Source organism: Lissotriton vulgaris, chromosome 7, assembly GCF_964263255.1.
Source record: "Lissotriton vulgaris chromosome 7, aLisVul1.2, whole genome shotgun sequence".
Classification (NCBI taxonomy): domain Eukaryota; kingdom Metazoa; phylum Chordata; class Amphibia; order Caudata; family Salamandridae; genus Lissotriton; species Lissotriton vulgaris.
Window position 1 is genome coordinate 1,196,630,269 of NC_141695.1, and position 72,089 is coordinate 1,196,702,357.

Here is a 72,089-nt window from a genome sequence, read left to right on the forward strand (position 1 = left end):
TATTTGCGCTCTTCCTCATTGATTAGTCCTTTTGCCTGCCAGAGTATTAGTTGTTCCTTCAAATCGGACATCATTTTCCCTATAGGATTCATTTTCAACTTGCTGCATATGAAACAGACATACAGGAACGTAAAGAACGGAAGTTTAAAAGAGATGAGCTTGACTATGTACATGGTCGCATTTTAACTTTTGCAAGACGCTATGATAATCTCAAAAAGAACTTCCCTTCCAACATACAAGTCTCAAGCGGCAGCGAATCAGATGCAAGCCTTATTGAAGCTACAGGTGAAATGTCAAAAAACTTCAATATTTTAGAGGAGGTAAAAATGGTGAACTTGGAAAAGGACATCACCAGAGGGGGAGGAAGAGCAAGAACACACTTTCGCAATCGAGGGAGAGGAAGAGGCAGAGGTGCACAAAACCAACCAAATCCCTCACCAGTACCAGAAAAACCCGCCGGTCCAAGCAACGAAAGAAGGCAGTACCCCCTGCGCAACAGGAAGTAACCAATTTAATAGTCAACCTCTCTCAATACCAACTCACACAAGATGAACAGAACGTATTGAATAAAGGCCTATCCTTCTGCCCAGAAGCCCATTTTGACTATCCACAAACGAAAATTGACCTGTACAAGTTTGTGAGGAAACTAAAATTGGCCAAAATTCATGCAAATCGAATTACACCAGAATGTATGAATAATAGTATAGAAGAAGCAACGGAAGACAACATCACCACTACCATTGAACAAATCTCTGATTTAAGAGACACATTTGAGGCAATGTTTAATCCTGAAGGTAACATAACTACGGATACCCAAATGTTGGAGCAAATGAATATTCAAACCAACTTGAGTAAAAACACAGGATTGAAGAACAAATCCCGATACTGTCCAGTCCTGTCGCCTGGCAATAAAATCGACTTGTTCTCGGATGCCATGATGGAAGAGCTTGACAATCTTATCAAAGTCAAAGATAACAAGAGACAAAACGTATCCGTCAAAGAAAGAAAGGCACTTCAAAACTTGATGGACAACCCCGGCATAATGATTAAACCCGCCGACAAAGGGGGAAATATTGTTATCCTGGAGACTAAGGATTACATTCAAGAAGCGGAACGCCAACTTAATGTCCAACAACATTACAGCAAGTTGAAAATGAATCCTATAGGGAAAATGATGTCCGATTTGAAGGAACAACTAATACTCTGGCAGGCAAAAGGACTAATCAATGAGGAAGAGCGCAAATACATGACTATGGAGCATCCGATCACTCCATGTGTGTATTTCTTACCAAAAATCCATAAGACACTAATTCATCCACCTGGAAGACCAATTGTGTCCTCATGTGACTCATTGTATGAAAAAGTCTCAAGGTATGTGGACAACTTTCTCGCTCTGATTGCCCAAAGTATGCCATCATATCTTAAGGACACCAGAGACTTTCTGAGAATCCTAATGGACATACCATGGAATCCGAACTATCTCCTAGTGACAATAGACGCCGTGTCACTATACACTTCAATCAGGCATGACATAGGCTTAAAAGCGTGCAAATATTTCTTAAATCAACGTAACATCAATGAACTGCAACACACAAACATGCTCCTAAAGATGATAGAGCTATGCCTGACAAACAACGTGTTTCTATTTAACAGCGAGCTGTATAAACAAGAATGCGGCACGGCCATGGGAATTTCTTTCTCTCCCAATTACGCCAATATCACCATGGGCTATTGGGAGAAAATGCTAGTATGGAATAACTTTGAACAAGAAGAGCTTGACCGAATTACATTATGGGTCAGATATATTGATGACCTTTTCCTGATTTGGAATGGGACCAATGCACAGTTTCAAGAGTTCTTCACCAAACTGAATCAAAATGAGATGGGGCTTCAGTTCACATGTGCAACCAACAGAAAAGAGATAGACTTTTTGGACACTAAAGTCTATGTCTCAGAAGGAAAACTGGAAACCACGTTATTCCGCAAAAAGACAGCCACTAACAGTGTCCTCCATGGGACCAGTTTTCACCCTAAATCCTTGCTAAGAAGCATTCCGTACGGCGAATATATCCGACTCAAGAGAAATTGCTCGAAAGTAGAAGACGCGGAGAATAAAATCCATGAAAGTAAACTCAGATTCCAATCCAGAGGGTACAAAGACTATGTATTAACCAACTGTAAAAAGAAAGTCGATAAAGTCAGCAGAGCAGAAACACTTATTGAGAAAGAAAAATCCCCACAAGACAAGGATCCTCCGAGATTCATAACCACTTACAATAAGGAGAGTGGGCTGATTGCAAAGAAATTGAAAAAATATTGGCATTTAATAACCAGCGATCCGGACATTGGGACATTAGCTGGAAAATATCCTTCCATTACATATAAAAAGAACACTTCGCTGCAAAATTTGCTGGTAAAAAGCCACTTTCAGATGCAAGAAAAACCAAAATGGTGGATGGAACAGAATGTGGGCTTTAAACCTTGCACTTCATGTAAAGCCTGTAAGATAGGTAAAAAAATGAAGAATGTGATGGAACCCAACGGAAAACATATGCCAATCAAGCAATACATTACATGTACATCGAAAAATGTAGTTTATGTAATCGAATGCAAATGCGGCATGAAATACATAGGCTCAACGACATGCATGCTAAAGAAAAGAATCTTGGAGCATATCCGGGCTGTCAAAAATTCTAATCTACTGTATGCTACAGCCAAACACTTGAAATCTTGCCAAAATGGAGATTGGCGAGCCATGAGCTTCTATGGACTAAGAATGCTGACAAAACTGGAAAGAGGAGGAGACACAGTGCGTCTCTTAAGACAAATGGAATCCTGTCTCATAATAAAATCCGAACCAAACATCCCAGAGGCATGAACTTTGGAGAAGACCTCCACATACATCTGGAGTGAGAAAATGCCCAGTTTGAACTTTGATGAACTGTAACAAGGGTACTATACCCCCAAAAACTATAGAAATATGGACTGTAAAGTAAAAAGCCCTAAGTGAGAATAACTTAAGATGCTTAGAGTACTACACTCTGAGAACCTCAGCACACTAGTCCTTTGTTTTAATTTTAATTATTTTTATTTTTAATGTGTGCAACATATTGCTTGTAAAACTACATATCCCATAATGCCACTTAAGGGCTAACATGGGGCAGTATTTAAACCAAAAGCAAAAAAGGACTCACTGACCGTGAGAAAAGCCGTGAGGCTGAAACGCGTTGGTGGAGTGTTTGTGTGAATAAAAGCTGAATATAGTATCCAGTTGTGCCGCCCCCTTTGTTCTAAAATTAATTTTGGGGCTTCGATCCAGCTCTTAGGTTGAGCACACACTGTCGAGCGCTCTCAGGCTTGGAAGGATCGTGTTGGATTAATATATATATATATATATATATATATATATATATATATATATATATATATATATATATATATATATATATATATATATATATATATATATATATATATACACGCTCAAAGTTTCCCACCAGATGAAGAGCACTCGAAAAAGCAGCATAAGGTCACAGCCCTTTATTCAGTTTGAACACTGCCACGCACTGCCAAATCCATTCACAACGAGACCTTCATTAATACGCCTGACGCGTTTCGAAGTACAAACTTCTTTCTCAAAGGCGATGCCGGTCTGAGTAGTGCGAGTTCTGACACTGCCCAGGATGTAAAGTAGTCCCTTATTGCCACGCCCCCTGATGGAGTGTTCCATTTTAGAATCTGCGTGAGGCATCCTGGGTGTTGTAGTAACAGGTAAGTTAAACTCCCTAGATGGGTGCACTGTCATTTAAAAGTGTCGGAGAAAGTTCAAAGCCCTCATATGGGCCTCAGCAGACGGGCGCGTTCACATCCTTAGCTGCAATTTCCACAAATGAAGCTCCTTAGATATCGAGCTCCGTTGCCTTCTTCTCTCAAAGGGTGGTGCTCTTTGGCAGCTGGGATGCCGACATGAATTGTATGCTCAAAGTTTCCCACCGGATGAAGAGCACTCAAAAAAGCAGCATAAGGTCACAGCCCTTTATTCGGTTTGAACACTGCCACGCACTGCCAAATCCATTCACAATGAGACCTTCATCAATACGCCTGACGCGTTTCGAAGTACAAACTTCTTTCTCTATGTCGATGCCGGTCTGAGTAGTGCGAGTCCTGACACTGCCCAGGTTGTAAAGTTGTCCCTTATTGCCACGCCCCCTGATGGAGTGTTCCGTTTTGGATTCTGCGTGAGGCATCCTGGGTGTTGTAGTGGCAGGTACGTTAAACTCCCTAGATGGGTGCACTGTCATTTAAAAGTGTCGGAGAAAGTTCAAAGCCCTCGTATGGGCCTCAGCAGACGGACTCGTTCACATCCTTCGCTGCAATTTCCACAAATGAAGCTCCGTAGATATCGAGCTCCGTGGCCTCCTTCTCTCAAAGGGTGGTGCTCTTCGACAGCTGGGATGCCGCCATGAATTGTATGCTTAAAGTTTCCCACCGGAGGAAGAGCACTCGAAAAAGCAGCATAAGGTCACAGCCCTTTATTCGGTTTGAACACTGCCACGCACTGCCAAATCCATTCACAATGAGACCTTCATTAATTCGCCTGACGCGTTTTGTAGTACAAACTTCTTTCTTAAAGGCGATGCCGGTCTGAGTAGTGCGAATCCTGACACTGCCCAGGATGTAAAGTAGTCCCTTATTGCCAAGCCCCCGGATGGAGTGTTCAGTTTTAGAATCTGCGTGAGGCATCCTGGGTGTTGTAGTGGCAGGTAAGTTAAACTCCCTAAATGGGTGCACTGTCATTTAAAAGTGTCGGAGAAAGTTCAAACCAAATAAAGGGTTGTGACCTTATGCTGCTTTTTCGAGTGCTCTTCATCCGGTGGGAAACTTTGAGCATACAATATATATATATATATTACCTACTGGCGGTCGCCAGTAGGTATATATAGTTAGGATTTTTTCTCTATGGGACTTTTGAAAATTCTATGTCTAATAACTTTGGCGTTTGTGGACGGAATCGGCTGAAATTTTCAGGAAAATGGCACATTTTGTTTCTGAGCATCCCCTGAAAATTTGGGGGGGTTTCGTCAAGGGGGGGCCGAAAAAAAAGGGGGTCCCAAAACGCGTTTTCCCCATTCATTTTTCCATAGGGCGTTTGGCCTCACTTTTAGCTCGAACGGCTGAATGGATTTGCACGAAACTTGGCAAAATTGTAGGGACTGTTAGCCCGATGTGCCTTTGCTAGGTCTCAATATATGTGCTCCAGTGGATTTTGAGAAATTAACATTTTAAAAAACAGATATATCTGTGACAGCGTCCCGGTTAGCGCCCCGGTTCGCGTACTTTTCGCGTAACGGAACTTTGCGAAGCGAAGCTGATTGGCTCTCCGGTGTCTGTCAACATTCTAAACAGTCCGGAACGGCCGCCATCTTGTCTCTCGGTAGGATCGAGAGACAAGAGGAGGAGAAAAACGAAGGGGGAATTTAATGAAAGGGGGCAAGGTAGACCCCTCTTGACCCCCTAGGAATGATGTTGGGGTTATTAAAGGGTCCCGTGGGGCCAATAAAAAAAATTAGATTTTTCGCGGTAGAAGCGCTTCCCGGTTCGCGAACCGGGTCGCGAAACGGGAATTCGCCATTTTGTGTTTCGTTTTAATTAAATTACAAGATGGAGGAAAAACAATGTGAGAAATGGGTATAAGGGGGTACGGGAGACGTATCCTGACCCCCTATGTTTTCTGAGGGTGGCTGAGGATGCTCATATATGTTGATACATGTCTTCCAGCGGCTGCGCGTGAGCTGATTTTTTTTTTTTGCTGCGTGACGTCTGTTAACGTTCGATTCGAAGGAAATCAGGAAGTGTTGACCGCCATTTTGTCAGTGCGAGTAAATATATTGTTAAAAATAATTGTTATAAATTAATCCGTATTGATAAACATTGTCTGCGCCATCTTGCCTTTTTTCCAATGCCACACTTTTGTCGTGCACGGCAGCCATTTTAGATGCCTTGACCAGACCCACTCTCTGCACGCCGCCGATCCTCAGCATGGCTCCCCACCCTCGCAAGCATCTCCCCCACGCACTGGTCACCCCCGCTCTCTCTCTCATGCATGGGCCATAAACCTCCCCCCATCTGCGCTGCTCTTCCCTGAGAATCACACCCTGTGCCCGCCCGACACCTCCCTTTCACCCTATTCACTACCGCACCCTCTGACACTCCTCTTCCTCTGTGTCTGCTTGTCCAGGCCGGTCCCAGGCTATCACCTAGCCCTGCGTATGTAGTTTATGGCCCCAACTGTAAAGAATCACCTCTCTTCAAAGGAGTAACAGTAGATCAAGGCCCCCACCCCATGAGATCCGTCACACCACACGCGTTCCTACTATCTGATAACGATCCTGTATTGTGATTGGGGAGGGGATTCTCACTGTAAGGGTGTGTGGGACCGAGCCTGAAGCGGAAGATTCCAGGGATGCCTTTTTGTACATCAAAGTCTTCACAATTATGTGTCACATTAAAAATATATAGCACTCCAACAAAGTAGTAGGATTATAACACTTTAATAACTTATAAATATATACAACGCTCCAACAAAGTAAACACGTTAAAAAAAAACATTTTAAACAACTATTTACATGGCAGCCTGCTGCAACATCCATCTCAAAGCAACAATGGGCTGCTTTGGTCTGTCTTTTAGTCGGCAAAATCCGTCGGCCTGTGAGGTGGCGTCAGTAGTGGTCCGTTGTGCGAATAGGCCGAAGGCACCACAACGCGCCGAGATCCGGACGGCACCCAGGTGGTGTCCAGTAAGTTGCCGCACTGGTCTGGCCATCCTACAATGCTGCGCCGATAAACGGCGTGGGGCGCCCCGGGGGGGAGGCGGCGCGAACGGGCCTCCCCCGCCTCCCCAGGTGGAGGCTCCTCTGCTGCAGTGGGGCGCCCTTTAGCGTTTCAGTCGCCATTCAGCTGTTTAGCGCCCGTTCTTGCGGCACTGTGCCTCATCCGCCATTCAGCTGAGTTGCGCCCGCTCTTGCGGCTACAGCGTCTCGCCCACCATCCAGTTGAATTGCACCCACTCTTGCGGTGCAGCGATAGGCGGCTGCCACAGGACTCTTAAAATGGCGGCCGGCTCTTCAGATTTGGGCCTGGTCCACTAAAATGGCCCTGGGACACATTTGAACTCGGACATTTGCCTGCTAGGGCTTGGGCCCCATTCCCGAAAGCGTCCCCTCAGCCTTGAAGATTCTACAAAAGTCATTGGGGCCCCCGACTCCCGCAGGCTTCCGGTGGGGAGCGGCTGCCATGATTGCTTGCGGAATGACCACGACGGAGCCAGGAGATGGTGGTGCTCTCATGCTGACGCCAGCTTCAGTCTGAAACATCCAGAAACACTGTAGACTACCAATTCGATGACTTCCGGTGGAGCCCCAACGTGACCCGGTAGGGAAGAACTTGCCCTCCCCTCTTTTGACTGATGGTTCTTGTTGCCTGTCCCCTCTGTTGTCATCTAACGGAACCTTTTTGGACTGCCGAGTGAGAAAAAAAAAGGTGGGGCTTTCATCATTTGGGAAAAAAAAATGTTTCAATCCAATGAAAAGTGTTATTTTTAGGTCACATGATCAAGCCTTCCATCATTAGGAAACCAAAAGTAAAATGAACCAATGAAAAGTTTTATAAACAAGTCACATGACCTGTTATGCGGCTTTGGGCTATAAAAAGCCTACAAAATCCGTTGGCCTGTGAGGCGGCGTCAGTAGCGGACCGATGTGCGAATAGGCCGAAGGCACCACAACGCGCCGAGATCCGGATGGCACCGAGGTGGTGTCCAGCAAGTTGCCGCACTGGTGTGGCCATCCTACAATGCTGCGCCGAAAGACGGCGTGGGGTGCCCGGGGGGGGTGGGGGGGGGGGGCCGCGCGAACGGGCCTCTCCTGCCTCCCCAGGTGGAGGCACCTCATCTGCAGTGGGGCGCCCCTTAGCGTTTCCCTCGCCGTCCAGCTGAGTTGCGCCCGCACTTGCTGCTACAGTAGGCCGAAGGCAGCACAGCGCGCCGAGATCCGGATGGCACCGAGGTGGTGTCCAGCAAGTTGCCGCACTGGTGTGGCCATCCTACAATGCTGCGCCGAAAGACGGCGTGGGGTGCCCGGGGGGGGGGGAGGCGGCGCAAACGGGCCTCTCCCGCCTCCCCAGGAGGAGGCACCTCATCTGCAGTGGGGCGCCTCTTAGCGTTTCACTCGCCGTCCAGCTGAGTTCCGCCGGCTCTTGCGGCACAGTGCCTCACCCGCCATCCAGCTGAGTTCCTCCCGCTCTTGCGGCACAGTGCCTCACCCGCCGTCCAGCTGAGTTGCGCCCGCTCTTGCGGCTACAGCGTCTCGCCCACCATCCAGCTGAATTGCACCCACTCTTGCGGTGCAGCGATAGGCGGCTGGAACAGGACTCTCAAAATGGCAGCCGGCTCTTTGGATTTGGGCCTGGTCCACTAAAATGGCCCTGGGACACCTTGGAACTCGGACGCTTGCCTGCTAGGGCATGGGCCCCATTCCCGAAAGCGTCCCCTCTTTTGACTGATTGTTCTTGTTGCCTATCTCTTCTGTTGTCATTTAACGGAAACATTTTGGACTGCCGAAAGGGGTTCTGGTCCGACTGCTGGTTGGTGGAGACATTTTTACTATATCCTGGACCTGCCCGGCCTCGCCCAAAATGGCGCAGGTATAAATGGGACTCGTAACTTCTTGTTGTGTACTGGTTGCCCAACCTTGATATCACGAGATACGTATGCAGTTTTGAAGCACATGGCGGGCGGGGACGAGTACTGATTGAACATTTGGACATCCCTATTGATATTAAGTTCTGATGTGTTATTGATTACTGTACTATTGAAAGTTCGAATTAACGTCACCCATGGTACTTGCCCGCAAATGTAGATAATTTTATTGTAACTGGCCCTGTCGTACTTTAATTATAAAATGTACGTCCACCGATTCCGCAACTGTTAGACACCTTAGTTCTTGCAACCTAATGGCCCGCCCGTTACGTTCTTCTACAGTGTAAATGTCCCCTCATCATATACGATTCCAGTTTGCTCCGTGGCCGGCCCACGTGGTTATGGGCCCATATTTGTATACTGACATTTTCACAATAAAGGTTTTTAAAACAAAACATGGTAGTAGTACCTAGATTGGTAAAGTTTTGAATAATAACCACTGTTTTCGAATCAGTAAAAGGCAAGTGAAATAAAGCAGCCCGATTACATGACGGTTAAAAGGTATAATAGGCAGGAACGCAGTAAAGATAAATGGTCAAGGGCTGTTGTGTTTTCCACTCCTGCAACATAAAGTGATCGATAAGAATCCGATATTCATGCCTATCAGCGACTAAGACAGCAGGTCGAGCCTCTTTTGTTCAACGGCTCCCTCATGGGACGAAGAAACGCCCTTTTTCTCGAAATAGGAATATTTTACTTGCAGGACAGTTGTAAATTTCCCGGGAAAATACATTAGCCTGGAACATTGTTAGTGATAAACTGTAAATGCATCTGGGTCCTTTGCTTTACAAGTCCGAGTGAGAAAAAAAAAGGTGGGGCTTTTATCATTTGGGAAAAAAAATGTTCGAAAGCAATGAAAAGTGTTATTTTTAGGTCATATGACCAAGCCTTCCATCATTAGAAAAACAAAAGTAAAATGAACCAATGAAAAGTTTTATTAACAAGTCACATGACCTGTTATGCTTACCTTACGCGCTGCGCGCCGCGCCCTGGATCGCTTCCGGGAAGCTGCGCCTCGCGCACCGGAGCACTTCCGGGTGCGCTAACGCGGCGCGTCATATGACGCATTACGCGACAACGCAGGTCCAGAATATAGTCAAAATGTCTCCACCAACCAGCGGTCGGAACACAACCCCTTTCAGCAGTCCAAAAAGTTTTGTTAAATGACAACAGAAGGGACAGGCAACAAGAACCATCAGTCAAAGAGGGGAGGGCAAGTTCTTCTCTACCGGGTCACGTTGGGGCTCCACCGGAACTGATCGAATTGGTAGTCTACAGTGTTTCTGGATGTTTCAGACTGAAGCTGGCGTCAGCATGAGAGCACCCCGTGGCTACGTCGTGGCCATTCCGCGAGCAATCATGGCAGTCGCTCCCCACCGGAAGTCTGCGGGAGTCGGGGGCCCCGATGACTTTTGTAGAATCTTCAAGGCTGAGGGGACGCTTTCGGGAATGGGGCCCATGCCCTAGCAGTGAAGCGTCCGAGTTCAAATGTGTCTCAGGGCCATTTTAGTGGACCAGGCCCAAATCCGAAGAGCCGGCCGCCATTTTGAGAGTCCTGTGGCAGCCGCCTATCGCTGCACCGCAAGAGTGGGCGCAACTCAGCTGGATGGCGGGTGAGGCGCTGTAATAGCAAGAGCAGGTGCAATTCAGCTGGCCGAGCGAGGCACTGTGTCGCAAGAGCGGGCGCAACTCAGTTGGATGCCAAGGGGCGCCCCACTGCAGCTGAGGAGCCTCCACCTGGGGAGGCGGGGGAGGCCCGTTCGCGCCGCCTCTCCCTTCCAGTGCACCCCACGCCGTCTCCTGGCCAAGGTATATGTGATGGTCGGACCAGGGCACCGCAGGACGTGTCTTCAGGTCAAACGGATTGTGGGACAAGGTCCAGAATGGAAGAGTCACTAAAAGGCAAAAAGTTCCGCCTGACCCCGGGAGCCGGCCGCCTATGTCGGGGGCGATCTTAGGCCACACCAGGGCAACAAGACTTGGGGAGGGGGCAGGAGCCAAGCGTCCCCTCCGAGTCCGCGCCATCACACCGCCCCTCGGATCGATGTTGCAGCAGGCTGCCATGTAAATAGTTATTTAATAAAACGTTTTACCCTGTTACTTGTTGATTTTGAGCCCCAAATACAAAGGAGAGTTTGGATCGATGTTGCAGCAGGCTGCCATGTAAATAGTTATTTAATAAAACGTTTTACCCTGTTACTTTGCTGGTGTGTTGTATATATTTATAATATTTGCATAGGGTTTGTCGTTGTTTTGGGCGGGGTGGGCGGCGGAGCCGAGCTGTCTTGCAGCCATCATGGCGTCGAGCTCAGTTCCTCTCACTAGTTTCGTATTTCTCATGAGGGGTTGTTCATAATGTTTCTATTTTAGCGAGGTCAAAAAGAGATCCCATTAGTGGCCTACTGATTTTGCTTGATTCCTTTTGTTTTTTTAACGATTTTTCACTATCTGCAAAGACTAAACAGAGTATTGCGACTCTGTGCTTGTTTGTAAATAGAGAATGAATCAAAGAGAACCAATTCCAAAACAAGAAATGCTAGGATAACAATCAATCAAATGGAGAGGGAAGCAGGCACGACGGATTACAACGGGGGCAAAGGCCTGCGTTACCTACCCTTCACTATCTGCAAAGAGAGAATACTCCTAAAAGAAAAGAGGAGGGGGGGGGCAGCGTTCAAAGCACATCAGCGTGCATAAACACGAAAATGTTTTTACCTACCACGTACTTGACATTTTAAAGATTTTGATATTTGCTATTAAAAAACCATTGAAATTCACTGAAAAAACCATAGGTTATAGACCATATATAGTTAGGAATTAGCATTTACAAAACCTTGAAAATTCTCTGAAAAAACCATGGGTTATAGACCATATATAGTTAGGAATTAGCATTTACAAAACCTTATTTTACTCACACAAAACCATTGAAATTTCATATATAGTTAGTTGCACTAACTATATATCGCGCACCCGCAATCCACTGCTGATCATGTCACATATTACATCATTCATGACATGATCAGTGACATCACTGATGATATCACTGAGTAAAATAAGGTTTTGTAAATGCTAATTCCTAACTATATATGGTCTATAACCCATGGTTTTTTCAGTGAATATATATATACATATATTTATTTGTAATTTTTTCATAACATTTTAAAATGATCAAATAAGTTAAAATGAATAATTTATTAATTGTTTTAAAGTAAATATATATATTAATTATTATATGTTTGTTTAACTTTTTATTACATTTATGTGTTATATTTGTTAAAATGTATATTAAATCCAATTAATTAAACATATATATTATTTAAAATATTTAATATTATTGATTTGTTTATATATATATAAAAATGATATTTTGTACAATTGCGATTCTAATAGGTTTACTGATTATAGAATGGAGATTTTATTAAAGACAAGGAGTCTAGCATTATGCATGAACTTTTATTTCATCAAAATCTAAAAGAACTTTCAAATCCATAAATAACATGAGGCCACCATCTTCCTCCTCTTTTCGTTTGCCTCTTCCAACTCTTCTTCCCAATCCAAAATGAGTATTATCCAAAATGAATTCTCTACAATAAAAAAATATATAATGAAGTAAACATTCTTCTAATCACACTTAACTTCCTTAAATCAAACTACATATCATTTCTTTTTTCATAACACAAATCATTTACACCCCAAGGGAAGGGTGGGAGGGATAATTCTAGTCTCCTTGTCTTGAATAAAATCCCGATTTTATAATCAGTAAACCTATTAGAATCACAATTGTATGTCAAGACAGGAGGCTAGCATTATGTATGTTCAAAGCTTTCTAAAACACATTTAGAAACATGTTCAACTGATTTAAAATAGAATCTTCTGAAAGTAGATACAGAAGACCAGTCAGCTGCCTTCATAATATCTTCTAATCTTTCACCTAACATGCTTACCATACTTGCCATTGCTCCACGTATATAGAATGTGCAGTAAACCTAAACACATCCACACCAGCCTCCTTCATGGAACATTTAACCCATGTAGCAATTGTCACATTTGAAACTGCCTTATATGGTTTCACATAAGAAATCAACACCTGATCTACTCCATCTCCCTTGTTTCTAACATTCTGCTCTCATATTCTTTTACACATCTAACCACACACAAACCTAGACATTCATCAAACACTGGATAAAACACAGAACTTGACATAGTCTTTGTCCTTTTACAAATTCCAAATACTACACCATTTGGTTGAAAAAATCTATGTGAGATTTCCAAAGCCTATACATCAGAAACCCTTCTGAAACAAAGGAGACATAAAAAAGTAGCTAACTTCTAAGATAACTGCCTAGAATCCAAAAACGTATTACTAGGGCAGGCCATAAATAACTTAAGCACCAAATCCACATCCCATAAGGATTTATATTTTGATTAGGGGTGGGCGTCAAATTCCCTTCCGCTCGCGGAAATTGCGATCATTTGCAATTTTTGCATTCTGCGGAGAGCGCGAAAATGCAAAAATTTCCACGATCCGCAGCGTACCCGAAATTGTTTTCATGCTTGCGCTTTAAAAATACATTCTTGCGCGCCTGATCGCCTTTCCTGGACCACCGCGTTCGCCGACAAGTGTTACAGATCCGGTCGCGTGCTCCAAGAGATGTTGGTAGCTGTTTGAGCTATCTTGCGCGAGTTCGCGCCCGCGATCACGTCATTCGTCTCGCTGTCATGCACCGCGAGAGTATGAGATCTCGAACACGTCATTCTCCACCGCGAGCGAGAGTGTGAGGACGCGGACATGTCATATCGAACGTGACAAGGAGCGAGAGAACCCGAACACGTCATTCTCCACCGCGAGCGAGAGCATGAGGACGCGAACACGTCATATCCAACGCGACAGGGAGCGAGAGAATGCAAGCACGTCATTTTGGACACGCGATCGACATCCGGCGGAAGTAATGTGAAGCTTGAGAACTCGAACATGTAAAATTGTCAATCTGGAGAAGAAAATCAGCTCTAGCATCATAAAACCTTCTGCAAATGATGATTTAGATGAAAAAAAACTCCTCAGATTGACATTTAGATGTCCTTTTTTGTGCAAGGAGTCCTTTTTTAAAATGTGGGGAGAGGGAGGAAGTGCCACAGAATCTCCAACTTCCTGTTCCTGTCCAGCAGGCTCCTCCCAGTGCTTTGTCCATCTCCTACTCATTCTGCCTTAGGATTTTGACCTGGAAAGATCACTCTTTTTGTCTGCTGCATCATTGCCATTGGATTTGAGGATTTCTGAATTGGATAAGTAAGTGGTTGTTGTGTCTGTTTGATTGGGGGCATTGCAGTTGTTGCAACTACAATGTAATTGTGGTAACCATCATTCCTTTTTTTTTTTAATGTTGTGGGTAGTAGTAGTCAGTAGGCCAGAGCTAGTCATGGCCTCATGGGTGGGTTCATGATGAAGCAACTGTTCCTTTGGTGTTTTTTTAATATATTTCATTTTGAAGCATCATTTAGGGCATCAATGGCATTGGCTGGTGGCCATTTAGAAGCTTAGGCCTGCAAGCTTGTCTGACCTTGTCTTCCAACAGGCCTGCTTTCACCCAGTAGACTCAGAGCAGGTAGCCACAGCTGCATTAAACAAGTGTTTCTGTGTGGTCTGTTGAATTTAGACATCATTTAGGGCATGGATGGCATTGGATTGAGTTGGGAAATGGTTTTTGTGGCAGTGGGCTTTCTGTTGTTGGGCCTGGCCATGTGGCTGAAGGCCATTTTGAAGCCCAGACCTGCAAGCTTGGTGGCCTTGTCTGCCAAAAGGCCTGCTTTCATCCGGTAGGTTCAGAGCAGGTAGCCACAGCTGCATTAAACAAGTGTTTCTGTGTTGTCTGTTGAATTTAGACATCATTTAGGGCATGGATGGCTTTGGATTGAGTTGGGAAATGTGTTTTTGGGGGGTGGGCTTTCTGTTGTTGGCCCTGGCCATGTGGCTGGTGGCCATTTTGAAGCCTAGGCCTGCAAGCTTGTCTGGCCTTGTCTGCCATCAGGCCTGCTTTCATCCGGTAGGCTCGGAGAAGGTAGCCATAGCTGCATTAAACAAGTGTTTCTGTGTGGTCCGTTGAATTTAGACATCATTTAGGGAATGGATGGCATTGGATTGAGTTGGGAAATGTGTTTTTTTGGAGGTGGGCTTTCTGTTGTTGGGCCTGGCTATGTGGCTGGTGGCCATTTTGAAGCCTAGGCCTGCAAGCATGTCTGGCCTTGTCTGCCAAAAGGCCTGCTTTCATCCGGTAGGCTCAGAGAAGGTAGCCACAGCTGCATTAAACAAGTGTTTCTGTGTGGTCCATTGAATTTAGACATCATTTAGGGCATGGATGGCATTGGATTGAGTTGGGAAATGTGTTGTTTGGGGGGTGGGCTTTCTGTTGTTGGGCCTGGTCATGTGGCTGGTGGCCATTCTGAAGACTAGGCCTGCAAGCTTGTCTGGCCTTGTCTGCCAACAGGTCTGCTTTCACCTGGTAGGCTCAGAGCAGGTAGCCACAGCTGCATTAAACAAGTGTTTCTGTGTGGTCTGTTAAATTTAGACATCATTTAGGGCATGGATGACATTGGATTGAGTTGGGAAATGTGTTTATTGGGTGGGCTTTCTGATGTTGGGTGTCTTAAAGGCATGCCTTTGTTGTGTGTGTCTGGTGTGTGTTGGTGTGCAATGCATGCACCCTGCAGACCTTTTTTGGGCCTGTGTATTTTCGTTTTTGTATTTTATTGCATTACAAAGGCACAGCAGTGTGCTTTAGCATGAATCCGTTGCCTTGCTTTTATAGGCTTTTTGTCAGTTCATGTTGTTTCCCAGGCCTCCTGCTTGTTGCTTGTGATTTGTGAGTGTTCATGTAGCTGGTCGCCTTTTTTTGTGGTGGGAGTTATTAATGTTCTGCCTTTTCCATATAGGCCTGCATGGATATCCTATCAGCTTACTGCTTCCATCCATCCACCCCCTTTGCCAGCAGCAGCTCCATGAATGATGTGATGCTCAAATAGTTTGATGCCAATAGCGTCCACCCCACTTCCATTACATTTGTATTTTGGTGGTTCTTATTCTCTTTCCTATCCTTCCTGAGAGTGTTATGTAGTGTGTACACAGTAGTATAACATAGCCCTTGTTGACAAAGTCTCAGAAATGGCTAGACTATATCTTCTTTTGTTTGTTTGTTTGTATTAGTACAGTAGTAAGTAACTGAACCACAACAACAAATGCAACATTTCACTGATGTTCTTCTCCTGGCTTATTTGCTTTTAGATGCACAAAAAGCCAGAGGAGGAGGTGTCATCATCATCACCCGTTGTACTGCCTGCCAAACAGAAGTCCTGCTGCGCATCACATCCACGAGTGACCACAACTTGTGTACCTGTATCCTGCATGACATCTGAAGATGGCCCCAAAGAAAGGTACCAGATCCCGTACCAAGAAAGTTGCCGGTGAGAAGAAGGAACAGAAAAGGGAAGTGCCACTAACCACGACTGGTGTGCCGGCCAATGTTTTTTTTTTGGACCAAAAAAAGTACGCCTGCGGCAGCGTTGTCCAGGAACCAAGCTGGGAGCAGCACCTCCACACCAGCGGTCCAACCCCACCAACCTAGGCCCAAGTCCTTAAGTGTCGCAGAGGTAGCCGGTCTACTAACGAGCAGCGATGTTGAAATGTCATTATAGCAATGTAGTACACCATCAACGCATGCTGAAACTCAGCAGATAAGTGTGCAGCAGTAGCCGCAACAACAGCAGCAGCCGCAACAACAGCAGCAGCTGCAAGAACAGCAGCAGCCACAAGAACAGCAGCAACCACAAGAACAGCAGCAGCCGCAAGAATAGCCCACAATAGTAGCTGTTGCTCCTGAAGAGGGGCATTTCAGGAAATCGAGCTTCCTGCAGACAAAGTGGAGCAAACCACTGTTTCAGAAGATCTATTGTCTTCCAGACCACCAGCAAGGAAAAGAAGGCTTAGTCCATCATCTTCTTCTTCATGCCCTGCTTCTGATGATCGTGATGCCACTTGGCAGCCACCAGCTCAGTCTGAGAGTGATGCACTCCACAAGACAATGCTTCTGAAAAGGAAGGTTCAGAAAAACTTAGAGTTATGGAGGTAGATGTAGAAGAGGGGATGATGTTGATGAAGATGAGCCGGTCATCATGCACATCACTCCCGCCCCAAAGGGGATGGAGACCAATATTCTCACCCTATCCAGAAAGTCTGCTACTGAGCGGGATGTAGCACGGACGGATACCACCAACACAGGTTATACCACCACGACCTCCAGCTGCCATATTTTCAAAGGCCCAGCAGGGAACCACATCCAGCTCAGCCATCTCAGTAGGTAGTGGTAGTAAAAGTCACAGTGTAGCTGCACAGTCACATTCCAAGCACACCCTTCAGTTCATCTGGTATTGAAAGTGGCAAATCCAGCAGTGCCAGAAAGTTCTCCTCCCCAGTTAGGGACTTCTTTTCTGTTAGCACCAAGGAGGAGAAAGTTGCTATATGCTCAATTTGTCGACAAGGTGTTCGGCGGGGTAAGCTTGGTACACACCATGGTACCGGAGGCCAAGCAAGCCATCTCAGAATACACCACACTATCGTGTGGGAGAATCACCTACTTCACTTAAAACAAAGTAAAAAAACTCAACCCATTGAAGTTGGGCATGAAGAATCAGGGGACGATATTATTGAGGTGGTAGGTGAAGAAGAGGGAGGCATTTCTAGCCCTGTCCCCAGTAGTGTAGTGGTACCGCCCACCTCTTCCTCAGCAGCATCTGAGTAGCACCGCAGTAAGAGCCATACTCAGAGTCAGGCTGAGACACCAAGGCGACCGAGTACTGCAATGAGACAAACTGCGCCGTTGAGCCTAAGTTGGTTAATGAAAACAACAGCACTACAAAGGAAAGTAATCGAGCCTACCATTGAGAGCATGCTTAGGTTGGAGGGGCAGTTCCAACGCAACCACCCAACGGCACGGTTGTACAATGCGAAGTTGGCTAAAATGTTAGCACTGGACCGTCTCCCTTTTTCATTTGTGGAAAGGGTGGGTTTCCTTGAATTTGTGTCAGCCATCTGCCCTAAATGGAAGGTTCCCAGATGGTCCTATTTTTTGGCTAAAAATATGGCGGAATCCTGCCGGATTTTTAACACAAGAAATAATCACAGACTGTCTCAAGTGGGATAGGGGTAGTCACATACCCTGGCTTGGAGCAGTAAAGAAAAGTCTAGCCAGTGTGGAGTTGGAGCATATTTTCTCCTCCCCTCTAGTTACTGAAGGTATAAGCCATAAGTCTGTGAGAGGGGCATTGTATGGTCTGTACCGGAAAGAAAGAGAAAAGATGGAGCACCACAAATAGTCAATTATTAGAAAATGCCACAGGTATATCTTAGAAAAAACATCGGGAGATGGAATAGGAGCCTGCTATTCCGTCTTAGGGATAGGAGCATAAAATACTCACCCTGTTTCCCGTTGGGTTTTAACAAAAATTTGGAGAACCTGTCTTGCCTGTGTGGCAACGGATGTAAACAAACATTGTTACACTTTGTGTTTTTCTATGGATTGTATGTTAAATACACCAAACAGTATTTAATTCCTTATTTTAAAGCACAGGATATTGTTGATTTTAATTTAGCATTTCAGGAAATAAAGTCGTTAGGTAGTGATGAAATGATTCTTAGAGTTAGCTCCTTTCTCCAATCTGCAACACGTTCACGAGTTTCTATGAATATGTCGTAGTTAAAAGTGAATTATCCGCATATGTGTTTTTGCTGTTTTGCACATAGTCTAAAGTTTACATGACGCAGATTTGCACATAGATATTTTGGTACTGTTGCTTTACATTGTTATATTATATTTACTTGCACTCTTAGCATTATCTTTGCACATTGGCTTCCTGTTGGTTGAAGTCCTCAAAGTGAATCATTTGCATATATAATTGCCGTTTGCACATGCTAGATTTTAATCAATAGTATCGTAATATCACCCTGTACACTGGATTCTGCTGCTATCGAAGTCCTTTTACAACCCGTTTTATGTGTTTTTATGTGATTATAAATGTGTCTTATTGCTTGTGTTGACCTGTACTTTTATGGATATTTTATATCCGAATAAAGACCATTTGACTTGACTTGACTTGAGATTGTCCTATTTTGCAAGAATTGCTTTTTCGGCACTACATCATGATGTGCTGGAATTGATTGGACAAGCTTTGCAGCAGAGTGCGGTTCACAATATCCACCTGACAACAGATATGTGGACCAGTTGCCAAGCCACAGATTACATGTGCATCACTGCACACTGGGTCTCTTTTGTGGGGGTTAGAGATAAGCTATCTGAAGGAGGTGCTGTTGACACAGCTGAGATTTTTAAAGCTACTCGGAAACATGCAACTGTAGCTATAGCTATGTTTGCCATGGAGAAATCTCATACTGCTATAAACATTTTGGAAGAGTTTCGCAGCAAGGTTTTTGAATGGCTGCGCCCAAGAGGGCTTAGTATTGGTTTTGTTGCCACAGATAATGGCACTAATGTACTTAAGGTCATGGATCTTGGTTCCTATTTCAGGGTTCCGTGTTTGGCGCACTGCATAAATATTATAGTTCTGGACTTCCTGAAAAAAGAACCCATAGTCAGCAACTTACTGACCACCTGCCGAAGAAAATGCACTCATTTCAGCCATTATTTTAGAGCTCGGAAGCAGCTGAGGATCATTCTACGTGACTATAAAATGCCAGTGAAAGCACTCATCCAGGAGGTGGCAACACATTGGAACTCAACGTATTACATGCTTGACCGTCTGTTTGAGCAGTACAGGCCACTCAATGAATATGTCATGCAATGACTGGATGCTACTTTGAAAGGCATTACCCTTCAGATGAACCAACGGTGCCTAGTTAAATGCCTGACTGACATGCTTTGTCCTTTTGAGGTCTTCACACGTGAAGTCAGCAAGGAGGACTGTGCAATAGGCCAAGCTAGCCCATTATTGCAAAAGCTAGAGCATCAGCTGAAGGTGTCTGAATCATACAAAGGTGAGGAGGAAAAAAAAGAAGCCTATGACTTGGTGGAGAGCTTAGCACGTCGCTTAGCTGAAAATACAAGGGTGCAAAATAAGATTTTGTCATAAGAACATTACATTTGTGCCACAATTCTGGATCCACAGACAATAATGGCACTGAAGACATTAATTCCTTTTTCAGAGATGGATGTTGCTCGCTACAAAACTTGGATAGCTGAGTCAGCGAGTAAGTTGGAAAATGAACGGCTGCTAATTAAAAGCCCGCTAGATCAACCCACAAGAAGTACTGCAGCAGGGCACCCGGCATCAAGTGCAACTTCGGAGGCTGAAGGCAGTGCGTTTGGCTCAGATCATTCACCATCACTATCGACAACAGCAACAATAACTGGATCATCATTAGGCCCAGTAGAATCGTTACACGATTGGTATTTACAGTTAGGCATTGGTATTAAGCACAGTGCTGATGCACAGAGAAAAGAGCCAGAAAAAAGGTTAGCAGCAACACCCCTGAACATTGAGCGGATGGTCCAGGCCTATCTGGATGACCCAACAGAGGTGTACATTGATCAAAATCCATTGCAGTATTGTAAAGGAAAAGGGCCGAATGGCCACTGCTCAGCAGGCTGGCGATAAGCTATCTGGCTTGCCCTTTCGCAAGTGTCTCTTCCGAACGTGTTTTCAGTGCTGCTGGTTCCATTGTAACAGTGAGAAGGACCAGTCTCTCGCCCAAAAACGTGGAGAGGTTAACAATGATCAAAATGAATCAGCACTTCATACCACTGAATTACACAATACATGAATCAAGGGAGGAATATGAGGACAGTGGCTCAGGTGATGAAAGTAGTGTGTTACATGATTACCTACTACTGGTTGAACCCCCAGAGTTTGAGGATGAGCTATACTTCCCTGACAATTAGGCTTGCACTTACTGTCTTCCTCCCTTATTTTCCTTTATTTGTGTGTCTGTCTTTCCAGTTAAAAACTTTGAATCACAACAGATCCATCACCACCGTCTTCTACTCTTATTTCAATATACACGTTTCAGCTGTCTGCACAGTACAGTCCTCCGAATCCAGCTCCTCCCCTCCATCCTCCTGAATCTCCCTAAATCCATTGCCCTCAAGACAGATGATGATTGGATGATGCTAAATAGAAGAAAAAATTAAATGTTTCCTAATCCTGCCAAAAGAAGTTGAACATGATGAATACTATAGCTATCCTCCTTTCTGAGCCGAGAGAGACTGCCCATTAACTGAAAAGTGAAAATGAGATGGAACAGGTAATGAAATGATACCATACATTGGACGCAGACTGAGTGAATATGATGTGGTTTGTTGTGCATGAAGTTATTTCATTGTGCAATAATCATCATTACACACACTAAACGTAACTCAAGGCAATTTCCCCCTTCTTGCAATTATTTTTAATAAGAAATTTGTACTTCTACTGCAGCTTGATACATTGCTTTTAATTGAATAAAAGAAGGGGACTTAATCTGTACACAGCACAATAAGTATGACAACAGCACTGTCCATGATGATGATGGCGAAAAAGACGGCCCGTTAATTTAAGATGAGAAGGAACAGGTAATGAAAATGAATGGCATGCATTAGACACCTGACTCTGAGTGATTGGTGTTTGTGTTTTTGTTGTTTGTTGTGCATGAAGTGAAGTCAAAGTGTACTAGTAGTCTTACTGTACACATTAAAGAGTGAATCAAGTCAATAATATTTCTACTCTTGTTGTGTAATAACCAGAATTGTACTTCTACTGCAGGACGATCTTTATAGTCAGTCAGTACAAGTATCGGAGATGATTGATGGAATAATAACAAGTCAGGAGGACGTTTCATGAGTGGCATAAAAGGTAAACAATTCAACAACAACCACAGCAGACCTAAATGTCTGTGTAGAAGGGGAAACAACCTTTACAACGCAACTTTTACAACGCACTACCATTACAGCGCAGTCATTACAACGTAACATCCCTTACAACGCATGCCATTACAATGCAACCATTACAACGCATGACACTACAATGCATGCAATTACAATGCATGTCATCACAACGCAGTCGTTACAACGCATACCATTACAATGCATAGTACACTTACACTATCCAACACTTACCCTACTGTTACACCCCTTGGAGTTAGAATAGTAATTTGTACCCCTACACTATCCAACACTTACCCTACTGTTGCACCCCCTATAGTTAGAATAGTAATTTTTACCCCTACACTATCCAACACTTACCCTACTGCTGCACCCCCTGGAGTTAGAATAGTATTTTTTACCCCTACACTATCCAATACTTACAGTACATACAATGTAATGGTATGCATTGTAATGTGTGCGTTGTAAAGGTAGTATGCGTTGTAATGGAATGCGTTGTAAAGGTAGTTTTTAGACAATTCGTTGTAATGGCATGCATTGTAATGGAATGCGTTGTAAAGGTGGTTGCATTGTAAAAAATGCGGTGTAAAGGCATGCATTGTAAAAGTATGCGTTGTAACGTCTTACATTTGTGTAGAAGTGGAGTCGAGTGTAGCGGTGGGATGACTGCGGTGTATTGATTTAGTGTTTAAATTGTAAAAGTCTATGTTGCTGGATATGTGCTTTGTCCAAGTCTTTAAAAAAATTTACTCTAAACGGAGGATGTGCTAAGCGACATGCCGTCACTGTGGGCCTGCTCTGTCCTGTTGTTGTTGAAGGTCAATGCTGGAAACAGACTAGAGTAGAGATGATGCATACATGCCGCCTCAGAAAGTGTTCTTGTTGCACTACACCATAACTTGTGCATTTTTTTCAACTTTGTTTCTCAATATCCCTTTTGTTTTTCCATCTACAATCACAGGCCGGGCCTTGCGTTATACTTGTGAAAACATTACAATGCACACTTACCTTACCAATAAATCTACATTTGCCAGGCAGGCAGTCATGACTGGCGACACCCAAGATTGATGGACGAGAGGACCAAGAGGAATGCCGAGATGCAAATCCACATTTGACCAGGATAACACAGTAACGGTATCAACTTTCATCATCTTTTCAATAATTTGATACATTTTTTTGTCTACAATCTTTACAACAGTGTGTTCTTCTTGTTGTTATTATTATCATTAGGTTTGCTCTCTGTTTATGATTCATCCCTACAGATATTTAAAAAATGTATTTGCTATCTGTAAAAGTAAGCCGGGAACAACAGAACAAGAACTGTATGTAATCCGGGTCTCCTTATCAATTATCATCATGCATGCATTTCCTTTTTCTCCCTTAACATATTGATATGGATATGGTAGTCTACAGAGATTGTGTTTTGTTGTTTGTCCAGGCGTACTGTTTTTCATTTTCAAACGTTTCCCCAAACCTCCCTTCCCATCCATTCAACAAACCCTAACCCTCTTCCCCCGGGCTGTGTGATTTATTGAGGTGTGACTAAATTAAATTTACACCAATAATTTATCACAAGCTTGCTGGGGCGGATGTGGCGAAAGCAACAGTTCTTCAATTTCAAGGCAGAGAGAGGATCTTCTTCTGCTTGGCCACCCATGAGCAATATATTTTTGAGGTGATTTTTAGTAACCAAAGGGACATATACATCCACATTAATTGCCGGCATTGATAGGATTTGTTGTCATCCTCATACACAGCACTAACTGTTACGCTTGTGTCGAGGAGTGTACTGTCAAGTGACTCAACAGAACTATAGTTTATAACTCTGTTTAGTAGGCTATCCCCACCACCGTTATGTTTTGTTGTAAAATAGTTTTGCATATTATTGTTTCGCGTAAGTTCTGTACTGTACTTCATTCTACTACTCCTCGAACAGTCTCTCAAGGAAACAGTGTGATGTAAAACAGTAACCCCACCCACAAAACATTAGCAACACTGTATGTAAATTAGAAATATTGATTTAACTCTAACAAAAATAAACTATGTAAAAAACCCACAAAACCTGACCCATCCCTCTCCCTAACCCCAACCAATGTCCATAAAGAAGTCCAACCAAATGTCCAAAACCCCAACGCCCATTCCCACCCACCAAAACAATAAATAAAAAAGGGGCAATAAACAGGGTCTCCTAGGTTCGGCGGGATTGTCTTTGGAGGTCACGCACGGCCTCCTCTAGTAGAGCGACACATCGCTTTAGAGTGTGGCAGTTGCAGCCACAGTGGGGGGGCACCAGTGATGGAAAGGCGGTGGTGGCGGCGGGCGGATGCCAGACGGTGTACCGCTGGAGGGCGGTGGCTGGGGCCCGGGGCATGGAGGAGTGTTCAACTGCTGCCACCTCCTCCTCCTCCTCTTTCAGAACCACCAGCCATTGATATTCTACTTGTATCGCCTCCAGCTGCCGGCGCCATGCCTTGGCAGCCAACTCCTTCCGATCTGGTTTGGAAGGAGTAGCTGTATATCAAAAAGAAAAAAGAAGGCTATTGTAAAATATATTCTTAGAAAAACAGTAATACAGTTAATTATACACATAGTGGCATGGTAGCACTGTAAAGCACAGTACATAACATTTGTGGTATGTATCTATCCTCCCACTTGCTTAGTCTTTAACATTTGCAGGATTTTTTCAGACATTCAACCAACCATGCATCAGATTCCTATCAGCCACCTTTGCAATTTGCATGCTTGCATCACACGTATCCTTCTCTCTGTCTGTCATAAATATTAAATCTTGCCCGTCCTTCTTCCTTCCACCCGTCTTTCCCTTTTTAGTTCCACACCAGGTGATCTGGTCTTCTCCATAAAACTTTCAAAGCGGAGTTGGCCATTGGTTACTCAATACTCCTGCCACTAATGCCTTTACTAATGCCAATTAAAGGGTGTCTTGACTCTTCAAACGTTCACAACAACTCTTACTTACTTAGGGCATCATTAGGCTGGCGGGCCGACTTTGTCCGCCAGCCATCCTCACGGTGCCAGCCACGTTGTGCTTTGAAAGGCAGGGGGGTACCATCCATAGGCATCCCCCATGTGCATCCCCCCGGAGTCCATGAGGGCCCACAACGGGCCCCCCAAGCATACTCCGCATGCCTTCCTGTGGCGGCAATGCCGCCACAGAAAGGCATCCCAAAATGCACATTGTAATATGGCTGGCGGTGTATTTCAGATACCACCACCATATTGAACCCTTTTCTGCCCGGTCAACATGTCGATTGTGCTGAAAAGCGGCGGACGGTCTTCCCATCCGCCGCAGACCCCCCAAGCATTGTAATATGGTGGGGGTCTTTTCTACAGGGATGGAGGGTAGTTTGCCGCCGCCGGGCCGGCGGTGACTACCGCCGGCCTGGCGAGGGCAATCCGCCCGCCATCCTAATGGTTCCCTAAGTCTCAACAGTTCAGTATACATACAGTGCACCCTTGCAGTGAGTGTAATGTCAATAGTTAAGGATTATGAATCTAACTTACCAACGCCCGCCACCAGATGCTGGCTCATTCCCTGCAGCTCCATCCGCAACTGCCGCGTCCTCGCCAGCCATGTCGCCTTCGCCACTGGCCCCTGCACTGGTGGTCGGTAGTGCGCCTAGAGAAAAAAACCTAGACATTTTTTAGGTGTCATATACACCTCCCCCTATTGGTCAGTAGCAAGATTGAAAAATGAGTTAATAGTATACAATACATCATTAGTACAAATCAGGTAGTACTAGAGTAGACACTAGTAGTCATATGGTCCCTAGGATCATTCTAGTCTTTGCTGTTTTGCACACGTGGCGTTACCTCGCAGCTTGTTGTATAAGACACCTTTGAACCCACATGACCTAGTCATACTGCTACTGTCTAAGCGCTGCGTCAACCAAAACATTAACAAACCACTTTTTATGAAGTTGTGGTGTTAGTCCATATTGCTTATCCATAAAAATGCTACACTTTTTGGCACGGCTGAGAAATGCTTGCAATATAATAACGCATACCATTTTTCTCATTACAGACGGAAGATTCCCTTCTAAGAACCAGAGCTTTGCAGAGCTTATGATGTAACAACTACCAGTACTAGGTTTTTCAAAGGTGAGGAGTCCCCAGAATTCACTCAGAGATCTTTATTTAAAATTTTATATAAACTATATTCCTAACAAGGGGATGGTGGTGCTTCCACCACTGTTCAGTTATCATGATTTCCTTTTTGTTTCTAGTATGGACTTCTAGTTGTTGTAACTGTAAGTGTAACAATGTTTATTGTTTTAATGTTATGCATTTTCCTGTTGGTGCTGCATTATAGAACAACGTAGATAGCTTGTCAATTCAAAATAAAACTTTTGAACTTACATAGACTCTGTGGTATTTGGTGTGGACTTACACGAGTGAGCGAGCGAGCGAAAAGAAGGGTGTGCATATGCATTGCTTCCACGACTGAGAGGTTGGGTGAGTTATGTTCTGGGTTGTCTACTTGTTGGGTATCTTGGGGGGAGGGTTCGGAGAGCTAATAGTTATGAGTCATGCAGAGAGACTGCTATAACTAGTTGGGCAGGGGATTGTGGTGGGTTCTGAACTTCTGATTGAGGTGTGAGGAAGGTCCAACCTCCCATCACCAACATCCTATTTTCTTGTGCAAAGTTATGTATGTGCAAAATCCCTACAACAGTAGTAGTATGTCCTATCCTATCAAAATAGTAATAAATCTGGTTAGGCATTTGTTGGTGGGAATTGTCGAAAAGCCTCAAGATTAACAAAGACTGAAGATCAATAAGACAAAAGTAGTACAAGAGGACAACCCAAAGGACTGGACTCAATGGCTAGAGCTACTGGTGAATCTGAGTTTTATTTAAAACCTTTTAAATAAAGAGTGGCTAACAGGGCAAGCTTAGCTACTACAGACAGACTAATAGTAGTAGTACAGAGAGTCATCATAGCAGAGGCAGGGATAACAAGAATTTCAAAACAGATAGTACAGATCAAAGGATAATTGTTGGTAAAAAATAGCATTAGGAAACGGAAACAATAGTTCGGAAAAAATATGGTGCACTAAAAGTTTATGGAATAAGAATTATTAATATTAAAAACAAGAAGACTTCCTAGGGCCAGCAGAAGATTCCTTGTTGGTTTCCTCCTCCTGTTGCTGGTGTTTTGCTCCTCCCGCCAACTGCGACCCTGACTGCCTGCCCCTGGGTGCTGAAAAGGAAAGATATAAGAAAGAGACAAACATTGATGATTGGTGTGAAACAAATAAAATATTTTTAAAGAAGGGTCAAAAAAACACTTATGTAAACAACAATTCCAATAACTAAATTGACCGATCTCATCTGGTTAACAAGTAGTATCGGGGGATTCGCCGATCGACTACTTACTATTTATCAACACTAATCCAGTCTTCCATTCTGATTCCAGAATACTAACTAAGCCTAAGTACGACGTACCACCTGACCTAGCCCACCTATTCCAGGCATGCCAATTGTACATTAAGTATGCATTTCCACTGCTTTTAGTCCTCAACAATGCATATGGTCAAATGGAGGACACATGACTACATTTTTGTATACACCAAATTTTTGGTTGATTGATTGATGCTGAATGATGTTCTGCTAGTGCTAAGCCTATTACCACTCATTGCACAAACTAGAAAAGCTTCTACTAAAGACTGGGGTACTAGCAGCACGTGACGTAACAGAGGGGGCATCACGCATACCACAAAAAAATTACAAACTCATACAAAGTAACTAAACCTAAGTATCAATCCGCCCCTATCTCTTAGTGATAGGACAACGTAAGGACTAGAGTCTCTATAGCATTACGTAACTTAATTTCTCTAAAATAAACTCTAACATAATCACGCTAAGCGAGCACAAACACAAAGATTAGTAGCGCAGAAGAGCACCTGTGTCATCATAACAATCACAGAAGACTTTTAAATGTAATTTACCTGTAATGTAAGCAGCAGCATTCTAGCTGGTTGGGAAAAAAATATATTTGCAATATATAACACAGAGCAGAAGAACAGACAAAAAGTGGTAATAATATGTTACTCACCAAGACCTGGGACCTCCACTCCTAGCAGGTCCAGCGGGTCCTGCTCCCGGTCCAGGATATCGGACCACCGGTGCGTCAGTTGGTTCTGGGTGTGCTGGACCCCAGAGCAGCGGAACACTGCCCTGCGCTCCTCCCCCCACCGCTGCCGACGCTCCCAGAGCCCGTACCCAGACCCAGGCCTGCCACCTGCTGCCAGAGTTAAGGGGAGGTGGCGCTGCACAAAGAAAACGAGTGCAACCAACTCCACCTCCCCAAATAAGGCCCGTGCCTGCAGCCCTTGTGGGAGCCGCCTTCCGCAAGGAAGGCGGTCGCGGCTCTAGCTGCGATGAGCCCTGTGGCCCTTTGTCATGGTTCTGGGGTAGGCGGGGGGCAGAAAAGAAAATGTAAAAATTAAAAAAGTACGTAAAAGAAATGGAAAAAGCAGGTAATAGAAAAAGAGTGAAAAAGTAGTTAAAAAACACACAAAAAGTAGACCATAACCAAAAATATAGAAGCAGGAAAATACTCAGAGAGATAATAAATAATATAGATAAAAAAAATGTTTCTAGAAACGAAGGATTCAAAAGATAGAGGGAGGATTGAAAAGCAGGCCCCAGAACCATGCAATAGAGAGAAAAACAAGATGGCTGAGCCCACTGCAACCTCATGGGCAAGTTTGCGCGATATTTTCTCCCCAAGCACGCAAAAAAACGTCACGAACACGTGAAAGCGTTCCTGAACAATAAACACGTACCACAAATGGGCGCGAGCATACATCGCATGACCCTGAACAGGAAGTAAGCATCATGAGCGGGCAGGACAAGCAAAAACAAAATGGCCGCGCACATAGGCGACCGCATGGGCAAGTTGGCGAGACTTTTTCAACGCGATCACGCAGAAAATATCGTGAACAGGCGGGAAAAAAACTTCTGCGTCTTCACGATATTTCCGTGTGTTCGTGGAGATTTTTGACATTTTCGCGATAGTTTGCGAAAGTGAATTTTGCAAATTCTGCCCACCCCTAATTTTTATTCAGGTGGCCTTTTGACCCGAAAACCTTTCATAACCCTATAAACTAAAGGACTCTTACTAATACTCATACCATGACTTAAAGAATGTCCAGCTGAAATAGCTGAGCTATAACAATTTACGGTCATATAAGACATACCCTTGTCAAAAAGACCAGCCAAATAATATGCTACCTGAACGTCATCTGCTTCCATGGGATCCAAACCCCTTTCCATTTACCAACTAAACCATACTTTCCACGATCCTCTATATCTCCTTCTGGTTCCTGGTGCCCAGGACTCAAACAATAACTCAGCAGCCGTTCCTGAAAGAACTGTGAATGCTCTTGAACCCCTGATATCTTCCAAGCTAGAAGGTTGAGTGAACCTGACTCCACCAATGGATGTTCCTCCCCTTCCACATTCCTCAAAAGACCTCTGAAAGCCCAAATTACAAGAGGCTCTGTCACTGCTAGCTCCATCACAGAAGGGAACCAAGCTTGACTCTTCCAGCAAGAAGTTACTAACGGATCAGTGACTAAATATCGAGAGACAAAATATCGACTACACAAAATATCGACGCCAAAATATAGAACACTGCAATATCGACCACCAATACTTTATTAAAAAAAAGTAAAATATCGAACCCACTATATCGACTAAAAATAATATCATTTCTAGCATTAGTGAATAACAAAATATCAAAATTAAAATTATCGAAATTCATACAATTAATAAACAAATAACCATAATATTGAAAATAAAAATATAGACAGCCAACAATATCGATTCAATAATAAAAATCAATTACATATAAAACACTTTATCACATATAAATTCATAGAAAACATAGATTTTTACAACACAAACATACACAATACAATGAATACATATAAATAGATATTTTATAAACACCTTAACACCAAAATATATAATATTTACTAATATTACTTAAAAACAAAAATAAATAAATAAATACTTTAAAAAATAAGCACCAACATATATAACAATGAATTATTTATAAATAATATTTAAACTATAAAATATACTTAAAATAAATTAGTATTACTTAATTAGCATCTTCCATATATGGAAACACAAAACAATAATTCAAACTGAACACAACAACAAATCAAACTCTAGCAGCAACAAAAAGAATCAATAACAGAAACTAACTAATTAAAACAACAGCATAAAAGCCCAATTTTTTTTTACTTGTTTCCACTTCAACAGCAAAAGAAAACAGAAGAGGAAACACTACCAGTTTATTTCCTGATAACCAAATTCCATTTTTAAAGAAAACTTTAAACTAAAACAAGTAAATAATCTTTAAAAAAAACTTTATAGTGCTTAAAAGTTCTAAAGAATGCATCTAAAGTATATCAAACTGAAATAAACTTTCATTTATTTATATCTCCACTATAGATTCTTCCAGCCACAAGAAGAATTATCTACAACAAGTAAGAAAATAAAGCTAAACAAAAAGTAAGTAAATTATCTTTTGTACAACATTAATAGTGCTAAAATGTTCTTAAAATACAACTAAATTAGATTAAACTAAAATATACTTTCATTTATTTATATCTCCACTACAGATTCTTACAAGCACAACAATAACTATTTACAACAACTAAGAAAAGAAAGCTAATCAAAAAGTAAGTATAGAAAATAAGTACTTTAAAGAAAAACGATTATGTATCTAATTAAAACACACCCTTTCCCAATTGCCCTATCACCTACAACAAATGCTTTAAAATATTTTACAATTTTTTCTTATTATATCAACAGAGATACCTTCTACATACCAAAAAGAACAGCCACAAAATATCAAAAGAAAATTCTTTTCAACATCTAAATCAGCATTGTAAGTATATATCAACAAATTTATATTTTTCTAAAAAAATATTTTACTGCATTATATTTACTTAATTATATCTACATTCTCTTCAGCACTGAACACACCAGTATGACTGAAGGCTCAGGATTCATAGTATCACAAAAGGGAAAAATGCTCCCATGTTACATAGGTTATGTATATACGGAAGAAAAGCAGAAAGATTTAAAAGTCTTCTGGAAATGTAGCAAGTTCTATTCAAACAAATGCTGAGGAAGAGCCATAACTCAAGAAACTACTGTTTTATCTGTCAATGAGCACAACCACCCCCCAAATATAACTGAAATTGAAATTAGAGGAGCTTTCGAAAATATCAAATAAGCAAGAAGTAGCACAGACAAACCCACTAGTGAAATATTAAAAGAACAGCTACTGCAAATACCCCAACATGCATCTGGACAATTACAATCCATTGATGCATTAAAAAAAAGTTATATTTAGACAGAAAAGGAAAACAACATCTACCATGCCTATCCCTAAAACTTCACAAGAAGTAAACATCCCACCAGAACTAAGCATTACCCATAACTAAGAGCCATTTATTTTCAATAACAACACTGAAAAACGTATAATAATGTTTGCCACTGCAAATAACTTAACAAAACTCCAACAATGCAACACCTGGATGATATATGGCACATTTAAAATATGTCCAAAGCCATTTCATCAACTTTATACAGTACATGTGTTATATCCTGATCATCTCTTTCCCTGCTGCTCAGCCTGTGTGTGTGATGTCATTAGAATGTTCCTGTGTGCATGGTTTGAATGTGTGGTCAGTTTGAATGAGTGGGGCTGAGCAGCTGGATGCTGCTCCCGGTGGGGCCTTCCTTATTACCAACTTTTAACCAATAAACATCTACTTAAGAATACCAACGACTACTGGATCTACTTACATAATTAAGTACATTTATTAATGCAACAACATGCTATATACCAAAATACTAATATTCCCTTCATCTACTGCTTACTCCCAAATAAAGCTGAAACTACCTATCTAGAAATTCTCAATAAAATAAAATCTGAAAATCCAAATTACTTCCCACATAAAATAAAATGGATTTTGAATTAGCCATGAATAGTGCAATTTTAAAAACATACCCAATACAGCTATACAAGGATGCTACTATAATTTTAATCAGTGCTTGTGGAGATTTCTCCAAAAGTCAACACTGAGGGGCCAATTCCGATTCTGGTCGGAAGGGCTCCGAACCATGTTCCTTTCCGACCGAGCCATTCCGATGGGCTCGATCGGAAAGGAATTTGACTCGGTTTTCCGGATGGCCTACGATGGGCTCGGAGAGTCCGTCTGCTATCCGGAAATCCTCCAGTTCACCCCGGTCGCCTCTTTACCACTGAGGTAGTACAATGGCAGTTTTTCACTGCCTTTTCGTGCCGGGGTATCCGGCACGAAAAGGCAGTCGGAAACTGTATCTGGGGGCCCCCAGCAGGGCCCCCAAGGGTGTGAGGCCACCGAATGGCGGCCTGAGAGCACCTATGGTGCCAAGCCGTTCATCCCTGCACCTGGTGGCAGGCACCTTGGGGTGCCGGCAACAGGGTGTAGGGATTAACTGCACCCCTGCATTTCACAATGCAAGCACGCTTCCCGGTCAGAATGCATGCTTGCATTGTGAACCATACGAATGTGACTGAACAGGGTTCGGTCGCATCGCTCTAGTAGGGCCGTAACCGACCACAGCAGGTCGGTCGGTTACGGCTCCTGACCGATGTCGGACGGACTCAGGTCCGTCCGACATAGGAATAGGCCTGTGAGTGTAGAATATATAACAGATATCACCTTAGCATACCAAATAAAAAGAATTATAGCCCTAGCCTATCTGCCTGTCACTGACGTAGTAGAACACTATAACCTACTAATAGAGAGTCCATACTACAAGAGAAATGAGGAGAAATTAAGCCCACTACTTGATTACTTTGAGGACACATGGGTAGGGAGACTACAACGATCAGGTCACAGAAGATTACCAAAGTACCACATACCATGGTGGAACGTCTACCTTAGTACCCTAAACAAGGAAGCCAAAAGGTACAGCGCCGTTGAAGGATGGCATAACGCCTTCCAGACAACTACAGGGAGAGGTACACCCACTCTTCAAAAATTACTAGAAAGTATCCAAAAGGAGCAAAGTTACCAAGAACTACGGATGCAACAATCCATTACACTAGTTGGACCAAAACTAACCAAACAAACAAATAAAATGTAAAAGCTTTTACAAAACTAAGTCACCCTCGATCCGACAACCAGAGGCTTAGAATACCAAACCCTAATCGCAAAAAGCATCCTTTAAATATAATCTTAACATGAATTAAAACATTTACATCTAAAACTAAACTTAATAAGAAATTAAGGGGCCGATTATGATGGCGGACGGACCTGAGTCCGTCCGCCACCATAGAGTAGGAGGGACCGTCCGCAGGGGCTGCGGCGGTTCATCCGTGCAGATTAGGATGTGACCGCCAGGGTGGCGGTCACATCCTCAATCTTTAACATTGCGGCGGGTGCAGCTTCAAGCTGCACTCGCCGCAATGTTAAAAATGCATTTGCGTGCACAAAGCAGCAGGCACCACGTGGTGCCTGCTGCTTTGTCCACGCAAATGCAAGGGGGTATCATAGGTACCCCCCATGTGCACCCCCCACACCCCCTTCACCCAGGGGGACCGCAACGGAAAAGCCGCCGTGGAAAAGCATACTTTGTACTCCATCCTAATATGGCTGGCGGTGTCTGATAGACACCGCCAGCCATGTTAATGCTTTTACGCCAAGGTCGGAAGGCGACCGCGGCGGAAAAGCGGAGGACAGATTGTAAGACCCACCAGCCATCCTAATTTGGCGGTGGGTCTTTCAAGCCTCCGCAGCGGCTTTCCCGCATCCTCCGGGCCGGCGGTGGCTTCCGCCGGCCCGGTGGATGCAGGAAATCCGCCATCGTAATAGGCCCCTATATGTTTTCATATTTTATAAAACATTATTAATTTGTCAAATACATACAATTGATAAAATACTAAAAATATATTGACAAAATAATATTTTACAAAATATAATACATATCAAAATAGAAATAAATTACATTTACCTCCCACATACAAATTAAAAAATTACTTACAGTTGTCGTAGCTCCAAAGCTAATTGAATACAGCTTCTAATTCCATCCAGGTGTCGATTCCTCCCAAAGAACGGATTCAAGCAAGCCGGGCTGAAGACGGCTGGAATGCCAGAAACCGGTCCTCAGAAGCTTGTTTCCGTTCCAGGGACGGCATGGCTTGGCTGTTCGGGCTGGACTGTTCCCATGAGGCACAGGGTCAGACTGATTTGCATATAGCCAAGTCTGAACTGGGGTGGCAGAGTGGGCTAAAGAACGGTGATGGATTAAACCCAGATCTTTTGACTGGGTGTGAGTGTTTGATTGGTTCAGATGCTCCGTCCATTACCACCCCCTTTTGTACCGCTTTTGTCCGCCATAAGTGTGGCAGGGTATTCTCAGACGCGAGTCCCTTGCTCACTTTGCCACTGGATTCAAGCAAGCCGGGCTGAAGACGGCTGGAATGCCAGAAACCGGTCCTCGGAAGCTTGTTTCCGGTCCAGGGGCGGCATGGCTTGGCAGTTCGGGCTGGTCTGTTCCCATGAGGCACAGGGTCAGACTGATTTGCATATAGCCATGTCTGAACTGGGGTGGCAGAGTGGGCTAAAGAACGGTGATGGATTAAACCCAGATCTTTTGACTGGGTGTGAGTGTTTGATTGGTTCAGATGCTCTGTCCATTACCAACCCCTTTTGTACCACTTTTGGCCGCCATAAGTGTGGCAGGGTATGCTCAGACGTGAGTCCCTTGCTCACTTTGCCACTGGATTCAAGCAAGCCGGGCTGAAGACGGCTGGAATGCCAGAAACCGGTCCTCGGAAGCTTGTTTCCGGTCCAGGGACGGCATGGCTTGGCAGTTTGGGCTGGACTGTTTCCATTAGGCACAGGGTCAGACTGATTTGCATATAGCCATGTCTGAACTGGGGTGGCAGAGTGGGCTAAAGAACGGTGATGGATTAAACCCAGATCTTTTGACTGGGTGTGAGTGTTTGATTGGTTCAGATGCTCTGTCCATTACCACCCCCTTTTGTACCGTTAATCAGCAATTTGACATCTGAAAGGGAAAATCCAAAATGAAATGTAGTCCAATGTCCTTCCAAAAATACAAAGTCCAATGAAGGTGTGAGTGACATCTGTCACCCGTTGCTTACCTGCACTGATAAGGACTGGGGAAATCCACTCCGAGGGACATACATGGGGCAGGTCAGGCACCGCAGGGACAGGATAAGGGCTCATCAGAAGGAGGCTGGGAAGGGGTGGTGGTTGCAGGAGAGTCAGTAGCAACTGCAGTGGAGGTGTCTGGCATGGTTTGTGCTGCCACAACTGTGGGGCACAACTCTGATGGGGTGGGTGCTGGAACCACTGCAGTGGGCAGGTCAGGTGTAGTGGACATGGTCCCCACTGCAGTGCCCATGTCAGACTGGGTGGTCGTGGACTCCACTGCAGTGCCTAACCCCATGGGAGTGGAAAGGGGTGCAGGTGAGGTTGGCAGGACAGCTGGTGGGGCCACGGTCCCCACAGTAGTTGCATAACAGACAGACAGACTGGTAGTGGTGTCAGTGGAAGAGCAAGTGGGAGTTGGAGAGGGCCTGAGCATTTTGGGGATAATGTATCTGTGGGTGGGGGAACCTGGGACAGGGAGTGGCGGGGGAACCTGTGGTGTGCTGACTGGGAGGATGGAGAAAGGAGACTGTGCAGTGGAGCTGGGGGGTGGGGGTGGGGTCTTGCTCTTCCAGGTATGGGGTGACTTGCTGGTGGGGGCCTCAGTCTGCCTGCGCCTGGGGGAGGGTGTCCAGGTGTGAGGTGCGCTCTTCTCTGTGTGTGGGGACTTCCTCTTCCCCCCTGTAGTCTGGATCTGCTGGATTTGAGGGGAAGAGGCCTAGGTCACACAGGAAGAGCTTCTTAGGAGATGGTGTTGCAGGTGAGGCAAGGGAAGGGCTCTTGGAGGGAGAGGGATCTGAATATTGCGGAATGCTTGTGGATGCCTGTGTGTGTTTGCGACCCATCCCCTGTGTGTGTGGTACCTGACTTTGCTTGCGTGCACATTTTGACTTCTGTTTGGGTGATTGTGTGCTGTCTGTGTCTGTATGTGGGAGACTGTGTTGGTGTGTGTGTGTGCTGGGGACAGGTACGATGATAGGAGTTGTTGTTTGGGCAGAGGCTGAAGGGGTCAGGGACTGCTGGAGGATGGATACTGCTGCCGTCAGGGAGGAGGCCATCGACTGATTGGTCCTCTGTAGGGCAAACATGCCCGATGAGATGCCCTCTATGAACGACACCAGTTGTGTCAACAGACTGGTGTGTGCATGGAGGACACTCAGCTCAGCATTGATGTCTGCCCTACATGGATCTGTTTAAGCAGGTCCATAGATTTCACACTCAGGGCAGCAGGGGACACAGGGGCAGGGGGTGCGGTGCCTGGCAGGAAGGAGACATGCTCCCGAACACAGGAGCTGCCACGGACCTCTGGGTTAGGAGCCGAGGGGAGGATGGTGGTAGTGGTGGTGGCGGGAACAGCCTCACTATCCATGCTTTGCTGGCTGCTGACACCCGCCCCCACAAGGGAGTCATCCTCTGAGCTGCTGTGGTCCTCAGCTGAAGTGGATGGTGCTGAGGACTCCTCTGTGTGGCTCCCCTCACCCTCCGTGCCACTGGGTCCCTCCGACGCCGCAGTTGCTGGCCCAGGCTGGCTCTGCGGATCCTCCTGTTCCATGGCGCTGTCTCCTGTGCCCGTGGATGAATCTGCATATAAGTAGGAAAAGAAGGACCACATTAGTCGCCTGCACTGACTGCACACAACACTGTCAATACACCATATTACAGGTCATGCACTGGCATCCTTAGCTGATATTTGCTCAAAATGCACACACAGGTCTACATAGGGCAATAGCCAGTGTGAACATCAACCATGGCACCCATATCCCTCCAGGACCTGTCCCCATATGTCTGTTGCATGCTGGCTGATAATACCCTAAAGTGCACACATGCACCACATACACACTTGTTGTATATGAAAATGTCCATGTAGAAGTACATTACTATTGACATACATAACAACACATGCCAATCACTCAGTACAGGTGTCTGGATGAATATATGCCCAGACTCACATTTCACCATCTTGTGATGCCTAGCAGCACAACACACGATGATGTCCTTACGTCCTGAAAGTTAATGACACAATGGGGTGCGTGGAGCACCTCTGAGTCCAATGCAGGATCCCTCTTCTCAAGTCAATGTCCTGGCATAGACATGCATTTTAAGTCAGTCTTCACTGTCACATGGCATGGGGCAATGCATCCGCACAACATCAGTCTGCACTGCGTCACATTCATAGGTCAGGCCCATTCCAAACTCTGCAGCAGACAAGTGCACCAGTCTGGCCCCTGCCACACACTGTTCTTGGACTATGTTGAACCTACATCACTCAAATGTTACATATGAGTGACTGCAAACACAACTACCTGAACAAGAGCACCTCACAGTCTGTTGCTAATGACACACAGATGCGTGAAAGTCACTGTTGCATACACCATTGTGCACATTCAACTCACCACACCCCTATATGTTGAACAGGTATCATCCCCATTGTCACAACTCAGATGTCCTGCTGACACTAAAATCCTCAACACACCAGTTTGTCACAAAACAGGAAGCCACACTACAATGATAGTGTGTCAGACAGCTGATGGCACATTTCAGGAAGCACAATCAGCAGGTACATACATGTGAGTGTGAGTACAGAGTCTCCCAGTGCCGTGGAGTGGGCATGACTGACCAGGTAAACCTAAAACAGTGTATTGTCCTGGTCAGTAGGCAGGTGTCTGGGCTAGTTAGTGTGACATAGTTCCTATACATGGTCCTGAGGACACTACCTGGACTCACCTGATGCATGGGTATGTTTTAAGAAACCCACACACATGTTGTGACCCAGACCAGCAATTAGAACAAATATGAAAGGCACACACAGAACACATGTCAGAGACCAGGCATAGTCCAAAGAATAGACCCACCCACTATGCACACATCAGAGTTCCAGTAACATATGCTGTGCAGGACCCTCAGCATAGCTGATTGAAGGGACACAGTGCCCAAGTGTAAAAAGTCACAGACTGTAGGGGCCACAACTATGGATCAGATGAGGAGTGTGACTTACACAATTGAAGGACATGTGTCCTGGACTCCAAGACCAACGTAATGTGGGGGTATCACCAGGCCTAAAGATTGCAAATAGCATGCCAGATATAGTTCAAAGATTCGGCATGGACTTACCCCCTCCTTGCTGCTGTCTGGCCTTCAGTTGCCCATCCAGGTCCAGGAAGACCACCACCAGATTCCTGAGCATGTGGTGGGTCAGGGTCCGGTGTCCGCCCCTACGGCGAGGAGGCGACAGCTTCAGCTGGACCCTCGCAATCCTCCGGGTCCAGCCACGTAGGTCCTGCCACCTCTTCTGGCAGTTGCGGATCCGGCGCTTGTAGACCCCCACTGATCTCACTGCCCGGGAGATGGTCAGGCAGATTTAATGCTTCTGGTGGGCATCAACCTGTGAGTATAACAAAGTGAAGAGGACATTACCACACATGCCACATAATTGTGCTACATACAGTTGAAAATACATATACTCATCACAAAGGTAAAAGAGGTACACAGGTAGTGCACTCATATAGATGTTCATTTGTGCTGCAGCTCTAACATTGTAACATTGGCTAGGAATTTAAGGCTAGCACTACTGCACTACTGCAGCAGGACACCTGTTCATCACATGTACCCACACACATAGGTAGCTGACAGTACTCAGTGCATATGCCTCACACTGCTGTGCACACTTCTATTACTTTTACAAAGACAAGTTGCAGAAAATGATAGGCAGTGGACTGCACACTCACCTGGTTTCCCATACAGCTTGCTGTACTGTGGGAGGACCCCATCCAGCAGGGCCTGGTTCTCCTCCTCTTTGAATGCTGGTGCCCTCTCCAGAGTACGTGCCATTGCAGGATCCAGTGAAAGCATAGACACCAGCAACAGTGGATTTAGAAAAGTGGTCCAGTAGCATGTAGTGCATGCAAGTGAGCTCCCTGGGGGACTGCCAGCCTTAAATCAGTGCTGCAGGGGCAGATTATGTTACATTGCCCCTTACTGATAGGCTAGATATGGTTGCATTCTATGAATCTGTCCAATCCATTGAAACGTAAGACTCCTACACGTCTTCAGCATCGTTCAAAACGCTCACCTTCAGGACACTCTAGGATTGCAACATTGTTGTAGGCATCCAACTGAATTTCCTGCGCACGAATCGAACGTATTTTGAATTCGCGTTCGTCACCATGACAGCCCATTGCCAATGAGTGTGCACGGCTCGGTAAACTGACTAAACGACGCATATTTTTTTAACCAAACACATCCGTCTGGATACGATTCTATGGGCTATGCGTGCGCACGTCTCGGTCCATGCCTGAACGACGCGTCTGTTTACAAGTCACCCGCGCCGGTTCACATTGCAATCAATGGCTAAGCCATGCACACTCAAAAACATACAGGGAGAATGGGGTCAAAGGGAAGCAGTTTAAAGACCTACTACTGGTTCACTTCCCCAGTAACAGCAATTGAATAACACACAAGAACCTAGGAGGTCTATAAGCCAAGCAAATCGCTGGCAAAAAACTTGCAAGATTATCTCTATGTCAGTTGGTGCCCAAGTCACCATATAACAATGTATAAAGAAGTAGAGAAGAAAAAAGGGGGAGCAGTGATATCTAATAATCAATTAGAGAACTGATCAAACCAAATCCAATACATGTGTATGTTGTGGATGACCATCAAACAAACCAAATGATCAGTCCTATCACTTGGTCGTCCACACTGTGACCTGGCAGGTCCTTAGATCATCTAGACCATATGCCACACAGTCATGATAAGTACTGGATACGGTCCACAGTGTACCTCCAATCGTTGGTCAGATTGTGACGGTCAGTAGGAAGTGGTGAAAAACAGTGCAACATACAAAAAAGTGGTGAGTCTTAAAATAGGGTGATATGTCTGAAACAGACACTTTAATAGAAACCAGGCACATCCCCTAGTTAAAAGATAGGAACAGCGCAAACGACAGTATGGAACAAATGACTGTCGCAATTAGGGCCAACATGTTTCTGCCTACTGGGCAACACGTCCCTTGGCATTCGTCAGGGCCACTGCTCTAAAGAGTTGCTACTGTTATCTGAGTTAGAAAACAAAAATGTATATGACAAATCAGTGAACAAGAGTATAAGAGTAGGGACGATACAACCTGTACCTACAGTTAATTACTCATCCTCCTTGTCAGTAGGTGCTCAAAGCGATCTAAAAAACATATATGTTACACTCATATTAGTAACAGAGCTTATCCCACTCGAGCTCTCATCTTCTCTTACATTCATGAAAAACTATTCGAAAAACAATATGTAATGAAATTATACATTTGCTCACCCAACATGACAGGGGACTGGACCTCACCTCACCTGGACCGTGCTCAGGTATACGAGGCCCCGCACTGTGGAACAGATAGATGCGGACAGGGAAAGGCATCAAAACTCAATGTTTCATATAGAGTCTAAAATGTCTAATTACATACCCTGTGGCAAAGCGTCACATCTGTCCACCTATAGACTTAAAGATGGAATAACATCCTAGGCATACGGCAGGTACCCATTGGACAAATCTAAAGTAATGACAGTGTCATGTTTATCATAAATACCTTCTCATAGGAATAATATGTATTCTGCTATAAGGCAGTACACAATGAACTAAATAATGGCTGAGTGGAAAGAGTCATAAAGTCCCACAAAGGTGTAAAATAAATGACTGGCATGCTATAAAATCTGCTATTAGACACTCCAAACGATCTAAATTGAAGCCCCTGAATTATCAAAAATGGCAGGAAGAAATGTGTGGTCCTGCATAGTAATCCCTATTTGTGCAAGATTACCCAGCTAACAGACAAACCACAGACAACAGGTACTGAACTTACCTCTCCGTCGGTGCCACCAAACTCGCATGAGGCTTGAAGGAGGCACCGAAGTGGAGGAGGTGTGTTGTTACATACGGAGGAACTACTTTTCCTTTGTTTCAAAATTAGTTGTGCAAGTCTTTAACAAGTATCGAAACTCTGTTCAAAGTTAGTGGTAAAGGGTATTTCTTGCCATATAACCCTAGCGCTACCAAATTTGCGGCAGAAACTCACACGAGGATGCCTACTCGAGTTGTAGACTCTGCGTGACCCTCCGCACTTCACTGTGAGCGTCGAGCGCCCGTATCCATCCGCTGAACTACAAAATGATGTCAGAACGTCCATTTTTGTAGTTCCAGCGGCGCAAGTGTTCGTGATGTCCAAACTGATGTTGTTAAAGCATCAGCAGCAAATGGAAAGGCTGTTGCAAATCCAAGGACAGCAAATGATGTTCACTATAAAGCATAAATGCTAATACAATTACCAGAAGGGTTGGTAGTAGAAAGATAGGAGAACAGGACAGCACCACTTCCTACTGACCGTCACAATCTGACCAACGATTGGAGGTACACTGTGGACCGTATCCAGTACTTATTATGACTGTGTGGCATATGGTCTATATGATCTAAGGACCTGCCAGGTCACAGTTTGGACGACCAAGTGATAGGACTGATCATTTGGTTTGTTTGATGGTCATCCACAACATACACATGTATTGGATTTGGTTTGATCAGTTCTCTAATTGATTATTAGATATCACTGCTCCCCCTATTTTCTTCTCTACTTCTTTATACATTGTTATATGGTGACTTGGGCACCAACTGACATAGAGATAATCCTGCCAGTTTTTTGCCAGCGATTTGCTTGGCTTATAGACCTCCTAAGCCATGCACATGGCTTGGTCCAGAACTACACGATGCGTCACTGTAGGAGTCATTGCGTCGGGTCACATTGCATACGCTTCTAACATGCAGGGACCGAGCCGTGCGCATGCATGGCCCATTAACATCAATGTGATCCGATGCGGGTGACTGTAATGCATAGGCATCGTGCAGTCAATAGACAAGGTGTGAGCACTACTCGGTCCATGCATGTACGGTTTGTCTGCATACAAGTCACCCGCGTCGGATCACATTGGTGTGACTTGCAGATGGTTTACACACAGATTTCATTCCCATTGCCACACCTTCAACACCACAGCATGTCCCACACTGCATCACATGGCATGTAAGGCTGCATCACCTGTGTGTGTATGGGGGGGCCAACATTTCTATTCTGGAGTGACAGTTAGGTCAAGCCACTCCCAGGCTGGGCAGGGGTTCATGGGGACAGATCAGGTTTGGTGTGGTGCACCTCACAAATGTAATGTCCAAGTGTTGGCTTATGGACATGAGTCATGGACACAGTTCCAGTTTGGAGATGTGTATGACCTGTCACATACAGCATGAGTACAGGGTTGCATGTCATGTACGTCACAGCCAGATCCATGGCCATAATCATGATGTACCCACGCAGTCTGTGTGCATGTTGTGTCTCTGATGTTTGTAGTTCCATGTGCCCAATAAGAGACAGGGTCCACCATGTGCCTTGTGCATCCACATTCATGTTGTGTGTGTCTCTCAGGGACCTCCATGTATGGCCTGCAGGGACCACAGGGGCCATTAACTGTGGGACTCATGATTGGCTGTGGAATGTCCATGATATAACATGTCATTCCAGTGCACATGTGGCAATACAGGGACCATGGTTATCTCCCTGACATGGAGTTATGATGCCTGTAAAACATCAGTCCTGACTTGTCACTGTGTTGTATGTATTGAATGTGACAGCAGTCCATATGTACTGTGCCACAGCCCAATGATTTGCCATTGCACCCCAAGAAACTTATGTACACATGTGTCATTCATATGGGAGATAATGGACATGAAGCTGACATATGTGTCCATTACCAACAGCACACACCTCAATTACTTGTGTATTGCTATGATGTATCATGTGATGTTTTGCAAGGTGAGTGCCACATGGGTAGCTGAAATTATAATGTTACTTTACCCATCTCTGTACTGCAGGGCGCCGGCAGTCCATAGACCGTTCCCTGACCTCGAGACCATGGTGGAACGCGACAGCATCCGACATTACCACTTCACCAGGAGTTGGATCGATGAGTTGGCGGAGCAGTTGGTACAACATCTGGTATCTGGCTGCCCATACTCGACAGCACTGACACCAAGGGTGAAGGTGATGGCAGCCCTGCTCTTCTTTGCCACCGGTACCTTTCAGCACACTGTGGCTAGTGTTGGTGGTATGTCACAAACTATGTTCAACCGTGTGCTTCGAGATGTCTTGGAGGGGATGTTGATTCACCTAGACTCCTACATCAAGTTTCCTAGACCAGGTGAACTCGCAGAGATTAAGAATGCCTTTTATGGACTGGGGAGGATGCCACACATGATAGGCTCAATCAATGGCACACATATGACCCTGATACCACCACGGGCACAGGAACAGACATACCGCAACCGGAAACATTTCCACTCTATCAATGCTCTGGTGGTATGTCTGGCGGACATGGTGATTACACATGTGTCTGTACGTTTCCCTGGTTCGGCGCAATATGCGTACATCTTGAGGAGGAGTCGCATACCGTTGATGCTGTCACAGATGCCAAACCAGCGTGCCTGGCTTGTTGGTGTGTACTGTTCACTATTGTGTGTGTCTTGCAATTTGGTCTCCCACCCCCTTACAATCCTCAACTAATGTGTGATTCTTTGTATATAGGTGACTCTGGATACCCCAACATGCTGTGGTTGTTGACACCCCTGAGGACCCCTGTGACAGCATCCGAGATGCGCTACAATGAGGCACTTGGCAGAACCAGGCGAGTCATTGAGCGTACTTTCGGGCTCCTGAAAAGCCGCTTGCACTGCCTGGACAAGACCGGAGGTGCCCTCCCACATGATGAAACAATTGGAGAGAGAGAGGGTAGGAGGCACTCTTAGTCCCCCGAGTTAAGTATGCAAAACAAAGGAAAAGTGTCATATGCAAAGGTGTCTGTGTAGAAACACAGAGGCAAAGACTGTGAAAAAAGGACTATAGAGAAATACCCTCTTATTGACACATTGGAAACCTTCAAGGGATTTATGGGAAGCCCTCACTCACCAACCTGGTTGGTGACATGCTTCATCATCGGGCCCACCAGGAGAAACCGAATGCCTCCCTGATGTGCTACAACGCCAGATTACTGCGGAGCTGGATTTTGTGACAGTGGTGTGAAAAGTGATGTTAAAAATGTCTAAAACTGTACCAACCAAAAAGATTTTATTTACTGGTCAGTTTAGACATAGTTAAAAGGTATGTGTGGGAGAACTACCACAGATTATGATGGGAGTTTCCACTTAAAGTGGGGTCAACATGTTTCTGCCCTTTATAAGTGTAAGGACTACGTGGGCATTTGTCAGGACCGTGTAGCGTGTACCTTGGCGGTATGGGCGCGCTAAGGCCCACCCTAACCAAAGGACGTGAAAGTAAAAAATTGCTCTATGTGTGAAAAAGTGCAAAACAAAACACAAACCACAAGTTGTGGGAATTACCTCCACTCAGAGGAACCTGTATAGTCTGGAAAAGATAAAGACAAACATACATGAGGGACAAAACATATAGTTAATGTTCGATCGTTTGTGGTTGTCAGGACAGTCTCTGCGTTTAAAACGCTGCGTTTAGAACGCTGTGGATTGGTCTAGAGATAGACCTAGTGCCATAAATCTATTTTAGTGCCAGAAGCGCTGTATGGTTGCCCCAGGGGCATTACAGGCATGTGGGCATGCACTATGGCGAAAGCAATGCAGGCCGTAGGACAGAGCGGCTATATTACAGCACTCGTGGATAGCAAACAATTGACCAAAAATAACGGCCTGAAGTGCTAACTCCTGAAGGAATTAGTGTGACACACAAGTGTTGGGTTTACAGATCTCACTTGTGTTGTAAAAGATCCACGCCCCATGGGTATCGGGAGGGGGGTGGAGGCGACTATGGCACACCCTGTAAGTAAAATAAAGGAAAGAAAAGGAAAGAAAAGCCTCGCAAATTTGCACGGCTAACAGTGGTGACAGACAGGGCATTTACTTAGCTCAAAGTTACTGATGCGAAGGATTCTTACGCCCGCAACGCCTAGCACCCTCTTGGCACCTAGCTTCTCCTGCTCCGGACCCCGTGGATGTGGGTCGTGGCGCCGAGGACGCTAATATGGAGTGCCGGTGGGGGCCGGGCTAGGCGGGGCGTCGGCAGCCAATCGGGGGCTGCCCTCAGGGAGAGGCTTGGAAAGGAAGTCTGACGGGGGAACAATCCCAGGCCGACTTCAGAACGAGGCTTGAGAAGCAAGCTCGTTCAATCAGTCGGACTCGGGTCTGGTTTGGACTGTGAGGTTGACTCAGCAATGCCTATTAGGTTGCTGGGGTTGAAAAATAGGATGAAAAATAGGACTCAACTCCATATTGGGGAAGAATCGGTGACAGCATTAACAAAATAATTACCGTCTTTGTTTAAATGAGGAGATGGTTAAAATTATTATAACAAAAAGAGAGAGTTATTTCAAGGAAAGGACTAAGGACAAATGAGAGTTGTTCGCTTAGTAGGGCAAAGAGCCTTCTCAGTGGCTGCTGGAGATGACTGCAAAGTGTGGCACTGTGGGAGCAAAAAACTGGTACAGTGCCCCAGTTCATTATGCATTATCAGGTATTTTCATTAGGTTAGAGGTTGGCCACAGACACAAAGGGAAGTTCAGCGTTTCAGTACTGTGGACCAAGGGATCTGGTCATTTAGGCCATCTAGGTGTGTGCCAAGTCTGTACACCCAGCATTGTTCTTTTTCAAACAATATACTCGCAGTATTGGTTGTTGATTCGATTTGCTCTATGATGGTCCATCTCAGATCATTGGGAGTGTGGTTGTGTTGGATGAAGTGCTCGCTTAGTTTTGTAGTGACTTTACGGCATCTGATATTGCTGCGATGTTCGCAGATGCGTTGTTTGACTTTGCGAGTTGTCATACCAACATACCTTTTCCCACATGTGCATGTGATGAGGTATATGACGTTCATTGAATTACAGTTGGTATGTTTCTTTTGGAACCATGTTTTCCCTGGTTCTAAGGAGAGTTCTTTTGTGTGGGTCGTCAAGTGACACACGCTACAATTGGAGCATGGGTAGTGCCCTACTATTGGTGGAAGGCCCCATGCATTGGTGATAGATCCAGAGTTTGGATGGTTCAGTTTATCAACTTTGGGTTGTGTATTCACCAGAGTATCCTTGAGGCTGGTTGCTTTTTTAAAAGAGAAAAGTGGTTTCTGTCAATCTTTTCTGTTGCTCCTGATTATACTCCAGTTTTTTATTTACTGATTTCTTCATCTGGTTTGAGAGGGTACTGTAAGTGGTGACACATGTTAAAGGTATTTCCGCAGGTTCCCTGATGGTATCCTCTAAAAGGGCCTCACGGGGTTGATTTCTGGCCCGTTTGTTGCCCTTCTCAAGTATCTTTGTCGGATAGCCTCTTGATTTGAGAGTCTGTGTTAAGTCTGCTGCCTGGCTTTTGTAGTCAATGACACTGCTGCAGTTCCTGCGTATCCTGAGATATTGGCCATAGGGAAGGTTCTCCCTCAGTGGTCTTGGATGGAAACTTGAAAATTCCAAGAGGTTATTCTTGGCTGTGGGTTTGTAATGTGTTTTCGTGGTCAAAGACGTGCCACTGACCGTGATTTCCACGTCTAAAAAGATGACTTCTTTTTTGCTATAACTGTGTGTAAACTTGAGATAAGTATCCAAGGTGTTGATCCAGTTCAGAAAGTACTCCAAGGACGTTTTACTACCCTTCCAGATTAGGAGGATGTCGTCAATATACCTCCTCCATAATCCTATGGAGGAGGAAAAGGGGTTGTCAGATGGTATGATGTGTCTAGATTCAAAATCATAGACATACAACCCTGCTACGCTGGGAGCAAATGTGCTGCCCATCGAAGTTCCAGTGGTTTGCAGGTATAGTTTGCCCTTATGTTCAAAGTAGTTCTCCTTAAGAGCTATCGTCTCACATTGGAGTATGAAGGACCTAGGTGTTTGGCATTCCCAGACAATGGAGTCTAGAGCTGTGGCTAGAACTTTCAAGGTTTCGTCTTGGGGGATACTGGTATATAGGCTCTCGATGTCGAGCGTTACCAGAATGACTGAGTCTGCCTCAAAAGTAATCCCTTCGAGTAATTGTAGCAAATTTTTATTGTCCTTAAGATATGTGGTGCTCTTTTGTATTAAAGGCTTTAGATAATGGTCACAGAAAGTTGATAAGGGTTCCAGGAGGGATCCAATGCCTGACACTATAGGTCTCCCTGGTGGTGGAGTTTTGTTTTTATGAGTTTTTGGTAGGGTATAGAAATATGGAATGGTTGTGCCACCTGCCGTAAGAAAGGATGCCTCATTCTTTGAGATGTATTCGTTTCCTTCTGCTTCCTTTACTATGTTATGGATCCGAGTTTTCAATTCCGGGGTAGGGTCTTCCCTCAGAAGGGTGTAGTTGGTTTCATTGTTGAGAAGATCCATACAGATTTTCTCATAGTCTGAGGTGTTCTGAATAACGATGCAGCCCCCTTTATCCGCAGGTTTAATTGTAATTCCTCTGTCATTTTTAAGATTTGTGAGGGCTTAGTATTCAGCGGCAGAGAAGTTCTTAAAGGGTGTAGGTGTTGGTAGAGCTTCCATATCGTTGAACACGGCCTGTTCAAAAGCTACAATCTCTGCTGGGGTTGTATGCGGGGGTGGGTTAAAGGTTGATTTTAACCTCAGATTGGTATCGAATGTGGGGGCATCATAAGTAGAGTCTTGTTTTGACTCAAAAAATGCCTTTAGTTTTAACTTTCTGAAAAACTCCGCTAACTCGCAGTGGAGTTTGAATTTGTCTGGTCTGGCACTGGGAGCAAAACCTAGGCCTCGTTCTAAAACCTTTGATTCCATAGTGTTAAGAATTTTGCCTAGAGATTGGTTATCAGACTCCCTGGGCACTTGTGCCCGGTGTCGGGGTTTTGCTCCTGGTATGATTCCCTATTGGGTCCTCTGTTTCCCATGTGACTTGTTGGTTGCCTTGTCGGTTGCCTCTTCTCCTGCCCCTGCCCCTGCCGCCTCTCTCTAAAAAAGGCATCTGGTGTTGGTTTTGGGGAAATTGGGGTTGCATATAGGGGTTCCAACCCATCATGTGGAAGGGTGGTGGTTGTTAGAAGAATAGCGGGGGCTGACCATTGCCTAGGGTCCCGAATGTGGGCCACCGTTGTTGCTGGTTATAATAGTTGGGTCTGCCTCGGCCTCCTCTGCGACCCTTTTGTTTTTGGCTTTGGTTACTATATGTACTACTATTGGAGGAGTTGCTGTCCGAATCCACAGATTTGTTGAGATCTTTGCGTGTTGCAGTATAATCAGGATCTGAATAGGGATACACTTTCTTGTACTCAAATCTCTCTTTAGATCTTTCTGGAATTTGGTGACTTTGGACTGCATTAAAGAGTCTTTGTACTCAGCTAGTTCTTTGTTAATCTCGTCCAGCTTTTTTTTGTAGCCTGTTATCGTGGTTTTAAAGTGTGACTCTATCTGTTGGATCTCTATCATTAAGGCTTCTGATAGTCTCAAGGCTGTCTTAATAATTAAGACAAGCCAGTCTCGAGTACAGTGCCATACTATCATGGCCCATTCCTTCCGGGAATGTTGCGTCATTCAGAAATATTCTGGGGGCAATGGTGACCAGCAACCCCCTAGGTGCTGTGTTTGTAGTTAGGTATTGTTTTAGTATTGTTCCATGTAGAATGGTCCTTATCCGTTCTCTTTTTTGTTCCGTTAGTTTTTCCCATTCCGAGGTATGGGAAATAGCTTGGGATATTGCAGGATCCGCAAAGATATTGGGATCTGCTAGTAATTCGTCCACTTCCGCATCACAAAATGTGAGCCCAACATTGGCCATTTTTTACAAAGAAAGATTAGGGGTTCACAGCAGGAAAGTTTTCTTGGTGTGTACCTTGATTAGAACTCTCACAGCTGTGCACTGCTAAATATCATGAAACAATTGGAGAGAGAGAGGGTAGGAGGCACTCTTAGTCCCCCGAGTTAAGTATGCAAAACAAAGGAAGAGTGTCATATGCAAAGGTGTCTGTGTAGAAACACAGAGGCAAAGACTGTGAAAAAAGGACTATAGAGAAATACCCTCTTGTTGACACATTGGAAACCTTCAAGGGATTTATGGGAAGCCCTCACTCACCAACCTGGTTGGTGACATGCTTCATCATCGGGCCCACCAGGAGAAGCAGAATGCCTCCCTGGTGTGCTACAACGCCAGATTACTGCGGAGCTGGATTTTGTGACAGTGGTGTGAAAAGTGATGTTAAAAATGTCTAACACTGTACCAACCAAAAAGATTTTATTTACTAGTCATACCTTTTAACTATGTCTAAACTGACCAGTAAATAAAATCTTTTTGGTTGGTACAGTGTTAGACATTTTTAACATCACTTATCACACCACTGTCACAAAATCCAGCTCCGCAGTAATCTGGCGTTGTAGCACACCAGGGAGGCATTCGGCTTCTCCTGGTGGGCCCGATGATGAAGCATGTCACCAACCAGGTTGGTGAGTGAAGGCTTCCCATAAATCCCTTGAAGGTTTCCAATGTGTCAATAGGAGGGTATTTCTCTATAGTCCTTTTTTCACAGTCTTTGCCTCTGTGTTTCTACACAGACACCTTTGCATATGACACTCTTCCTTTGTTTTGCATACGCACCCCATATGAGCCAGCTAAGGTGTGCAGAATCATCATCGTCTGCTGCATACACCACAACATGGCTGTGCAGAAGAAGGTGCCGCTCATCCTGGACGACGACGACCAACATCCACCACCTGTGGAGGATCCAGGCCTGGGCCACGAGGCCAGTGATGATGATGATGAGGGTGACGTCCGCACACAGCTCATCAACAACTACTTCAGCTGAATGTGAGTTCACAGGGTTGTCATGTCAATGTCCTGAGTTAGCCTGTGATGTGTTTTTGCAGCTCAGTTGCTGATTGAGTTTGTCCGTGTTGTATTTGACTGGATGCGTGCAGTGATGTGTCCTGTCAGATGGTCTGTAGTCCACAATGGTGTTGAAATGCTGATTTGTTACTGTGTAGGTTTCTTGTGACATGTTTATTGCATTTCCATCCTGTTCTGGTGTGCTCCTGACTGTGTCTCATTTCTGTCCCTCCCAAGGTACTTTGGCAGTCGCTTGGTCAAGTCTGACAACGACAACCATAATCCAATGCCAGGGTGGGACTGCTAGTATTCCATCATGTGATGTGCCTGACACCCCTGAAGCGCCATTTGACAACACTTGGTGACCGTGTGCCCATGGTCATGTGGATTCGCCTTGCTACTGTTGTGTAATACACTTGTTTTTGATTTATAATGAACCTGTGCTTCACTTAGTCATGTCTGTCACCTGTCTTCAGACATTTGACTGACATTTGGTTACCTCACCTGGGGGCTTGGTAACAGTGACTGTGGAAAGCTGTGGTGTCTGCATTCCACTGTATATCTTGCAAACATCTTTGTAGTCAATGTGTCACATGTCCATGGTGAGTATGTGTTGTGGTGCCCTATTGGTGTGTCTCCCTCATAGGTATCACATCAACATGAGTCACATTGCGGTAATGACATTGCTGTAGTAGTCGGCATGCACTGTGTACTTTGGCTTTTTATCATCTCCATGACACATACCAAGTTTTAATCACAACAGAGGCAAGTACAGTGTAATAGTGAGTTTATTTAAGTCAAGTCAAGTCAATAAATTTATATAGCGCGCTACATACCCAGAGGGTCTCAAGGCGTTTGAAGAAGGGTGGGGAATTACTTGTCAAATATCCACGTTTTAAGTTGCTTTCTGAATGCTAGGTGGTTCTGAGTAAGGCGAAGGTGAGTGGTAAGTAAGTTCCAGGTTTTAGCTGCCAGGTAGGAGAAGGATCTACCTCCCATCGTGGTTTTGTTGATGCGAGGTACAGTGGCAAGGGCTTGGTTGTAGGATCGTAGCTGGCGGGAGGGGGTGTAGAAGGACAGTCGTGTGTTGAGGCATTCGGGTCCGATTTCGTAGAGTGCTTTGTGTGCGTGGGTCAGGAGCCGGAAAGTAATCCTCTTATTGACGGGGAGCCAGTGGAGGTTTTTCAGGTGACCAGAGATGTGTTCTTTACGCGGGATGTCTAATATGAGCCTGGCTGAGGCGTTCTGGATGCGTTGGAGTTTTTTCTGGAGTTTTGCGGTGGTACTGGCGTAGAGGGTGTTTCCGTAGTCCAGTCGGCTCGTGACCAGAGCGTGGGTGACCGTTTTTCTAGTTTCGGTGGGGATCCAACGAAATGTTTTTTTGAGCATGCGAAGAATGTTGAAGCAAGATGAAGAAACGGCGTTGACTTGTCTGTTCATCGAGAGTGAGGAGTCCAGGATGACGCCCAGGTTCCGTGCGTGGTCCGTTGGGATGGGTGCTTTTCCAATGGCCTCTGGCCACCATGAGTCATCCCAGGCGGAGGGGGAGGTGCCTAGGATGAGGACTTCTGTTTTGTCTGAGTTCAGTTTCAGACGGCTGTGCTTCATCCAGTCGGCTACTTCTTTCATTCCTTCATGCAGGTTGGTTTTGGCAGTGTTAGGGTCTCTGGTGAGAGATAGGATCAGTTGAGTGTCATCGGCGTAGGAGATGATGTTGAGATTGTGTTGGCGTGCGATGACCGCGAGGGGGCTCATGTATACGTTGAAGAGGGTGGGGCTGAGTGAAGATCCTTGTGGTACGCCGCAGATGACTTCAGTGGCCTCTGACTTGAATGGTGGAAGGCGGACTCTCTGGGTTCTTCCGGTGAGGAACGAGGTGATCCATTCCAGTGCTTTTCCTTGGATTCCGACGTTTCTGAGGCGTTGTAAAAGGGTGCTATGACAGACCGTGTCGAAGGCTGCGGAGAGGTCGAGGAGGATGAGGGCGACTGTGTCTCCATTGTCCAGTAGAGTTCAAATGTCGTCTGTTGCTGCAATGAGGGCGGTTTCAGTGCTGTGCTTGGCTCGGAAGCCGGATTGTGAGGAGTCGAGGGATTTGTTGGTTTCGAGGAATGCGGCGAGCTGGTTGTTGACCGCTTTCTCGATGACTTTGGCCGGGAATGGAAGGAGTGAGATAGGGCGGTAGTTTTTGAGTTCGGTGGGGTCAGCTGTGGGTTTCTTCAGGAGGGCGCTGAGTTCGGCATGTTTCCAGCTTTCCGGGAAGGTTGCGGAGTTGAGGGAGCAGTTGATGACGTCTCGGAGGTGCGGTGCTATAGTGGAGTCTGCTTTGTTAAAGATGTGGTGAGGGCATGGGTCTGTGGGGGATCCTGAGTGGATAGAGTTCATCAGACGGATGGTGTCCTCAGTGGAGATTGGCTTCCAGTCATTGAGGATGTTCAAGGGGGGTGGGGGTCCTGCAGGGGGTTGGGTGGGTTGGTCTTCGGGTCGGTTGTCGAAGCTGTTGTGGATGTCTGCAATTTTGTTGTGGAAGAATGAGGCTAGGGAGTCGCAGAGGTCTTGAGAGGGGGTGATGTCGTTGGAGTTGGCTGAGGGGTTGGTAAATTCCTTGACGATGTTAAATAATTCCTTGCTGTTGTGGGTGTTGTTATCTAGTCGGTCCTTGAAAGCGGCTTTCTTGGCATTCCGGATCAGTTGGTGGTGTATGCGGGTGGCGTTTTTGAAGGCGTCCTTGGTGCTGGTGGTTGGGTCTTTTTTCCAGGCCTTCTCAAGGGAGCGACAGAGTTTCTTGGATTTCTTAAGATCATCGTTGAACCAGGAGGCCTTCTTGCTGCCTAGTTTGATTTGTCGTTTTTTCAGTGGTGCTAGGATGTCGGCGCTGTTGGATAACCATTTGGTGAGGTTGGTGGCTGCTTGGTCTGGGTTTGAGGGGTGGGCTGGGGGGTTTTGCAGAAGCGATGAGGAGATCTGGTCGATGGTGATTTTGTTCCAGTTTCTTTGCAGAGTGGGTTGGGGGTGGATGTTGGATGTGGGCTTGTTGTAGGTAAAGTGAACGCAGCTGTGGTCAGTCCAAAGGAGAGCTGTGGTGTGGCTGAAGGAGACATGTTTGCTGGAGGTGAAGATAGGGTCGAGTGTGTGACCTGCGATGTGGGAGGGGGTAGTGACAAGTTGTTTGAGTCCGAGGTTGGCGAGGTTGTCCAGAAGGGTGGTGGTGTTGCGGTCGTTGTTCTTTTCAAGGTGAAAGTTGAGGTCTCCCAAAAGGATGTAATCCTCGGAGGGGAGCGCGTGTGGAGTGATGAAGTCCGTGATGTCTTCACTAAATTGTGCGCGGGGTCCTGGTGGCCTGTAGAGGAGGGTGCCTCTGAGTGTGGTCTTGGGGTCGATGTGGATCTGGAAGTGAAGGTGTTCAGTGTTGGCGAGATTGACGTCTGAGCTGGTTGAGATGCGGATGGATTTCTGATGGACGATAGCGATGCCTCCTCCTGTGTGGCCGGTACGGTCCTTACGAATGATCTTATAGCCTTCCGGGATGGCAATGGTGATGTCTGGGGCAGAAGAGGCGTTCATCCATGTTTCTGTTAGGAAGGCGACGTCCGGAGAGATGGTGTCTAGTAGATTCCAGAGGTCGATGGCGTGCCTGTGGACTGAGCGGGTGTTGAGCAGGATGCATTGTAGGTGGTTGGGGTCGGATATCTGTTGTGTGTTCGTAGATGAGGAGTTGTTCTTGGTGCCGTCGAACTTGCAGGAGTTGCAGGAGAAGGGTCCATGGATGTGTCCAGGAGCGGCTTGGGCGCAGTTGGGGGAACGGCCGGGGTTAAGGGCTAGGAGAATCCAAAGTTCACAGATGAGTTTGAAGTATTGGTAGATGAAATGTCCAGAGTGAAGTCCCCATTCATCTTCTACATTAGTACAACATGGACCCTCCATGTCATGTTGGGGAGTTATGTCATGTGCAACACGGTGAACGCTTAGCACACACAGACCAATATCCAAAACAGGTTCTGGGTTCCTAGGGGGTGGTGCTGGAACAACTGTGGCTCACTTGTCCTTCGGACAACCCCTCTTCTTCTTCTGCATCAGACTCTCCACCGGATTTAGCCTCCCTCCCTGTCGCATTTGCTGATGTTGTTGCAAGAGATGTTGTGGACACACAGGGAGGTGTGGACATATTGCTGCTGTTCGGGAGGAGACAAGTCAATATGTCGCTTAGCACACCAGTAACTTTGTCCCACTTGGCCTCCATGCGTGCATGATGGCCAGCCAGCTCCTGTTGCATGTCCTTGAGGACCCCCACTACCTGGCTGAATCCTCCGGTGCTATCCTGGTATGCATCTAGGATGCGTACCAGTTGGAGGTTATCAGGCAGTCCAGGACCCTCTGCAGACCGTGACCTCTGACTAACACCACTCCCACCACCCCTAGACACACGGGCTGGACCTGTGGTGGCAGGCACAGTTGACCTGGAGCCCCCTTGGGTGTTGCTACTGGTGTCATTGTTCGTAGCGTCCCGGGTGGCCGGTGTCCCTGTGCTGTTAGTACTTGGTGTCCTAGGTCTGGCGGTGATGGCGGTGGGGTTAGGTCTGTGGCCAGATGTTGTTGGCGTGGCTGCAGGGGGTGCAGGTGTTTGTGATGGTGGGGCTGCCTGATGACTCACACCGGAGGTGCCAGGTTGATCTTCATCATCCGTAGAGGAAACAGCCAGATCCACACCAGAGAGCTCATCCTCCACCAGATTCTGGGCCAGGGATTCCTCTTCACTTGCTGCTGTATCCCCAGTAGCACCTTTGTTTGGATGAGAGAGACATTGTCAGTTATGTTACTACAGACATCAATGGTTAACCTATGTATATTGCAACAGGGAGGGAGGGAGAGGTACTGATACATTCATCTTGCAATGGGTAATACTAACAATGAAGGAGAGTGCAAGGTATCACTCATCCTGTGCAGCCATGGTATGTACATGATTTAATTCCTTAGTAAATTCCCTCCTATACATCTACAGGAATGGGGTGGTGCTTCTTGGATTGCTGCCTCAGTGCACTGTAGCAGCATTTCATTTGGATCACCATTACTACAAATATGATGTGCCTCCACCTGGAGGTAGACTGCCTGCTTTCCCAGTAGTGTCCAGAGGAGATATTAGCTCTAGGATCACATGGGGCTCCAACATGTTCACCAATAGTGACCGACTCTGGTGCGATGGATGAGTAGCTGGATCCACACAAGCAACACCTTTGTTTGTAACTTCATACATCACAATGTTCAACATTTTTCCTTTGGCTTTTTGTGTTGTGTGTGATTTTGACTCACAGCCCTAGAGCATAGACACTCACTCTCAGTTTTCATCTCTGAGCACTGCTGGGGAAACCAGCCCCGTTACCTCCAGGCGCAAGCACAGCATATTTGCAACAAAGGAGAGCCAATGATGCTGCTGCTACAGTACACTGATGTGGAAAAGCATGATATCACGCACTACGCATGTGTACATATGTGAGGCTTTCAATGGGGACAACATAATAAGTAATAAACCATGTTACACAGGAAGGGTGGACCATTCACCCCTCCTTGATCTTTGTAACAATGTTTGATATACATGACATTTCCAACGGAGACTTCTGGATGAATGCCTGAACACTGTATTGTCTTCAGTCATCACAGACAGAGATTGATATTGGGGTAGCACATTGTCCTACCAACATGAGGCCTTTCAGTGAGCATGTTGATGTGTGCGTACACCCAGCTCATGTATGGATGTCGATGTACATGGTCGCTGTTACTCAAAGGCCATTAGGTGGCTGACACAGGAGTGTGATGCCTGTTGACATTTGACTCTGCTTCCCTGTGAGGGGGTGTGCCTGTGCTGACAAGATGGCTGACAGGGGAGTCCTGGTGTTTGGTGGTGGCCAATTCCCAGTAGAGCTTTGCGCTCCCCACAACAGTGCCCAGTCACAGAGATCTTGTCAGTCCTTCCCCCCACCCCCGTGAGGTGAGCATGGTTCAGTGTGAACTTGCTGGGCCATGTGGGTGGCTGGGTATTGTGAGTGACTGCAACTCCCAGCATGCTCTGGGCTACAACCCCCTTCCCAGCATGCCCTCACTTCCCTCCTTCTGACTCTGCTTCCCTGTTGAGTGGGTGTGCCTGTGCTGACAAGAAGGACAATGGAGTCCTGGTGTTTGGTGGTGGCCAATTCCCAAGAGAGCGTTGTGCTCCCCACAACAGAGCCCAGTCCCAGAGTACTTGCCAGCCCATTTCAGGCCCCTCTGAGGTGAGCATTCTTCAGAGAGGTGTTGATAGTGCAACTGTGAGAGGGGGCATTATCTGTGACAACAACCCTATTATACTGTGGCGATTTTGAGATCACGAGGACTGTATTCCAGGTATGCAGAGAAATCAGGAAAACTCATGGAAACTACAAGTCCCAGACTGCCCTGGGATTTCCTAGTGGGATATAAGCACTTCCTTTCCAAGGGGAAAGTGCTTGTCAATTAACCTGGAGGAGAATCGGAAGGGCGGATGGTGTTCCCCGCCGGATCCCAGCGTGAAGATTACAGCCTTTTTGGGAAGCCTGTTTATCCTGGAACCGAGTGCTTGCATGCCGGCTGGTATTGTAACCACTTACTAAATGTTTGTGAGAAAAGCGCGGGCTCGCCTTTTCTCTCCGTGTATAGAAATCTTGGAACTTCTGATACTTTGTTGCAGATCTTTAGTAATTGTAGCCGCGGTACACTGAGAGGCGCGAGACGCTTCTAACTCAACTTCGAGTTTGTAGAAAGATACATTGTGTGTATTTAGCAGGTACTGAACCCAGAAGCCTATCGCCTGCTCTTTTTTCACCGAGACTTTTGTAGTACAATTGAGGATACAGTATCTTATCTTTGTGCCGGAGCCAATTAATCCGGTTGTGGATCTTTCAGCCCCTGCATTGTGAAGGAAACAATCTTAGGGAGCACGAGGGACAGGAAAGTGCCTTTCTTGAAGGGGACTAGTGCTGAGGAGAGGCACGTGTTATTGATATTTAGCCTCCGGACCTGGCATTGTTTGGAGTTCCTGATTTTGGCATAAGTGATAAAAGACTGGGATTACACTGGATAATAAAGGAAGGGAAAAGAGGAATTCTGGTGAGTGAAGGAAAGGCCCTGTCATATATAAGAGAAGGAGGGGTCATTGAGTATATTAGTAATTGTGTGTTTTGTCATCCCACCTACAGCGTTGAAGGTATCCTAGACCCAGCCCAGAGAGTAAAGCAAGTCCCTGTGAGAAAAGGAGGGAACACACCTTCATCCTCTTTCCCTTTTTTCCTCTGTGGCGCGGAGTCTGACAGAGTTGTTTATATTCTCTGTTGGGTTTTTGTGTTGTGAGGAAATAAGGGGCTTAGCATCAGATATCGTCTCTGCTTGGCTACAGGACAAGGTTAGTGGTGTTCATGGTTCTTACACTACTGCCAATCACGACAGATTGACAAGCCCAAGTGTATGAGCCCGGCCCAGACGATGAATATAGAAAGTGTGTTGAACTCTGTAGTAGAGAGCCTTGCTGCTCTGCAACAGGAGGTCGCTACTTCTAGAACGGAGAATCAGGTGTTATATAAGGAAGTGGGGGTGCTTCGGACAGAAGTGGCAGGGTTAGCACGTAAACAAACAGGAGGGGCGTCTTACATCAAGCCAGCCACATTCCAACCCCTGCATCTACGGTCTCTCAGGGAGCTGAAGGGGGGGGGGGTTCTCTGTCCTCCTCAGACACTTCTTCACCTCCTGACACTGTACCCACCGTGCATGTGATACAAAGAACGGGTATTCCTCTTGCGCCCCCTGAAAGGTTCTATGGGGATCCCCGTAAGTTCGAGACCTTCCTGAACCAGTGTAGGTTACACTTTTTGTGTAAACCAGGGGTGTTCCAGGAAGATGGAGCAAAAACGGCGTTCATGATGTCGTATATGGGAGGCAATGCATCTAGTTGGTCGATTCCCTTGGTGGAGAGAAACGATCCTGTGCTGCACAATTTCGAGGACTTTTGTTTAGAACTCCGAAGACTTTTTGATAGGAAGCTACACATGCTGTCCTTGGATAGAGAGCTATTAACATTGCGCCAAGGGTCTCAAGACTTGCTTTCTTACATCACTTTGTTTAATCGACTAGTGGTTGAAACAGAGTGGCCCACGGCGAAAAGAATATCTATCTTCTATCAAGGACTAAGAGGGGAGCTTAAAGACGTGTTGGCACAAGTAGTGCAGCTCCCTTCTACCTGTGAAGAGTTGATCGACCTGACAGTCCAATTGGACCACCGACTTCTGGAAAGAAGGGGTGATAGGAACAGAGGAGAAGGACGTTTCTTCTATCCCCGGTTCAAGAATACCACAGAGGAGCATCCGAAATCGCCTGATGGGGTAGAGCCTATGCAGATCGGAGGTATAAGGGGACCCCTCTCAAAGGAAGAGAAGGAGAAGAGAAGAAGACTGAAGCAATGCCTGTATTGTGGCAAGGGAGGCCATTTCATTAAGGACTGTAGGGCGAGGAATGCCTTGCCGGGAAGATTCCAAGGGCCAAATACCCAAGCGATGATTCAATCAGGACGACCGGCGGAAAACTAGAACGCCCAAATCAGGAAGAGGTCTCTGCCTTGGGTTGTAAATTACAAACGATCTCACCAATACTTGCAAACACCTTGCATCCCGCAGTAGCTCATATGAACCTGAAGGTCACCCTTTGGGTTAATTCTCGTGAAGCTATGGAAATCGATGCATTACTGGATTCAGGTGCTACAGGCAACTACATCGATCAAGAATATGCGATGAAGATCGGAATCGTCTGCGAGAAGAAGGACAAACCGGAGTTAGTGAAAGCAGTCGATGGGACTGTCTTGTCATCGGGCCCTGTGTCCTATCATACACGTGCGTTATTGATGCAGACGAACCAGAATCATCAGAAACATATACCATTCGATCTGATTGACGCGCCACAGTTCCGGCTCATCCTTGGAATGCCGTGGTTGACCCTTCACGATCCTAAGGTTAGTTGGGCGGCGCGAACCATCACTCTATCATCGGATTTTTGTAAAGAGAATTGTAGGCAAGCTTTGCCTGACCTGGAAAAGAATAACATCACGCCCTCTGTGTGTTTGGCAACAGAGTGTACCCGAGGACACTATTGTTGCGCCACGGTTCTTCCTGAAGAATACAAGGCTTACCGATCATTGTTCGACAAACAGAAGGCAACGGAGTTACCTCCACATCGAGTGTATGATTGCCGTATTGATCTCGTTCCGGGAGCAGAAATACCGTGTAGTCGAGTATATGCCTTGACTGAAAAAGAGACGCGGTATCTGAGGAATTACCTCGATGAGAATTTGGCTACGGGATTCATTCGGCATTCTACATCGCCTGCCTCATCCCCCATGTTTTTCATCCCGAAGAAGGACTGCGACGAGTTACGACCATGCATCGATTACAGATCCATCAATAGAATGACCATCAAGAATCGATATCCGCTCCCTCTTATACAGGTGCTGTTGGATCAATTGAAGGGTGCCCGTTTCTTTACCAAGCTCGATCTTAGAGGGGCATATCATCTGGTCAGAGTCCAGAAGGGAGATGAGTGGAAGACGGCGTTTCGAACAAAGTTCGGGTTGTTCGAATATAGAGTGATGCCATTCGGGCTCTGTAACGCCCCTGCCGCCTTCCAATATTTCATGGATGAAGTATTGAGAGGTTGTCTAGAAACCTTTTGTATTGTGTATATCGATGACATTTTGATCTATTCGTCGACCCTTCATGAACATGTGGAGCATGTGAAGATCGTTCTCAGGAAGTTGCAACATCATTCCTTATATGCCAAGCTTGAAAAATGCCCGTTTCATGTCACGGAGGTCGCATTTCTTGGATATGTCATCAACGCCAATGGATTCCAAATGGATACTAGTAAGATCGAGGCGATCATCGGATGGAGTACGCCTACAAATGTGAAATCCGTTCAAAGTTTCCTTGGCTTTGCCAATTACTATAGACGGTTCATCAAGGATTTTTCAAAGATAATCCATCCCATCTCCAGCTTGTTGAGAAAAAACACACCGTTTGTATGGAACCAAGAAGTGGCTATCTCCTTTCAGTATCTGAAAGATCAGTTTACCCAAGCTCCCATCCTTCGCCATCCGGATCCTCAAATACCCTTCGTGTTGGAAACGGATGCTTCGCAATATGCAATAGGGGGTATACTATCACAACGCCATCCTGACACTGGTCAACTGCATCCTGTTGCCTTTTTCTCCAAGAAATTGACGCCTTGCGAGATCAACTATTCCATCTCGGATAAAGAACTCCTGGCTATTAAAAGGGCATGTGAAGAATGGCGTCACTACCTATTGGGAGCTGTTCACACAGTTGAAATTTACACAGACCATCGAAATCTTCTGTTCTTGAAAACCGCGAAGGCGCTTACGCCTCGGCAGTTGAGATGGACATTGTTCTTCTCGGATTATGATTTTATTATCAAGTACAGACCTGGACCCCAGAATGGTAAAGCGGATGCCCTGTCTCGCATAGGTGAAACTGAAGACCAACATGCGGGAACCACGGAAGAACCCCCACTAATCCTGAAAGAAGCAAGTGGTTGTCTACCCGCTATAGCCTTGTTAGCTACACAGGACTTTCTGGACGACGTGAAGATAGCCCTGGCAGAGTCAGATGTACAAGCATGGATACAAGAAGATCCGGCACATCGAATGGAAAAAGATGATCTTGCTTACCATGGGTCCGCTATCTATGTACCCACTGAGATCTTACAGCTGCAAGTCCTGAAATGGGTACATGACTCCCCCCTAGGAGGCCATTTGGGAATCTACAAGACCATAGTAGGTGTGGAACGTGAGTTCTGGTGGTCCAACCTTAGAGTTGATGTGAGACAGTATGTCAAAAACTGTACTGTCTGCATGCAAGGGAAATCCGTCCATGTCAAACCCATGGGACTTCTGAGGCCTCTGCCTATTCCTCCAAAACCCTGGCACACATTGTCTATGGACTTCATCGTTGAAATGCCACCCTGTAATGAAAAGACCGTGATCCTGGTGGTCGTCGACCATTTGACAAAAATGGGTCATTTCATTCCGTTGACGAGTCTTCCTACTTCAGCTGAACTGGCGCCGGTGTTTCTGCAACATATCGTTAGAGCACATGGCATTCCTTGCGTGCTCATTACGGATCGAGGAACCCAATTTACTTCCCGATTCTGGAAGGCTCTTTGTAAGACCATGGACGTCGATGCTCGTCTCTCTTCCTCCTATCACCCCCAGACTGATGGCAAAACTGAACGTCTGAACCAGACGTTGGAACAGTATCTACGCTGCTTTGCTCTGCAAAATGATATGGACTGGACGATGTTAATTTGGATGGCTGAGTTTGCATATAATAATGCCATACACTCCACCTTGGGTTGTTCTCCTTTCTTTTGTTTGTATGGTTATCATCCCAATGCCCTTCCCTTTGAGGTACCCGTGCATTCCCCTGTGCCCAGCATTCATGAACATCATGCCCATCTCAAGGCGGTGTTGGTGGCAGCCCGTAACAGCTTGGCGAGTGCTCAGTCTTCCCAGAAACGCTTTGCTGATAGGAAGAGATCACCAGCACCTGAATATGGGGTGGGTGACAGGGTGTGGCTTTCCACTAGGCACATACATTTGAAAGGGGAAAACAAGCTGAAACCTAAGTATGTGGGGCCTTACAGCATAGTGGAGGTTATTAACCCTATGGCTATGAGATTGTCCCTCCCTGATTCCTGCAAGATACATCCCGTATTTCATGTTTCCCTACTCCTTCCTTGTCCTGATGGTGCAAGAATACTGGATAGGCCACTTCCTATTGACATTGATGGGCAGGAGGAATATGAGGTGCAGGCTATCCTTGACTCCCGTATGGTTAGGGGTAGGATCCAATACTTGGTTGGGTGGAAGGGTTACGGACCTGAGGAAAGAACGTGGGAGCCTTTGGCCAATCTGAATTGTCCTGAGTTGGTCGTGCAATTCCATGAGAAGTATCCTGGGAAGCCGGGACGACCGCCGGGACGGCAGTCCTCGAGAGGGGTTCTGTGGCGATTTTGAGATCACGAGGACTGTATTCCAGGTATGCAGAGAAATCAGGAAAACTCATGGAAACTACAAGTCCCAGACTGCCCTGGGATTTCCTAGTGGGATATAAGCACTTCCTTTCCAAGGGGAAAGTGCTTGTCAATTAACCTGGAGGAGAATCGGAAGGGCGGATGGTGTTCCCCGCCGGATCCCAGCGTGAAGATTACAGCCTTTTTGGGAAGCCTGTTTATCCTGGAACCGAGTGCTTGCATGCCGGCAGGTATTGTAACCACTTACTAAATGTTTGTGAGAAAAGCGCGGGCTCGCCTTTTCTCTCCGTGTATAGAAATCTTGGAACTTCTGATACTTTGTTGCAGATCTTTAGTAATTGTAGCCGCGGTACACTGAGAGGCGCGAGACGCTTCTAACTCAACTTCGAGTTTGTAGAAAGATACATTGTGTGTATTTAGCAGGTACTGAACCCAGAAGCCTATCGCCTGCTCTTTTTTCACCGAGACTTTTGTAGTACAATTGAGGATACAGTATCTTATCTTTGTGCCGGAGCCAATTAATCCGGTTGTGGATCTTTCAGCCCCTGCATTGTGAAGGAAACAATCTTAGGGAGCACGAGGGACAGGAAAGTGCCTTTCTTGAAGGGGACTAGTGCTGAGGAGAGGCACGTGTTATTGATATTTAGCCTCCGGACCTGGCATTGTTTGGAGTTCCTGATTTTGGCATAAGTGATAAAAGACTGGGATTACACTGGATAATAAAGGAAGGGAAAAGAGGAATTCTGGTGAGTGAAGGAAAGGCCCTGTCATATATAAGAGAAGGAGGGGTCATTGAGTATATTAGTAATTGTGTGTTTTGTCATCCCACCTACAGCGTTGAAGGTATCCTAGACCCAGCCCAGAGAGTAAAGCAAGTCCCTGTGAGAAAAGGAGGGAACACACCTTCATCCTCTTTCCCTTTTTTCCTCTGTGGCGCGGAGTCTGACAGAGTTGTTTATATTCTCTGTTGGGTTTTTGTGTTGTGAGGAAATAAGGGGCTTAGCATCAGATATCGTCTCTGCTTGGCTACAGGACAAGGTTAGTGGTGTTCATGGTTCTTACACTACTGCCAATCACGACACATACACTCACTTCACCAGCACACCCACTATTCCTTCCTGTCAGTCAGCTTCACTGTGAGATAGTGGTTGTGGTGGCAGGGATGTCTGACAGTGTTTACTCAGATGAGTGCCACTGCCTTTCCCCATTTGTTGGTAGGTTTATACATGTCATGACACACTTACAAATCACTATTAGGTCCGAATTTTCATGCAAAATAATCGATTATTGTGTTTGTGTAACTAGCATACACTTCTTGGGCTAATTGACTTTGGTTTACTATGCCTTTGCTATCAGTGCATGGTTTCACTGTCCCATTGACGGTGATGTGTGTGTATTGCGACACAATATTCAGTATATTTGTTGTGTACTCACCAGGCTCTGGTATGTCTGGTAAGCCATGGATGCCCTCTGGTGGTAGGGTGTCCCGCACCTTCTCCTCCCAGGACCTGAAGTAGACTGGTTTGGCAGGAGTGCCACTGCCAGTGACCTGGCTCAAGGTGTGTTCTTTCTGGAGGAGCTTCTTGACCCTCCTGCACACGTTATACCACCTCTTCTGGATGTCGGTCTTTGTGCAATACGCTGGTGCTTGTGAGTTCACCTTGTCCACAATCCTGTCCCACATCTTGGTTTTCTGTGACATGGGGGTCCTTTGTACCAATGTGCCAAACAAATATGGCTCCATTCTGAGGATCTCATCTACCAATATTTCTAACTACTGTCTGTGAACGGTGAATTCCTCTTAGCGGGCATGGAGATGGGTGGTGGTTAGGAGTGATGTGGGTGTGTGGGTGCAAGTGAGGGTGGGTGTGTGGGTGGGTGTCTGTTGTGGTAGGTGTATGTGTGAGAGCTTCTGGAGGGGTGCTAATGGTGTGTGGGTTGTGTGATGGCTGAGTTGTGTGTGTGTCTGTGGTTGGTGTCTCAAGTTGTTCTGTGCTGGCTGCTCTGTTGTATTTGCACAGGGTCATGGTAGTTTTTTTTGCCTTTTTATAGGTGGAGTTGTGGGTGTATCTTTGTGTTTTTTTATTTATTTTCATTTATTGACTTTGTCATTGCTTGACTGGTCCTTTTTTTGTGTTTTTGACATTGTTGTTTGTGGATATGTAGGAGACGTCCTTCTGACCAAGTCGGACGCTCATGTTGGCTTGTGCGGGCTGCTCCGTGTCTTTCATGCTGATTGTGTTCTGTGGTGCATGCGAGTCGATCGCGGTGGTCTCCCTCGATTTAGGTACATTTTGGGCTGTGTCGGTCATGCGGCTTGGGCTCCGTGCAAATCGGTCGGGTTTCATGCGTTTTGCATCGTACTGTGCGTGTAGGACGTCGCAGGTACGTTTCGGTCAGGTTCATTACGGGTTTGTGTCGGTCCATTTTACGGCCGGATATCTGAATTTTGTACAGCTGGGTCGTACAGCTTGTTTTCCGTACGGCTCGGTTGTAGGTCACAGGCTTTACATCGTACTGCACAGGTCGGACGGTGCATGTAGGTGTCAGTCGGACTCCGTTCCGGGTACTAGTCGGTCGGGCCGATTTACGACCGGAATCGGAATCGGCCCCTTAATGTAAAATATTTTAAATATATAACCTGTGAATTTCAGAATTTTCATTAATAATTATTGTCTCAAAATATATATACATATATATATTTTATGTTTTAAATTTTAAATTATTTAACAAGTAAATTTCCTTTTATACATTTTCATTTAATCTTTCAGAATTTAATTATTAATAAAGATTTCAGCAATTTCTAAAAAACGATAACACAGCCTATCTCTATACATTGACAAGGCAACATCCCACTGCAACATTGTATATAACAATATTAATAACATACATTTTGTAAAAAATATTACTTAATAAACCAGAAATAAATATACAAAATACATTAAATCTTATCAAATTTTAAATGAAATGTAAACATTTTCAATTTTTGTAAATTTAAACATTGTAAACAATTTTTGTATAATTGAAAATTTTTTATATGCTCTAAAAATGTTTTAAAACTGTAAACATTATTAATATCTCACAAAAATAAATGTATTCTCAACAAAAATATTTTTTATAAACATATTATTTATTTCAACATTTTTAATACACTACCCACCCTGATCCCCTAATAACCAACATCCCGCTTCTAAAATGTATATTACAAATAATTTTGTAATAAATTGTAAACATTATTAATATCTCATAAAAATAAATTCACTCTCCACAAAAAATATTTTGTATGAACATATCATTTATTTCAGCATTTTTAAAACACTCCCCACCCTTATCCCCTAATAACCCAATCTCAAGCTACATAAATTTATATTACAAATAATTTTTTTATAAATTTTATACAATTATTATTTACACTATTTTTACATTATTATTATTATTACATTCATTATATTTTGATATTTAAAAAATTTGATATTTTTTACTTTCTATATTATCATTTTCGATATTACTTACCTTTACAAAATAACTATATTTTGTCATAACGATATTTTGTACTCGATATTTCAACATTCAATATGAAAAAAAATGGATAGTTTGACATTCTGTATACTGACATTTGATATTTTGGTACATTCGATATTAAAAATGTTATATAATGTCATACCGATATTTTACCTTCGATATTATGTCCGTTCACGGTTACTAACACTAGCTGACATTTCTGCTTCCTTACGTGAACCAGAACTCTCGGAATCATTGAAAACGGTGTAAAAGCATAACATTTCCACATTCTCCAATCGTGTTGAAACGCTTCCACTGCTATTGCACCTGGATCCAGTCTTCAACTCACATACCTTTTTAGCTGATTGGTCAATCTCGACGCAAACAGATCCACTTCCAGTGGACCCATGCTCTCCTTCAATTTAATAAAAACCTCTTCTTTCAGCTTCCAATCGCCGTAGCCTATCATATTCATTGAATTCCAATCTGCCATTACATTCCATGCACCTGGAAGATATTCTGCTTTCAAACCAATTTTTAAAGACCACGTTATCCTCATGTTTTAATTATATTGCAGCTACTGCACTTTGCTCACCGGCCGCATCTCGAACCCCGCTCCCCGCGTAGCAGATTGCGTGCTCACGCGGTAGGAGACAGGGGTGGACGCCATCTTCGGTGGACGCCAAGGACAGCGCTCTAGCTGCTGGCTGCCTCCCGCCCCCTTGGCTATTTAAATCGCGCTACATCCCCAGCGCTTAGATTTAGTTTGACATCTCCCCTGAGGCGGAAAGCCGGGGGCTAGGCTCTAGGTTGCTGCACATAATTTTTAAAGACCTTGTTATCCTCATGTTTTCATTATATTGCAGCTACCGCACTTTACTCACCGGCCGCATCTCGAACCCCGCTACCCGCGTAGCAGATTGCTTGCTCACGTGGTAGGAGACAGGGGTGGACGCCATCTTCGGTGGATGCCAAGGACAGCGCTCTAGCTGCTGGCTGCCTCCCGCCCTCTTGGCTATTTAAATCGCGCTACATCCCCAGCGCTTAGATTTAGTTTGACATCTCCCTTGAGGCGGAAAGCCGGGGGCTAGGCTCTAGGTTGCTGCACATAATTTTTAAAGACCTTGTTATCCTCATGTTTTAATTATATTGCAGCTACTGCACTTTACTCACCGGCCGCATCTCGAATCCCGCTCCCCGCGTAGCAGATTGCATGCTCACACGGTAGGAGACAGGGGTGGACGCCATCTTGAGTGGACGCCAAAGACAGCGCTCTAGCTGCTGGCTGCCTCCCGCCCTCTTGGCTATTTAAATCGCGCTACATCCCCAGCGCTTAGATTTAGTTTGACATCTCCACTGAGGCGGAAAGCCGAGGGCTAGGCTCTAGGTTGCTGCACATAATTTTTAAAGACCACGTTATCCTCATGTTTTAATTCTATTGCAGCTACTGCACTTTACTCACCGGCCGCATCTCGAACCCCGCTCCCCGCGTAGCAGATTGCATGCTCACATGGTAGGAGACAGGGGTGGACGCCATCTTGGGTGGACGCCAAGAACAGCGCTCTAGCTGCTGGCTGCCTCCCACCCTCCTTCCTCCCCTATAAAATGGCCTCGCAGCGGGCGCGCTGGCGGCGCGCCAAAGGCAAGCCAGTCTGCGCCTGTCTGCGCCGGGAACGGGCCTAGGGCCATACCCCCTGGCCCATCCACCTTACAATCCCTTATTTCTTATTCCAGAAACGATTTACTATGGCTGCGCCCTTCTTCGGGTATCAGATGTTCACTGATGGAACATGAGGATATATTGAATAACCGGGCAATCAGCTGTGTACACTGTAAGTCTATGCTCCCTCATATTACCCCCGTTTCTAGATCCAGGATGGATATGACCTGTAAAGAGTCTAGCTTACTGATCGCACTTATCAACGTCCGATCACTAGGCAAACATAAACAGGAGATAGCTGACATAATCACTGATAGGAACATAGATATACTGTTTATGACAGAAACATGGATGGACAATGCATCCGATCCGGATCTGGTGGTTGCAATCCCAGAAGGATACAAAGTTCAAAGACAGGATTTACTTAATAAAAAAGGTGGTGGGTTGGCAATTATCCTCCGCAAACAATTTTTTGTTAGAACATATCCTATTCCTTCACACATTTATGAAGCTATCCATTTTTCTATTCTACTAACTCCCTCACAAAATTTTAAAGGAGTTCTTTTATACAGACCCCAGGAACACGGCCTGATTTTCTAGCTAACTTTACCACACTACTAGAATCATTAGCTATAGATGAGTCATTCACCGTATTGGGTGATTTTAACTTTCATTTGGAAAAAACAGATAGCAATGCCACCCTCACCTTACTGACAGACATGGAAGCTCTAGGCCTGGTCCAGTTAGTCTCATCTCCCACGCATGAAGCTGGTCATGTGTTGGATGGTATTTTTACCAATTCTAAGAAAATCTTCATCCAAGATATTCTTCCACTCCCGTGGTCCGATCATCACGCTATCATCTTTAAAAGAAATCTCTAAAGGCCCTCCCATTAAAAAGGTGGTGGAAACAGGTCATGGTGCATTTAGAATTTGGAAGGAAATAAACAATTTACATTTATCCACTCTCCTAAATGACACCAGCCCGGCTATTTCATCTGACCCTAACATAGCTACCGAACAATTCATGGATTGGATAAGTAATGCCATGAACCAACTGGTACCAAATAAAACCATCTCTAAAAACAGGTCCTCTTCTTCGGCGCCATGGTTTACTGATGCACTCCGAGAACAGAAACAGAAGTGTAGAAATTACGAAAGACACTGGCGCAGATCGTATTCCATGGAACAAAAGATGCAGTACAAACAGGAACTTAATAAGTATAAAAAAATGATTAAGGAAGAAAAAATAATTTTTTACACTATACAGATTGAAACAGCTAAAAACTCCCACAGAGAATTGTACCAAGTTGTGAAGCAACTATCCGGAAGAACACCAGTTACTGCTCCTTCTCCAACGCAAGCACTTACTGATGCCCTGGCTCTCTACTTTTTTGAAAAAATTAACAATATCTATGTAGAGTTTTCCTCCAAAGTAACTACTTATACCAACTTATCTAGTATTAAACCCCCTGACCACAACTTATCACATTTCTCGGAAGTTACCGAACAAAATATAGTGGACATCATGAAAGCGATAAAATCGGGCTCGGCTCTCGACCCTTGCCCACCTAAAGATATCTAAAGTCATCAATCTGATTGCGCCGGTGATAACCCAGATTTGTAATGCCATGTTTGAGACAGGTATATGCACTCTTCTCAAACCTCTCTAAAAGAAACCTCACCTGGAGGCAGATTAATTGAAAAATTATAGACCTATAGCCAGTCTGCCCTTCTTGGCTAAGGTCGCAGAGAAAGCAATGAATATGCAACTTTCTGAATTCATTGAGAATCATCATCTACTGGATGACACGCAATTTGGATTCCGTAAATTTCATGGAACTGAAACTGCTCTCATTAAAGCTACAGTGGACATTAGAATAATAAGAGACCAGGGAGGCACTGCAGTGCTCATGTTACTAGATTTGTCCGCAGCCTTCGACACCGTCGATCATGCTATCTTGATCGACCGTGTCTCAGCAATGGGCGTCCAACATAGAGCCAAAGATTTGCTAGCCTCCTTCCTGTCGGAGAGAACGCAGGCAGTTAGCTTGGGGCCATTTAGATCGGCTGAGCTAACCCTTCCCAGTGGAGTTCCTCAAGGCTCATCCCTAAGTCCGACACTTTTTAATATTTATATGTCGGACTTAGCCAGAGTTATAAAATCTCATGGGATGGGCCTTACTTCCTATGCCGACGACACCCAGTTGGTGTTGGCTATTAACAGGGATGGAGATAGAATGGCAAAATGTTTCCAAGAAGGCATGCTGGCCATTCAGGATTGGATGGCCAGTAACTGCCTCAAACTTAATTCCGATAAGACGAAAGTGGTTATTTTCGGGAAATTATCCCCAGCCTGGTCCAGCTCATGGTGGCCTCCATCAATGGGGCCGACACCTCAACCGGTTTCAAAGGTCAGGAACTTGGGAATAATATTTGACGACAACCTAAATTTTCTTTCCCATGCCAACCAAGTCACGTCCACAGCCTTTTTTAAACTTAAAATGATCAAAAAACTCATCCCATTCCTACCAGAAAGTGCAGGGAAGACACTAATTAGCACCCTGGTAATCTCGTCATTAGATTACTGTAATGGACTGTTTGCAAATGCACAATGCAGGGTCATCAAAAAATGCAAACGGTCCAAAATGCAGCTGCTCGTTTGCTTTCAGGGACACCCAAATTTCAGGCCATCTCACACGTTATTTATCAAAAGTGGACATAGACACTTGTAACTGCGTTACGCACAGTAGTGTAGATAGCCGTCATAAACGCTATGTATTGAGGTGATGCGGTTTATGTTGATTCTCCGCCCCACATAGACGTTATGGCATTTATCATTGGGTCATCACTTGTGCTGTATGCCTGCCTCAAGCCTGAGGTCAACTCTGGAGTAACGCAGCAGTGTCCAGAGAAAAAGGTGAAGCCACAATGAGGGATTACTAATTAAGAAACACACCTACATCAAAACATCAATTTATTATAAAGCAGATGTGGTGTGTTATTAAAATTCATATGGGTATACGGTTGGACCAAGTTACTGGGTCTAAGAATATCACTTCAAAAAACAAACTGCCAACATGTTTCTGCTCCTTTTGGCCCAGCCGGGTCTGTGGAGCATTTGTCAGGACAAACATAAAATTAAAATTATACTCACACCCTTTTTGTGTGGTATGTTAGTGGATCAATTGCTCTCACTATTGTATAGTATTGGAGGTTCTATTAAACCTAGAGAAAAAACATAAATAAGCTATATTTATATTGTTCTGTGGCTCATGCACCTATCAGTGTATATCAATTAATCACACTTCATTCTCAATTTTTTAAATGAACACATTCTTTCATGTTCCTTCACTGAATATTATTAGAATGGGAGACTGTTTGGCGAATTACGTAGGAGAAATTCAGGTGAAACAATATATCTGTGCATGTGGTGATTATTCGTCAAGTTTCTATGCCTCTACTATGGTTTGCGCATTCAGTCAATGAGTAGCGTCATGATTTACTGATAATGTGTAATCTATTAGTTCACAGCTTCTTAATAAGCCCTCACATGTAGAAGACATAACTGTTCTGTTGCCCAACAATCGTCACGTAAGTTACATGCATATGTTAACAAAGCAATCTGTGACGTAGGTTGCATGCACATATTTACAAAGCATTCTATTCGTAAAGCGCTTTTTAAACATTACCTCGGTAATGTATTGTTGCGTGTCCACGGGGGAGAAGGACATCTGAGTCCCAGGCCGCATTCAATGGCGAAGTCCGCGTCTGGTGCTGGCGCTGCCCCCGGACGCGGAAACTCGTCAGTATCGGGTTTTTTGTATTGTCTCGGTCATAGACATAGATGACAGACATTCCTCTGGGCATGTTACTCCAAACAAAATAGAGAAAGGGCTTGAGTGGCATTACCTCTCCGTGTTCACATTATTGAGTACTTGTAATTCAGCAAATGTTATGAATGCGGTTATATCTAGGGCAACAAGAACGCAATATTGTTTAGCTAGTGTTCATGACTAATAAATCAATTGATATTAGTTTGAACTTAACAGATGGACTTCATAGCTCCCGATATTGATTGTAAACCATGCGCGATGGAAAAAGAAACCCATTGCTTGACAAATGCAAAAATATGTGTATATGGAGGCTGGTGTCATTATATTCAACATATGCTAGTTCTTAAGACATTTATCGGCATGATTAAAGGGTGAACATCTTAGACAGCCATGTTGTTTTATAATCTTATGGATATTTATGGGATCCATTTCCTTACCAATGTGATGTAATGCTACAGAACCCATATATTTTTAAATCACACAAAAAAGGGGCAATCACACAAAAAAGTGGAATGCTCTGATTAACTGGCAGAATCATCTCAAGCAAAGTGATGCCACTGTACATTGTCATTAAGACCCCTTTGGTGGGTTTTAAGTCTATTTACCCATCTTTGTTCTTTTTCGTAAAGGGTATTTTTCTGAATTGCCTGCTTTGTATGTCAACATCTCAATCACTGTCCATTTTAGATCTTCAGCTTTGTGACCAGTTTCTACGAAGTGGGTACATAGTTTGGTGTTGTTCTTTTTTGTTCTTATGTTGCGCTTATGTTCCCCAATTCTGAGCTTAACTTTCCTGCAGGTCATTCCAATGTATTGTTTTCCACATGGACATGTGATCATGTAGATAACATGTGTAGAATTGCAGGTGGTATGTTGTCTCTGAGTCCAGAGTAACGTTTCTGAAAGTTGTAATGTTTTACTGGTCATTGTTGAATTGCAAGCTTGGCACGACCCACACGGATAATGGCCTGTAATTTTACTCATAGATGGATTTCTTACAATGTCTACTACAGGTTGTTGTCTTGGACGTGCATGTACAAGCATGTCTTTTAGATTACGTGTTCTCCGGTTTGTGAATCTTGGTTTTGGCCATTCAAGATTGCCTGAAGTTAGAATACGCCAGTTTTTATTAATCAGTTTCTGGACTTTGTATGTAGACGGACAGTACGTGGTGACACACGTGACGAGATCCTTGATAGGTTCTTTTGTAATGGTTTCAAGTAGGGCAGTTCTTGGCTGGTTATTTGCTCTCAGTCACA

At 45.0% G+C, this 72,089-nt stretch overlaps 1 protein-coding gene across 1 annotated transcript; it reads right to left on the reverse strand.

Annotated features, from left to right (window-relative positions):
* Window positions 1–12,194: 12,194 nt before the first annotated feature.
* LOC147703155 (uncharacterized) lies at window positions 12,195–55,078 on the reverse strand. Its single transcript, XM_086929475.1, has 5 exons — window positions 55,066–55,078; window positions 53,775–54,514; window positions 25,198–25,312; window positions 24,015–24,186; window positions 12,195–12,339 (listed from the first exon to the last, which is right to left on the reverse strand). The coding sequence occupies exons 1-5, from the start codon at window positions 55,076–55,078 to the stop codon at window positions 12,195–12,197; spliced, it is 1,185 nt and encodes a 394-aa protein (XP_086785601.1).
* Window positions 55,079–72,089: the final 17,011 nt, after the last annotated feature.

Bases quoted from the DNA above. Each gene is read 5' to 3' on its own strand.
- LOC147703155 (XM_086929475.1), bottom strand. The intron at 24,187-25,197 runs GTAAGTTAGATT...TTTGATATACAG, and splicing joins GCATCTGGTGGCGGGCGTTG to CTACTCCTTCCAAACCAGAT. The intron at 12,340-24,014 runs GTACACCGTCTG...TTTTTATTGTAG, and splicing joins CCAGCCACCGCCCTCCAGCG to AGAATTCATTTTGGATAATA.